We start from the raw sequence: 60,948 nt of genomic DNA on the forward strand, positions 1-60,948 counted from the left end.
GTAGGTTCAACATGTAAAATACTTAATTAAATAATCTAGAATATAGAATCAGGTTGATTCAAACTCAATACGTCTGTTCTGATATCATATAAAATTATTACTTATCCAAAAAACTTAAACTAATGGGATGAGGAATATTTAATTACGTATATGCTTTAACAATGATTAAATTGACCTCTTCCTAGCAGTGTAAGCTTTTAGGATAAGTGGTGATTTCGCAACTTTTTCTATAAACAAAATGAATCCTATATACAAGGTTTAACCTTCTTCTTCTTTTTTCTATAAGGATTGTACTTCACTTTTATTACCTGTGCTCATGACTTGTAGTAAACGACTATATATAATATAATGAGTTGAGATGAGATGAGATTGAAATCTCTAAATATCCATGTATTGTAACGCAAAGATCTACCAATTCACTCAATAAATTGGTTAGTCAACATTCATGCAATTAAATAATAAGAATACACCAACATAAAATAAATTAATTACATAATACCAATATTGGTAATGGAGGAAAATCCTTTAAAAAACTCTTTAAACGTAAAATCTAACGAAACAGTCAAATTTAGAAAAGTCAATTTTATTATTTGAAAATTTGTTACAAGCAAGTTTCAATTACAAAAATTTTGTCAATTGACTCTCTTACTTGACCAGACAAACAATCTGTTTGTCTATACCGCAATATCAACCAGAGCCTTTGACAATCTTCAAATATTGACATCTTTACTGGAACTCAAGTGGCTAAACATGATCACTTGATCTCGATCTTGGATCAAGATCACACTCTTTTAGAAAAACAATATGAAAATTCTCAATGTAATTTTCTCACCACAATAAGTACTGGAAAGTGCTCTAAAAAATGTACAAAACTGAATCTCTGTGGTTCCTAATCAGTAGGACAGTTTAAATACATTTCTGGAAGCAATTTCTAAGTCACAATGAAACTCTGCTAATGGATTCTGTTGACAATTTACTGATGCCTGGAACTTATTTTCTCAACATGTGTTGGTTTCAAATTTAAACTTGTCTCTGGATAAGATAAGGCCCCTGAAACTCGAATTACATTTGGAACTTATCTTCATAACAACATTTTGACTTATCTAAACACTTAATTACATACTCCAGATAAACTCAAAGTATTTTACATTTACCTAAAATTCAAGTTTTAAACTTAAGAAGATGTCTATCATCTTAATCACTCAGTTCTAGCCATAACTATTACACTTTGCACTTTCAATCTCCCATTTTGGCAGATTGGTGAGCAAGCTAGTCCTAACCAAATTTAGTTCTCTCCCTCAATATTAAACTATTTTAAATAGAACAACAACTAAAAAATAATCAGCTCCTCCTGAATCTTAAAATTCTTTAACAAAAAAAAAAGAATAAAGAAAAGAAAATCATTCAACTCCCCCTTAGCAAATTCATTTCCAACTTCCAATTTTTGTCACAAGTCTGCCAAGGCTCACTCCTCATTCAAACCCTTAATGCCAAGGCAAAACATCAAACACTTGGTGGGCACTCCTAAACTGAACGACAAAATCCAAGAATGTACCAAAAATCCTTCCTACATACATTAAAAATGCAAACCCAACCACAAGATGCGTGATTCATAACTCAAACAAGAAAAAAAATGAACCACTAGTATCACATCAGATACCAAACCATATCAGTGTTCATCGCCCAACCTAGAACTAGAAAGGAAAAGAGGGGGCACATACCGTGACTGCAGATTGTGTAGACAAGGATGTTTGCTTGATTTCGAAACCACAGAGTGCTCTAAAACATGAGAAGTGTGAGAAATCATGTTCGGGGCACGAAGAGGAGTGAGGGGCTAAAGTGAAATGACATGAGTGAGAGAGTTCTTAGGAGGTATCGGGCGTGAGTGTGCCAGGCAGTCGGGGAGTTGGCATGCATCGGATCATGGCTAGCGGGAAACAGCTAGATCAATCTTGGTACGTCTCACGCACACTGTTCCTAGAGTATACTCATTATATATATATATATATATATATGATCCCCATGGTTCATGAGGTGATAAAGGAAATGGAACCTTAGCTTATCAAGGAAATGTACTTTAATTGGACTCGTGCTAACTAGCTAGATATATAAGATGGATGATTAATTAAATGGCCAGTGCGACTGATTAAGAAGCTAGCTTGTTTGGGCCTAAATTTATAAAAGTCCAAAAAAATATAGTTAAATTACTAAACATTTGATCTACCGCATTATTGCCCAATTGAAAAGTACTTGGTCATTATTGGGACATCATGATGTAATATATCTCAAAATCTCATGAGATATATAATACAAATCTAGTCCTCATGATATGTATTGAACACCAGGGGATGCATTGGACAATTTGATCATCTTTTCACATGGCATCTTAAGATAATATAATATATTGATGCTGATTGAGCTAGGAATTCCTGTATAATATTCATGCTTATGATGATCTGTACAATAGTCAAGAACATGTACGTGCAATGCTAATTATGATATTTAGGACACAATATTACTATTATATAGAATATATGACATGTTATCATGATCAACAAACGAATTAGTCTAAATTGTTCCACATGGATATCCCGCTATGCGATTTGAAAGTTTTTTTACAATATACATAAAGGGGGAGGGAGATCTAGATTATATGAAAATTGAATAAAATATTATTAGAATATCATTTTTGTTTTTAAATTTGAAAATTTGAATTGTTTATTGTATTATTTATGAAAGTTATAATGATTAGATGAGATAAAATAATATTAGTTGAAATGAATTTTGAATCCAAATCTCCCCTAAAATTAATCTTTGATAACAATATATGATTGCTTTCATCAAACAAGTCAGCTAAATTATCTCGAAGAAAATGAGACATAAAAAAGAAAGCAATAAATGTTTTAAGGCTAGTTTTATATATTTATCTCTCTCTTTTGAGGCCTTCAAGCTCAGAAAAGAAGTTAAAAGGAGTATTTTTCGACTCAATCTTAAAGTAACGGAACTTATATGATGCATATAAATAGGAAAAATTTAATTGTAAATATAACTGCGTACTAATATATATACCAATCTAATATGATTGGTTAAAAAGTAGATTTTCTTGAAAATAGTGTTAATTTTAATTTTGAATATAAAATAATCAGTATTGATACGTAAATTAGTACGCGACTTTATTTATACTTAGCAAAACTCATATAAATATCTAGAAGATTTTGGTCATGTATGTGTTCCATATAATTGTTATAATAAAATTATCATCATCAGTCTCAAGTTTCTCCTCATTATTTGTTCCAATTCTGTCGAATGTCTCTAAAATAAATATATAAGTCCTTTTATGTTTTTATATTTCTCTATATCAATTACAGTAACTAATTAATAGCACTTTAGACATGCTCTTAGGTTTAATTTGGATACAAAAACGGTTTTATCTTATCTTATTATTATAATTTTTCTAAATTTTTATATAAAATATAATAAATAATTCAAAATTTTCAAATTCTAAAATAATAATAGTATCAAAACATAATATTATAATAATATTTTTTTCAATTTTAAATTTTTATCTAAAACTATCTCGATTTTCATCTCATATCACTATCGAAACTACACCTTAATATAATTAAGCGTTACCCATATGTACGTATTTAGAGAGAGAAAAAAAAAAAAAAAAGCATTGCCAGTGTAGATTTTTTTAGTAAAATTAAATACTTAATAAATATTTTAGGGCTAACTTCATGCATGCATGTATCTATTTCTCTCTCACTTAAGACCCTCAACTTCAGACAATGACTTCAAATGATTTTCTTCGGTTCAATCTTGAAGGGGGAAATCTAGATCAAGATCTAGCCAGCTGGAGGCATGCGTGCCATATTGTTATACCAAAATAACCAATTTCAAGTTTCTCCTTAATTAATATATATATTTGTTCCAATTTTGTCAAATGTGTCTAGAAGAAATAAGCCGACCACTACCCTACGTTTTTGACATTAAACTATCTCAATTACGGGTAATTAATAATTAATATTACTTTCGATCGGCACGCTCTTTACGTAATTGAGTGTTGTCTATTTGAGTTTTTTGGACAACATCAAATATTTAATAAATGCTATATGATCAACTCCATGTCTTTATCTCGGTCTTAATTGAAGCCTTCAACTTCAAATATATATGAGCGTGAAATGATTTTTTTGGTTCAATCTTCATTCGAAGTAGCCAAGACAAGATCAAAGATCGATCTAGACACGTTCCCTATTGTTATACCAATTATTATATGATTGATCTTGAGTTTTCCATAAGATTTGTTCCAATTCTGTCAAATGAATCGGCTAGAAGAAATAAGTCATTGATCTATGTTTTTTATAAGACACCATTCAAACCAAGTACGTACTCCTCTATTCAAGCTGGTGACATGGACCATTCCGATTATTCTGTATAAATTAAAGAAAAGATACAAGCTAGCATTAGTGAGTACTTAATTTTATATATATATATATATATATATAGTTGGTTTAGACACCAAGGGATTTTCTTTTTCTTGATCAGTGTAAAATAGAAGCCTTGCAAACATTTAGATAAATCAATCCAACACAAGGCATGAGCGTATGCTAAGGATCAAATAACACCAAGTTATAATATATTCAAGAATATCACAAACGTAAATAGAATTAGCACATGATCAACACAAAGAATAGACAATTTGCATGCGCTTAATATTTATGTACACGTGTCAGTTGTATTTTACATGTATATAAGCTGAATTTCATTGTATGTATAGTTCACTTTTTGACTCGAGATCAATATACAAACCTAATTACTTTTCCCTCTTCTCTTTTCTCTCCTTCCCTAATTCTATGATTTTGGATTTCTGTTATGGTATCAGACGAAAATTGAAAGAAGCTTTATCCATGGGTGCTTTGTCGACTTCCACTCTGTCTCTTCCTGCAGAGGATGCCTCCAGTCCATATTTATTACATCAGAGTGATACTCCATGTGCTCACTTGTTTCTCAACCTCTTTCTAATGAAAATTACCATACATGGAATCAGTCAATGACCATGCAGGCTTTAATTGCCAATAATAAAATTTGTTTTATCGATGGTACTCTATTGAAACATTCCGAAATTGATCCTTTATTTGATTCTTAATTGGATTCAGTGTAACACAATAGTTGTTTCTTGGATCTTGAATTCTTTAACAAAAGAAATTGCTTCTAGTGTTATTTTCTTTGATTATGCTACTGATGTATGGAAAGATATTCGAGAGCGATTCTCTCATAACAATGGCCCTCATATTTTTCAACTTCGCAAAGCCATTTCTAGTTTGAATCAATAACAATTATCGATCAGTGCTTATTTTACTCATTTGAAAACCTTATGGGATGAAATGCAAAATTATCGCCCCTTACTGACATGTTCTTGTGTTGCTATGAAAATTGTGGTGGAGTTTCACCAACAAGAATATGTTTTATAATTCTTGATGGGCCTTAACGAGTCTTATGCTAACATTCGAGGCTAGATCATATTATCTAATCCTCTCGCTCCCATCAACAAAGTTTTTTCACTTATGCTCCAAAAAGAAAGACAACGCCAGATAAGTCAGTCTATCCCAACCAATTTTGCTTCGGACCATTGGCTATGGTCACCCAATCCCAACTAGCAAAATTCCAAAATAAATATACTGGAAAATAGAGCACTTCACGCAGAGATAAATCTTATTGCAGCCACTGTGGGATTCAGGGTTACACAGTTGACAAATGCTATCGAATTCATGGGTTCCCGCCTAGTTTCAAATTCTCCAAGACCAAGCAAATATTTGATAAATTTCGACCTTACTCAGCCAATCAAGTTTGCACTGATGGTTCTACAACCAATTATGGTCCAATCATGCCTTTTTCTCAGGAGCAGTGTCAACAGCTCACTTCAATGCTTCAATCTCAATCTTTTTTACATAATTCATCCCCTATTCCACAAAACCAACCATCTGCTAATCATGTAGATATTGTTTCATCACTTGACAATACTTCAAGTTCCAATGTTCCTTCATTTTCAATTACATATTGTTCATTTCTTCCATATTCATATGTTTTTTCTATTAATCAAGATCTTCATACATAATCATTCTTCTTGGATTTTTGACACAGGTGCAACTGATCATATAGTCAGTTTCCTTCATTTGTTCAAATATGTTCCTTCCTCCATCAATATTTCAATTTTGTGAAGCCCAATCTTGCTTTTGTGTATGTAGGTCTATGTTTTTCTTTGGTAAAGATCAAGCCCAATTTGTGTGAAGCGGGTTCTCTTATTTTTTGAGTGATTTGGGTTGTTTTTAGTGTGGTATGGGTGTAGATTTTTGGCCCAACCCATGTGCCTTAAGCCCATAAATTGGAGTCTGAAAACCAGCCCCTTACCCCCACCAAAACGACGATGTTTTGGCCCTAGGAAGAAAACCTTGGGTTCACCTTCTTTTCCCTCCTAGCGCACGCCCCTGCTTCTTTTTGTCTTTTTCTTATTTCTTTCTTTTTCTTCTTTCCTTTTTCTTCTTCCTCCTCCTCCCTCATGCAACTGGTGAGCCATCGCCGCCCATGCCACCTCTGCACCATCACCACGCGTCCTTTGAGTTCTGGCCACCACCCTCGTCTGCCACCACTTTCCCTTCCACCAATCCACACCTCCCTTTCTGCCAACCCATGTACCTCTTGGTGTTGTCGCCTTCTCGCCGCCGTTACACACCAACCATCATGTGGATGGTTCTTAGGGGAGACTATAGTGCATACAATGATTAAATTGATGAACATGTATATTTTTGGCGTGCGTGCCATTTTTTGTAATTATTGAGAATGAAATTGGTATTGTCAAATTTTTGATAATGTAGAAAGATCTTGAATTTTTCTTTTGCTGCGAAATGTTTATATTTTCCTGTATTTGTATTTTTGTGTGTCATTCTTTTGGTTTTATTTGCTGAAATTGTGAAATCTCATTATGGTGTCTCCATCTACAGTTTCGCTTAATAGAATAGTAGATTTTGATGTAAAGGACGGTCATGAGCTTGAAGGATTGGCCCTAGTGCCTGAGGACTTTTCCCTTATGTGGCTTGATTTAGCATTTACTTCTTATCTAGTTGGATTACTGTACTAATTCATGGATTATTTTGCTGAAATTTGTAATTTAAATTTTTAGTACTATTAGCAGTTCAGACTACCCTTTTTATTTCTCCATTGCGTTTATAACTGTACACTTTTAAGTTGCATGCTTGCACATACTTGCTTTCACGTTGTGTTTGGGGCGTGTCGTGCAATCAATACTTTGGCGTCACAACTTCCTTCAAATCACACATGGGGTCGAAGGCGCCACAAGTTCAATTACCAAGTGATAATTTTGTTCCAGTCACTTATATTGGTAATGTTCAAATTTCTACATCTTTAATACTTAAAGATCTTCTCTATTTTCCCTTTTTTCATTGTAACCTCATCTCAGTTAGCAAATTAGTGTCTCAGCTGCCTTTTTGTCTCATATTTCTTCACAAGTTTTGTTTCTTACTAAACCTCTCCAGCTGGAAGATGATTGGAGTGGGTAAAAAAGCTCGAGGCCTCTATCATTTACAACAAGATTCACAAAAGACTATTGATGATTCTTCCTTTTCTTTTTCCAATTGTAATTCCAGTTCCACAGTTAATAATGCCTTTGAAATATTGCATTGTAGATTGGGACACGTGACTCCTTCTCAAATGCAGTTTTTGCTTCATGAATTTCCTAAGGAATTTCATACTTCAGTTCAAATAATTCCTCTTGTAAGATTTGTCCTCTTGCAAAATAAAAAAGATTGCCTTTTCCTACTAGTACTTCAACTTCTTCTTCTATATTTGATCTAATGCATTGTAATATTTGGGGACCTTACTCTGTGAATTCATATAATGGTTTTCATTATTTTCATAGTCTAGTAAATGATTTTAGTAGATGTACATGGGTTTATCTCAGGAAGTCTAAATCAGAAGCTAGAAATTATATTCAATCTTTTGTCAAATTTGTTCAAACTTAATATCAATGCACGATCAAGGTCATTAGATCTAGTAATGGACCTGAGTTTGATGTGAAAAAATTCTTTAATTCTCATGGTGTTTTGCATCAAAAGAGTTGTCCTTATTCTCTTTAACAAAATACTGTTGTAGAAAGAAAATATTAGCATATTCTTAACATTGCTCGAGCTCTTATGTTCCAATCATCTTTGCCCTTAAAATTTTGGAGTGATAGTATTCTAATTGCAATCCATCTTATTAATGTTCTTTCTATACCCCTTTTACCAAATCACAAATCTCTTTATGAAGTTCTATTTTCTGTTAAACCATCTTACAGCTACTTGAAAACTTTTGGCTGTTTTCGTTATTCTTCTGTTCTAACATATAAAATAAAATTTGATCCTTGAGTTCAGCCTGTATATTTCTTGGTTACCCCACTGGTGAGAAAGGTTACAAAGTTTATAGCCTTCTCCACCATATTGTTCATATTTCCAGAGATTTCATCTTTCATGAAAATACCATATTTTTCAATCTCATAATTTAGATTCCTCATTCATTTTTATCCCTTCCAAACCTTCAATACCTAATCTTGTTCTTCCTACTCCTATTTCAATTCCACCACCTTCTTCTACAGTTTCTCATACATATGCAAATGATTCTAATTTCCATCCAAATAATTCCTCAACTACTTCAGTTCCTTCACATAACATTCAAAGGTCATCAAGATCTCATAAGCAACCTCAATACTTGCAAGATTATCATTGTAACTTGACCTCATTTCAACATTCCCTCCACCAGTCTTCCATGGATGACAGTAATGTTTCTGCATTCAAAGGTATAAAATATTCTATCTCTTATTGTATCTCTTAATCTAAACTCTTCCCATCACATTTAGCATTCACCTTAGCTACTTCCTCTTAATTTGAACCTAAAACTTTTTTCCAAGCCATTAAATTTCCTTGATAGAATGAGCAATGCAAGCTGAGTTTTCTACTCTTGAAGCAAATAATACTTGGACCTTAATTGAACTTCCTCCAAGAAAACATCCAATTGGATGTAAATGGGTTTATAAGTGCAAACTTAGGTCAGATGGGTCTTTGGAGCGATACAAGGCTAGATTAGTAGCTAAGGGCTACACTCAACAAGAGGGGATTGATTATTTTGATGCTTTTTCACCTGTAGCCAAACTCACTACTATTAAATGTTAGCTTGCTCTAGATGCACCTCTCAGAATTGGTGTTTGCAATACCTTGATGTTAATAATGTATTTTTTCATAGAGATTTATGTGAAGAAGTGTATATGATGCTGCCTCTTGGATTTGAACAGTCCAATGATACATGAGTTTGTCAGCTCAATAAGTCCTTATATGGCTTAAAACAAGCCTCTAGGCAATAATTTTCCAAATTTTTCACTACCTTACTTGTCTATGGCTTTATACAATCAAAGTTTGATTATTCTCTCTGCACCAAATTCTCAGGTTCTTCTTTCATGGCTCTCTTGGTGTATTTGGATAATATTGTAATTGCTAGCAATGATCCTTCTTTAGTTTTTGCACTTAAGTCCTTTCTTGATTCTAAATTCAAGCTTAAAGATCTAGGGAATCTCAAATATTTCCTAGGGCTTGAAGTTGCTGGATCATCCACTGGTATATCTCTTTGTCAATGCAAATATGCTTTAGAACTTCTCTCAGATTCAGGTTTATTAGCTATTAAACCTGTTCAATCCCCCATGGACCAAAATTGCAAGCTGTCCAACGTTGATATTGCTAATTTATTGGTTGATCATAGTTCATATAGAAGGCTTATTGGTCGTCTCATTTACTTGACAATAACCAGACCAAACATCTTTTATGCTGTAAATACACTAGTCAGCTCCTAGACAAGCCATGTCAGTCTCATCTTGATGCAGCCAACTATGTACTCAGATATGTGAAATTAAATCCTGGCCAAGGGCTTTTCTTTTCGAAATCCTCCTCTCTACAACTAAAAAGTTTTTTGTAATGCATATTGGGCTAGTTGCCTTGACACTAGAAGATTAGTTACTTGCTTTTGTATTTGTATTGGTAATTCTCTTGTTGCTTGGAAATCAAAGAAGTAAATGACAGTGTCTCGCTCATTTGCTAAGGCTAAATATCGCTCAATGGTTGCTACATGTTGTGAAATTAAATGGTTTATAGCTTTATTTCAAGCATTTCCCATTTCCATTAAATCACATGTTATTTATTGTGATAATAAGGCTACTATACATATTGCTGAAAATCCTGTTTTTTATAAGAGAACAAAGCATATTGAGATAGACTGACATCTAGTTCGTGATATGCTTCAAGCTAGTTTCATAAAGACTTTACATGTATGTACACTATTTCAACTAGCTGATATTCTTACTAAGTCTCTTACTCATGACAAATTTTAGTTTCATGTTAGCAAGCTAGGTCTCAGTTTGTATAGTCCAGCTCGAGGGGGAGCCTTAATATTTATATACGCATGTCAGTTGTATTTTTCATGTATAGAAGCTAGAGTTCATTGTATGTACAGTTCACTTTTTACCTCGAGATCAATATACAACTTAATTTACTTTTCCCTCTTCTCTTTTCTCTCCTTCAGCCCTAATTCTATGATTCTTGATTTCTGTTACATGCTATATATGAATTGTGCTACAATCAACATCTAGTAGCACAAAACCATTGACAAATTGCAAACATGGAAATGGACATCATCACGTACAAATAATTGTAAGGACAACATTATCACCAAGGAAGTTAACTAATTGAAGGTTCTACCTTTGGAGATCAGCCTTAAGTCAAAGTAAAGGTGTTATTCAAAACATAGAAAATACTTTATTTACAAATTTTCTTCTATATCATATCAAGTCATGTGATTAGTTTATAAATTTATTTTTATAATATTTTAATAGATTTAGCACTATATAGAAGTATGATGAAAAGTACTAGAGTTCAAAATTTGAATGAGTAATGATGGAACACACAAATTGGTAACACAAATATATATGGTGCTTTCAAGTTTCAACCACCAAAAATTGTTTAGATAAATTTGGATATGTTTCCTGTTTTTTCTTTGTATATATTAATCTTGGCCACACAAAAATATAGTGCAGCCTAATCCTCGATGATCTAAATTCAAATTTCTAGCTTCGTCCCCACTAGTTTTTTTATTTTTATTTTTATTTTAAAAAAGATGGGATAAATCTAGATAACATCTCGGGACAAGCCAATACTAGTACTAGAAAGTTCACAGGAAGTTGTAGGAGGTCGGGTCAAGGCTTAGAGAGTTCATGTACTTCATAAATTCTGCATTATTCCCAAGTTGGTTCAAGTTCTGCTTCTGATTCTCGTTTAGGTTCATGTTCAAGTTCATCATCTGTGGCCTCCCATTTCGCAAAAAATCATCATCGGTCTCCTTAGGTACTTGGTTCAATCCCATATTCGAAAATTGATAATTCCCATAGCTTGATCTAAACAACTGATCTGGCACTTGCTGATGCTTTTGATAACTCTCAAACAACTGCTTCAGTATGTCTATTTCATTTGTCAATTCTTCGAATTCAGCTGCAATATTTTCTCCCATTCATATTATTTGAGACTTGAGAGTGAGAAAGGGGAGATGGATATGCATGGAAAGAGAGTGAGAATGAAAGAAGACCTTCTTTGAACATAAGTTCGGTGGAAATAAAAGAAGTAAATGACAGTATCTCACTCATCTGCTGAGGCTAAACATCGCTTAATGGTTGCTCCATGTTGTGAAATTAAATGGTTTATAGCTTTACTTCAAGCATTTCCCATTTCCATTAAATCACATGTTGTTCTTTACTGTGATAATAAGGCTGCTATACATATTGCTGAAAATCTTTTTTTTCATGTGAGAACAAAGCATATTGAGAGAGATTGACATCTAGTTCGTGATATGCTTCAAGCTAGTTTCATGAAGACTTTACATGTATCTACATAGTTTCAACTAGCTGATATCCTTACTAAGTCTCTTACTCATGACAGATTTTTGTTTCTTGTTAGCAAGTTAGAACTCCTTAGTTTGTATAGTCCAGCTCGAGGGGGAGCCTTAATATTTATATACACGTGTCAGTTGTATTTTACATGTATATAAGCTAGAGTTCATTGTATGTACAATTCACTTTTTAACTCGAGATCAATATACAACTTAATTTACTTTTCCCTCTTCTATTTTCTCTCATTCAGCCCCAATTTTATGATTCTTGATTTTTGTGATACCCCCAACTCCCACGCATAGACACGTGGAAATTGAGATGTCGGGATGATGACAACAAGGGTCATGCATCCTATCGCCGAGTGCAAAGTGTGTGTACATGCAACACATGTACACAAAAGTAACGCAGTGGATATTAAAAATCTTTCAACTAAGTACCAGAATTTTATTTAAATACAAATTCACTTAAAACACAAACGTACCAAAATATTACAAGTTTAAAATTGTTTCAAATCCAAATTATATAACATAAAAGAAATAATTTTCCAAAAATAAAACAACTCCAAATTAATAATATGCCAAAGCCGCCTCCTCAAACTCAGCCTCCTCCTCCTCAACCTCTGCATCAAAATCTACGGTTCCAAAGATGATGTCGCAGGTAAGTAATAATCTAAACACCACAAGATAAAATATATATTAACCTCAACAATATGCATAAAAAGATGCCATATGCATGAGATCCAAAAATAATCTTTTTCAAAAATATTTCTTTTCCAACTCATGCCAAAAATCATATTTGGCTAAAAAATAATTAATTTAAAACTTTTTCGCCCCCAAAATCTAAGTCTCAAATAAATTTTCATTTTTCCTTAACCGAATGCACCATGACCTCCCCTAGGGGTCATCCGCACACTCTGGCTCCCTTCGTCACACCATGGGTAACGGTCATACGTGTGACTTCGTAACAACTAATGTCCAGTTCCGCGCCTAGCTCTTACGTAGCCAATCATCCTCTGACCCCCACCAGTAGAGGGGCCACAGAATCGGTACGAGTGTTACCTCCCGCCCACTCCCGTTGTCGCCCAGCAACAAGTCAGGGGACGTCACTCAGTATATTGCGCTCCCGAGTGACCAGAGGAGCTTCATTAAGATAATGTCTCATCTCGGCTTGGGGTCGTGATACACACGTACCCAAAAATTCATTTACGCATGAAAATCCAGTTTTCATTATTCAACACATGTATGTGTATGCCATTATGCGAAAAATCCAATTTTTCCTTTTTAAACATGAACATGCATACTCCATGCAATGCACACCTCAAGACACAAATTATCCAAAAAATCTCAACATTAATAACAAACAAATATATAACTCCGTCCTCAAATCCATCCGACCCCCAACTCCTCGGATTCAGTCCAGAATAACCAACCAGTCACAATTTATTGTAAAAATAATAATATATTTAAATCTAAATGAAAGTTTCAAAAATACTTCCAGCGCTATATAATAATTTTTGAATGATCAAAGGGCTGCAAAAGATGAATGAAAAGCAACGTAACAGTGCAAAAGCACTGTGGCCATGGGTTGTAAAATATCAACTTTTGAATAGGGACAAACGAAGACTAAGAAAAGTTAGGGTAGGGTTTATGGGTATTGGTGAAATTAATGGTGGCGGTGGTTGGCCGTGGGTGGCGGTGCATGGTAGAGATCGGTCAAGAAAGGTGGAGAAAGGTCGTGGAAGAGTAGGGGAGAGTGTGGTGGCTAGAGGTCACGGTGGGGCATGACATTGGCTAGGGGAGGCTACTGATGGACGGGGAAGCTGATGGTGGTTGCAGTGAGGCGATGCGGTGGCGCACAGCGGCGCTGGATTGCTAAACCCATGCATGAGAAACCCATTTCGGGATTAAAGGGAGCTATGTGCTGGGTACTTAGGTGTGGCTGGGGTTTAAGGAGGTGGTCGAGGGTGGTTCAACGAGGCATGGGTGGCTCAACGAGGCATGGGTGGCTATTGGCCATGGCGTTGAGGCTGCATTTTGGAGGAACGAACGGAATGACCCATTCTGATGGGGCTTGCATGCGGGAGGAGGGGCGCGACATGGGGGCTGAGATCTGTGAGGCTGGGTCGCCAGCAAGATGGTGAACCGATGAGGTGGGTGGTGGCATGGTTGGGCGGCTCACGGTGGTGGGCTGGGGGAGAGACTGCACGGAGAGAAAACAGGTGAGGGGGGTCGCACGGCTGGAAGGTAGGGGAGGAAGAAAAAGAAAAAGGAAAAATGGAAAAAGGAAAAAAAATGAGATCCAGTCTTTTCAACTCGGATCTCAAACTGATCCAACGAAATAGATTTTAAAACAACAAATTTTTAAATAAAATAATTTAAGCTCAGTAACGTAGTAAAATAAAATAATAAAATCCAACAATAAACTAATTTAAAATAAAGAGCACAATAAAATAAATAAAAGTCAAATAAAACAATATAACTCAATATTAATAAAATAAAATAGTTAAAACTCAACAATAAAACAATTCAAGCTAAGTATTAATTTAAATGTGAAATAATTATTAATATCAAGAAAACACATTATTTAAATCTCACAACTTAAAAAAATCATAAAACAATATAATGATAAACACGTTTGTTTTAAAATAAAAGAACCACTAATTATAATAATTTTAAATAACCCTTTAATAAAAATACACATAAATACAGAATATCACAATTTCTATTACATGCTATATATGAAGTGTGCTGCAAGCAACATCTAGTAGCACAAAACTATTGACAAATTGCAAACATGGAAATGGACAACATCACGTACAAATAATTGTAAGGACAACATGATCACCAAGCAAGTTAACTAATTGAAGGTTCTACCTTTGGAGATCAACCTTAAGTTAAAATAGAGGTGTTATTCAAAACATAGAAAATAAATACTTGATTTACAAATTTTCTTTTGTATCATATCAAGACACGTGATAAGTTTATAATTTTTTTTTTTATAATTTTTTAATAGATTTAGCACTATATAGAAGTATGATCAGAAAAAGTAGTACTAGAGTCCGACATTTGAATGAGTAATGATGGAACACACAAATTGGTAACACAAATATATACGGTGCTTTCAACCACCAAAAATTGTTTAGATAAACTTGGATATGTTTCCTGTTTTTTCTTTGTATATATTAATCTTGTCCCCACAAAAATATAGTGCAGCCTAATCCTCGATGATCTAAATTCAAATTGCTAGCTTCGTCCCCGCTAGTTTTTTATTTTTATTTTTATTTTAAAAAAGATAGGATAAATCTAGATAACATCCCGGGACAAGCCAATACTAGTACTAGAAAGTTCACAGGAAGTTGTAGGAGGCCGGGTCAAGGCTCAGAGAGCTCATGTACTCCATAAATTCTGCATTATTCCCAATTAGTTGGTTCGAGTTCTGGTTCTGATTCTCGTTTAGGTTCAGGTTCTGGTTCATCATCTGTGGCATCCCATTTTGCAAAAAATCATCATGAGTCTCCTCAGGTACTTGGTTCAATCCCATATTCGGAAACTGATAATTTCCAGAGCTTGATCTGAACAACTGATCTGGCACTTGCTGATGCTTCTGATAACTCTCAAACAACTGCTTCAGCATGTCTCTTTCATTCGTCAGTTCTTCGAATTCAGCTGCAATATTATTTTTCTCCCATTCATATTATTTGAGAGTTGAGACTGAGAAAAAGGAGATGGATATGCATGGAAAGAGAGTGAGAATGAAAGAATACCTTCTTTGAACATAAGTTCGGTGGAAAAGTTGGAAAGCTTTTGCTTCATTGAATTGTTTTCTACTCTCAGCAGCGTGTTTTGACGATCAGTATACTTAATCCTCGGCCCGTTGATCGCCACTTCGGCCTACATACACACACAACACACACACGAAACAAGAAATAAAAAACGAAACGAACTAAGGTCTGGATGTTAGAACTTACGGAAGTAAAAATCATATTTATACACACGAACACACACACACACACACACACACACACACATATGTATGAGCGAGCATATATGCAGCTAGCTAGGTTGACAGAAATTACCTGCAGAGCTTTCACTTCCATTTCTAGTTCCATGATATATTGAAGCTGCTTCATTCGATATTTCTGAGAGTATTGTCTGCTTGCCAGAACCCTACGAACCAATATCGAGAAAGCGTGTAAAATTAAATAGCTGAGTTGAATAAAATTTATTCAGAAGATGTACATGATGAACTGTGCTCATGTATATATGCACGCACCCAAACAGGCCAGGGTGTTTCCATATGAGTTAAGGCCTTCAATATATAATATCATCATGTCATTTATTAAATTTATTTTAAATCTATACTATCAGAAATATTTATTAAAAAAATTAATATTCCCGATGCAAATGAAATTATTGGCAATTAAAAAAATTGATAAAATTTGGTTTATAATTAATTGGCAGTTTTCGAATGAAAATCGTGAGGAATAGAATTAATTAATGTTGGGTCAAGTTTCTGCAGCTTGTTATCCCATTTTTTTGTCAAATCAAAGGAAGTAGTATATATTTTTGGATACGACTATACGTGTTTTAGAGAGCAGGCATAAACTGATGATGATCATAAACCTTTTGAGTTTCTTGGGGTCAGTAATCTTGGCATCTCGGTCACGAAGACTTTGAGAGGCTGTGGCCGGGGGCGCTGGGGGGTGAATCGGGGGGAGGGGCGGGACGTACTGCTGCATCTTATTCTTCGGCTGATCATCATCAGCTCCAACAGGTGCAACGCTTTTGTCATAGCTACAGCTTCCATGGCTGAATGGCGCGGCCTTAGTACCACAGCTAAAGTTCAACATGTTGGAGCGGCCACGAGTACTGTTCCCATCTTCATCATTTACGCCCTGCATTTCTTCCAACAACTTAAATCACCTGCGAATAAGACAACAAAAAACACCCAAATCCGTATTCATTAGTACTATTAATTATAGATACACAGAAAGATCATCATCGTAGGCGTGAGAAAAAAAGAAACAACAAAGAAATAGCCTTTTCGAGTTCCTACGTAAGATCAAAAAGGAACAAATAGATAGATATATCGGACTGGATGATCAAAACATGTAAGATTTAGTCTATACCGGCTATGGAAACCCTGCATTGTCTTAAGAATTAGTCTCCGATAATTATGAATTTAAAGCACTTTGGCACTGAATATACTGTTGGCAACATTTATGGTATGGACTGCAACCTCATTAAACCCTGCATAATAAACATAGAAGATTGCGTTGGCAACATTTTCCATTTGGACATCTGTGTCACTGCGTCTAAAGCTACTTTTGAGATTCCACTCTGTCATGGTTTGGGTTTATGATTTTCCTATAATTATCTTTAGGAAGTAATTAATTAGATGCTTATCCAATCATAAGAGTAATTAGAAATTAATCAGCTAATTTAAAATGTGGTTTTAGTTTCCCGATTAATAAAAACATATATATACTTACGAGCCGGTGACCAATAATTTGGAGGCCGGTCACCGCTACAAGGCGAAATTTTCAAGATAATTTAATTTTTTATAACTCAAATTATATCATATTAGTAGTGTGGACAGTGTGTTTTCACACTGAAATTCAAGTTAAAGATCCAAAAATTTTAAAAATAAAATAAAATTTTGAGATTTATAGATATCTTGGTTATTAAAAGTTATCGGTTTTTACCAAATATTCCAAAATGATTATAACTATAAAGAGCTTTAAGTACCATGTTGAACTTCATAAATTAAAAGAACAAGCATTTTCTCGATTTTGTATGTAATGGAGGCGAATATTTTTTTAATATTTGGGCCGATTATTCCCTTTCATTTTGAGTCCAACAGAGAAGCCCTAAGTATGAACCACTAAGAAAACTGAGTGTACCGGTGGCCCATGCTTTCAAACTCAGTGACTCGCAACAAATTCCCAAGGCGGGCAAGGCAGTTCTACGGAGACAGAAGGCCTAACTACCAATCGGACGGACTGATTATTATTAAATTATTTTATTATTTTATTTAAATATTAAAAAAAATTAATATTTAAGAAGAAATAATAATAATTTAATACGTTTCTTGATATTTAAGAAAAAAATCAAAAATAAAAAAGTATCTTTTAGTGCTAATACTCGGTAGACCATTATCGGTCTATCTAGCATTTCTAAAATAGAAATCTCATTTCGCATTGAGTAATGCTTATTGAACTTTGGACGAGAGATTACAAGGCACGAATAGAGGGGGTGCACGAAAGTGTTGATCAAGTGTGGTGGTATGTGAAATACTGGATTCAGATGTTAGCTGGAGAGATAACTTCATCTAGACCTTTTATCTTCGAATGAATTACGTATTTTGACTGAGTTTCAAGTGGATTTTCCAAGCAAGGGTGTGAGACGGCATAAACTTGTAATCTGGAAGAAACCTCCAGCAGGATGGGTCAAGTTGAACTGTGATGGGTTCTGTATCCGAGAAGTTTGGGGATTCTTTTTTGTAGAAGACTTAATTGTTTTAATGTGATTATTGAAAATGAGTCTAGTTTGGTAGTGGATTGGCTTAATAAAAGGAGATGCACTTTGTGGTATTTATGGAATTTTTTGAAGGAGTTAAAGGTTGCATTTGAGGGGCTATCAATTATGGTTGTACATCAATATCAAGAATGAAATCAAGCGGTGGATTTTTTTAGCACGGCAATGTGAAATGGGAATGAATGTTCAATAGGAGGGATCTCATAGTTTACCACGGCTTTTAAAAGGCATAACCAAAACTTGATAAATTGGGGCTCCCGACGCTTAAGATTGTATAGTTATTTTTCTTGTTGTTCTTCAAATAAGTTGGTCTGTTGCATGGGGTTTTTATTGATAATTGTGTAACGTGACTTATTGTTTAATGGTATTCCTCCATCATAAGTGAGGGTTTATTAATAAAATTGGGACAGAGTTTCTAAATGGGTGACTACCGACTATTTGAAAAAAAAAAAACTTGATGGTTTTGACCTTTTTTTTATTTTAATGATTAAGAAAGTAAGTATTATTAAATTTATATATTTTTTGTAAAATAAAATATCAAAAAATAGTTTAAAAAAAGAAAATTACACTTTATCGATTGGTTGAAACATTGATCCCAATAGCCTCATCCTTTGACATATACATTCTACCTTCGATGTATCTCAAATTCGTCCCCATCGTCATCGGTAATTATTAATTGAAAAATGCTTTGCAGGCTGTCCTTTGCATTTGTTTTATTTTTAATTTTTTCGTACGTACACTACTACGGACCTCCCTAGTCCTCGTAATGTTACGGGAGTTGGGTTTTTTTTTTTTTTTTTTTAAAAGGGAGTTGGTTTTATAATTGACTTTTTTATTTGTTATAATGTTTGATCAAATTATTGAATGATTGGATTATTGTCTAATTAAACAAACTTTAATTTAATTTCTGAATTTATAATAACTTTTAGTGTTTTATATTTTACAAGATAATATTAACATGAAAAAAATATATATTTTTAGAAATATTTGTATAACGAGAAAAATAGAATTTACTCTGCATGGATGCAACAGTTATAAAGAGATTTCATAAAAAATAAATTTATAAAGTAATTTTATATGATATGTTAGATTTATTTTAAAATAAAAATAATTTAAAATTTTAAAAATAAAATTTATTATTAAAATTTTATTTTTTTATGTAAATTTTATATTATTTTATTTTTTAAAAAATAATTACACGACAGTGACGTACAACTATAAAAATCATTTCTCGATAAAGGCATTTCACTATAATCCCAACCACCCAAACTGAAAATAAAGGCAGCTAATCAGGTAAAAAAAAAAAAAAATTATTTGGCATCCTCACACTCCACATATTATATTTATTTTAATTTTTTTATTTTTTTTATAATAAATATATAGTGTATAAATAATAAATAGAATAATTTAATTAATTTAATAAAAATAAAATAAAATAAAAAATAATATTAAAATATGTGGTGTAAGATGATTTATAGAATTGAAAAAAAAAAAAGAGGCGCAATCCCCAGCGGAATCCCAGAATTTTCCTAGCTGTTATAGCCCGTACCCACGGCTACCTCATAGATAATACGAGCATCGATGGAAACCTACCCAAACAAAAAGCCCACCCACTAAACTCACCGAACTATTTAAAAAGAGGAAATGGCTGCAAACGTCTACATCTTCTCCCCGATCCGGTCCAGTTCGTTCCGATTAGACACTCTTTTCCCGATAACCCACTTACAACCAATTTTCAACTCTCCCTGCTGCTCGCTTTCTGTTGCCCGTAGTAGTACTACTTCTAGCTTTGGTTTGAGACTCGGCGCGACCAGACTACCGAACCGGAGCCCGAAACCGCCTGCCGCCCTTATGCTACCGGAAAACCCTGTCGCCTCCGATATCTTGGCTGCCGGCTTGTCTGGTTGCATCGCGCTCTCATTGCTCCGGTTATGGGGGGAAACCGCCAACCGGCGGATCTTCGACCAGGTCAAAACCAAACTCATGTTATTGTTGTTTCAGGAGTATATGTCATGTCAGGGAGTAGTTTTAGCTTGTGTATACCCACTCGATCGTTCTTTTACTGATTTGGGTAAATTATTGTTTTTTATAAGAGCTTATTTTGCGGAGAAAAACCCCTCATGGTTCCGGTTAGTGAATCTTAGCCGGTTGGTCAATTGTATTAAGTCCAGAATTGGTAAGTGGATGGGGTACTTTGTGGATATGGTGGTGAAACAGTAGTAGGGTCAGATTTTGCTGCTTGAGTGTATACTTTGTGAGATTCATCAATTACACAAATATTGGTTCGGTTTCTTTTCAGTCAAGACTTGGTAAAACGTTGTAAACAAGAAAGAGTGCTCGTCTTTCAATTAGTGCTTGAAGACTGATCTGTCATTACATTTACACGTTAAAATTCCCTTATTTGGAGCTTATAACAGTTCAATTTTAAGCCTCTGAGATTTTGTATTGATATATGTGATAGATGTGTTTCACCGCTACTCTCACACATGATCAGCTGCAACCAAAGAGTTGAGTGGCTTGGGGGTTATGGGGAATGCCTCTACGCCTAGGTTAGTAATCACAATGGAAAACTCCATTTTCCATACTAATCAATCATATAGCCTTGGCTTACCTAGGTTGTCTATATGTATAGAGTACGTGAGACTTTTGTTATTATGTGATAGCGGGCTTATCCATTATTAGAAGTCTTGGGGTGGAGAACTTATCTATAATCAAATGATCGGATAGCTATTCTTGCCCAGAGGACTCTCAGACAGTTATTCTATCGATGGTCAGGATGGACTAGGCTCTGAGAATGGACCAAGTTCTCAGGAGATCCTGGGTTAGTGGCCCAACTGGTAACCCAATCCCATTGGTCAGCTTAATCGGCCTCGTAGTGGTATTGAGCCCCTTCCAATATATATTACTACATACATACATAAATATATATATATATATGAATAATTCATATATATATATATTAACTAGCTTATTCTCTCTTTAATTTAGCCCTTGTGTTAGCCTAGACATCATTTAGATTTACTTGCAAAATTAAAGGGGTAATTCTTCTCATAGTTCAATGTAGTCAAGTTATATGGGACAAAAAAACACCTTGTTCGTTTGTAGAGCATTGGAGATCTAGAGAAATCTTTAAGGTTTTGATATAACAGATTGGAACATCATATTTAATGCAAAAGGTTAAAGTCTTGGGTTTTGGACCAAGCAAAGTTATATTAACCATATATATATTGTTCGACAATTCTATCACACTAGAACTCCAACATAAAGACTTCTCTTTTATCTTTTCTCTTCCTCAAATTTTCCCTTGATTTATTTACTTCTTTTTCAAGTTTAGAAATTGAATAGGAAGCTTGTGCATATAAGTGTGGGGCTAGTTTTCATGCTTTGCTGGCCAATGTTCAGGTAATTATTGTTATTATCAAGGAATTACTTTCGTGATTTTTTTTTTTATAAGTAACTTTCTTGATTATACTACATATCTTCCTGCTGAATAGCCATTACTGACTATTGCAGTCCTGGTCCTCGGGGAGCCATCTTAGCAGCTCTTATCCCAGGCATCAATATCATACAAATGCTTCTCTTGGGACTTGGGATCATGAAAGATGAGGCTATTGTGAAGTCAATGAGCAGAAATGGAGACTATAGGTTATAACTCAGATAATTATAGCTTCAGACTGCCTTTCTGAAAAATGAGTTATGTGTGTGTGCTTCTCTTCCATGGACTTGATCTATTAGCTATGAAATGACTCGGCTGGTTAACCCAGATCAGAAATGAGGTTAATTTGTCTGACTATTTTCCTCTGGTACCCAAATATAAGGCATTGATTAAGGTTCTATCCTACTAGGTTGCATTACATAGTTTGATATCTCCAAGATGGGGGGGGCCAACTTTCTACCACTGAGCGACGTCAGAGAGAGATACCAAGCAAAAATTTTCTTCTTTATAATGTACGCATTTTCTATTAATGATTGGTTGTTCAATCTTTACATGACTTTTCAGTTTTTCCCTTGCTTACTTCATGCATCAGGGAACTTCTTAAGGGACCACTCTACTATGCTGCAACAATTACTTTGACTTGCATAATTTATTGGAGAACTTCCCCTATTACAATTGCGGCAATTTGTAACCTCTGTGCTGGGGATGGTAATTCCTAAAGAGCCAATTGCTTTCTCTCTGATTTTTTTAGCTTGATTTGGTGGACTTTTGATGTTGTAGTGGTTAACTGCATCTCTTACATTTGCAAACCTACTCTGATCTTCTTTTTGGGTTTTTTTTTTTTCCGGTTAAATTCTGTTCAGGTTTAGCAGACATTATTGGAAGGCGGTTCGGTAGTCATAAAATTCCATACAACAAAAACAAGTCTGTAGCTGGTAGTGTAGCAATGGCATCTGCCGGGTTTTTAGCATCTATTGGGTACTTATTTTTTCCCCTCTTTACTCTTTGGCCAATGCATAATCTGTTGATTTTTCTTATGATAATAATTTTTTTCACAGGTATATGCACTATTTCTCCTCATTTGGATTTCTTCAAGAAAGTTCGGAAATGGTTATGGGTTTCTTGGTTGTCTCTCTTGCCTCGGCACTGGTGGAATCACTCCCTATAAGTACTGAGCTTGATGACAATCTCACAGTTCCCTTGACTTCCATCTTCGTGGGCACTCTTGTTTTCTGATTTCAGGAGATGGGGAGTGCAAAATTGAACAGAGGGAAGAGGCTAGAGTAATTGAATCTAGACGTGCATGGTGTTTTTGTTGTATACTAGATTTTTCAACAATCTGATTAGGTGCAACAGTCACCTGACTATGTTATTCAACTTTATTAAAATGATATTTAAACTTTACTTGCTTTCCAAACGATCATCATTGCTTTCCATTTCTCCATGAATTGCTGGTTATTTCTTCACGCAGTCTAGATCGTTCAGGACTCAATATTGCAATTTGTGCGTGCTTTTTTCCGCTAACAGTCTCTCTTAAATTTCAATTCCAAGGGATGTTGATCCAAACTCAAGAAGAATTTAATGATGGCGTCTGGCTACCAAGCATGATTAAGAATTATACTACTTGCAAACCTGGTGTGGTGTGTCAACGCACGTACGATTCCACTTAGTTATGAAAAAGTCAAACCTTTATTTATTAGTTGATGTGTCATGTCTCTATATCCTCCGTATCATTGGTGTGTCTTGATGTGATAAAATATGGGCTTTTCAAATGAAATTCTTCTAACATTAAATATAATATTAGGCAATAGGCCAAAATGAAGTTACCAGATGGCGGGAAGAAACCAAACAACGGTCGAAGATAATATCAAATCAATGATTTGATAATTATGAAAATTAAATCAATATAATATTAAGTCAAATTGATTTAACAACCAAAAAACTGATAGCGGGAGACTTGCATCAATTCTGCAAAGTTGGTCTTATGATTGGTACAATAATAGAAGAAAAATGATACGTGCAACCGGGCTGGCGTCCCCTGGCCGCGGCCACGTGGAAAAATAAAACGACGTCGTTCTGTACCCCTAACCCTAAATCCTTTCCGGTTTCGCACCTTTTCCCATTTCATTCGAAATTTCCCTACTTCGTCTCCCCCCTTCACCCCCCTTTTCCTAGGTTTCCCCCGTCCCCCCCTTGGATCTTCTTCTCCGAAATCGACCGGCTGATTGGAACTTTGGCCCTCGGAACACATGATTGGTTACTTTTGGATGTAGAGTACTCTTTAGACCTGTTTGGATAATGAATTAATCTCAATTAATATCATCTCAATTAATTATTATAATTTTTTTAAAATTCTTAAACAAAATTCAATAGACAATCCAACTTTTTCAAATTCTAAAACAAAAATAATATTCAAATAATATTTTATTCAACTTTTATCTCATCTTAACTCATTATCCCAACCACCATTAAATTTGGTTTGGATCCTTGAATAAGCTCAACTCATCTCAATGAGGTTCTATTTTAAACCTATCTCAACATCGAAATATATAACTCTCAAATCATTCAATATTACTCAACTCAAAATTTCTTTACGTGTAAGATCCACAATTTTTTTCAAATCAACACATCTTTACACGTAGGACCCATAACTTTTTTCAACTTCCTATAAATACATCTAAACTCATTTTAAAATCTAAACTCATCTTAGGTGGACCCCACAAAACTCACTTCACCATCTTAACTCACAACTATTTATAAAAAACTCAACCCATCTCAACTCAACTCAACATCCAAACGAAGCCAAATCATGTTGTATTCATGTTGTTGATGCCGTGTTTCGTACCCTGGGCAACGAGGCCTCTTCGCCACTTTATCCCTGCAAGGTTTGATAAAATGGGCTTGGGGGGTATAGGATACCTCTGATGCTTAAGCCAAAATTCTAGTTTACCGTTGAAGTGTTATAAGAAGTCAGAAGCCTACATGTGTTCTTGGCGCTTATTTACAACAGGTCGAGGTGGTCCCCATGGTTGCCAATGTATTGTGTTGTTGTATCGTGTGCATTTCTAGTTGCAAAATCCTTTCTGACGCACCTGCCATCACCCCTGTCATGCTATGCACAATCTTCATCTTCTTGCTCTCGCACATCCATGTTGGTAGGTGGGGGATTGTGTTCCTACTACCCCCGCGGCAATGGCAGTTGTATTCATTTAATGCAGTGTATTAGTCCTCTTGTGACGATCTCTTTGTGCATTTAATGCAGCGTGACCACTATCTAAGCATGCCAGCCATAGGCTATGCTGGAGGCGTGGCCTGATCTATTCATGCCAATTAGGCCCTCCCTTGGGCTAGGCCCAATCCCTCATTTTCCTTTCATTTTTGTTGGGCTATTCTCTCAAGTTGATTGGGCTTTGAGTGGGGCGAACATAACGGGCAAAGGAGTGGGAACTCGTTTCCTCCTCAGTCCTCACATGTTAACTAGGTTCTACGAATACTAGAAGTCAAATAATCTTTTGTTATCTTAAAACAAAATATGATATAATAACAGAAATAAAAGTCTCATAGGTTTGCTCGACCCATTCTTAAATATTCATTCTTATAAACACATGATGTTATTGAAGAAAACTCTAATTTGAGAAGGAAAACGCTTGGGCCACAAAGAGGTGGTCCCAAGACATTTTCTCGATGCTTTTTTTTTTTTTTTTTTACTTAGTGATTAAGTGTTTTTTAAAGATGTTATGAATTTTATTTTTAAAAATATTTAAGAATATAAAAAATATATATATGAAAAAAAAAGGGCTAAATGGCCTTGTCGGAGTCTCTCTCAGGCTACATACAGGTCCATCGGTGGGTGTAGCACTGGCCATTTGAAAAATCTTGAAAAATTACACTTAAATTGAAACTCAAAATAAAATTGAAGTTCGCTTGAGTCACCGTGACACGTCATATCACAATGACTACTTTTAATCGGGAATTTCATGCATGACTTGTGTAGTAGTTTTTAAAATGAGTAATGTTAGATATAGTTTTAAATTGTACGTATAAATAGTGATGCCTTACTTCTTTTAAAAAAAATAAAGTTTACCATTAAAAAATTAATTTTTTTATATATAAATTTTAAATTTATCTTTTTTTTTTTTTTCAAAATAAATGAGAGGCGTTTGGATTCTATGACAATAAATATTATTTCTCTTTTAAAATTTATCCTTTACGGGCTCCCGTAATTTCTCATGACCTTCAAACTTCTTCTCGAACCATTTGGATATCTGGTGATCTACATCAGGTTTTGGACCCAAAATAATAAGGAAAAGGTGTAGTGGCCAGCGAGGTGAGATTTATGATCGTAGACGAGCATTATCGCACCCAAACAGTACTGGTTGGAGATCGAACATGTCAACACCTCCACATGCACAAGTAACCTGACCTAAAGAAGGCTTTGCCACAGTCGAGAATCAGTACGCTTAAATGCGAACCCCAATCCAAAGAAAGGACGTGACCCAGCCCATGGAAAGTTAACCATATTCTCATTCAGAAAGCTAGTCAAGTCTTTTGTTTTTCTGCCGATTTAGCAGCTCGGTACACAAATCATTAAATCTGTATAAAACACAACTTTTATTGGAGGAAATCAATCGAGTACCCAAGTCTTAAAACAACTGTACGTGTCATCACTTCTCCACTCATGGATCCAGCCTATGGGTTAATTGAGAAGAAAAATTAACAAATGGATGTGAAAGAATAACGTAGGTTAGTTTGGTAGAACCATTAATGGACGTGAGTGCCATCAATATTGCACCCTATCACTGGAAGGGCCTGCCACCCTCATGATCTGTACGTAAAAGGAGACTATCCCAAACACAAGAGGCAATCGTTAATGCCATTACACCCCTACAAACCCAAAACAATGGAGAAACCTTTAGCAGCCCACAACAATCACTTTAGAAGAGGATAGTACCCTAAAAAACCACACCCCTAGTCAAAATCTCAATTTTAACGAATATCAAAGAGAGCAGGTAGTACAAGAAAAATAGATTTTTATGATCAAATTATTGTAATGAAAAGACATGCATTCGCAATTAATTTATGATCAAAATCTCAATTTTGATTACGAATAATCTTTTCGTTATAATAAATTAATTATAAAAGTTTATTTTTCTTGTAGTGACGAACGAGAAAAAAGATCGTGTCTCTTGTCAGCTACGTAGCTTCGTCTCCTTAGCCACCTTCCCGGTCGAGCTATGAGCAAATTAAGCCACTCTTCCTTACAAAGTATGACGATTCGAATTTTGTAGCCCCGAGGCTGCCCTAATAGCCTACAGTCAATGAGATAATTTCCAGGCTTGGCTCGCCTAATTAACGACCTGGGTTAAAAAAGTTGTCCAATTAATTGTCGCCACCTGTGCATCAACAAAAAAGGGCCAAGCTAGCACCCTGCATCCATGATCCAAGACGTACGTAGGTACTCCTGATGCCGGGAGCTGACTGCTGAGATTTCGGGAATATGAATGTTGCAGCCACAAGCAACAATCAAAATTGCCAACCGCTAGTCAGCTAGTACTGCTGCATTCATGGTGGCACTTTTGGGATCCTCAAAGCAGCTAAAACTCAAAAATACACTAAACTTTTCTTCTTAAACATATTTTTTGGTCTCACCAGTACTACTTTTATAGGAAAAAATAAAGAGTCCAAAAGAAATTTCATTCCCGACATTTTCAAGGAATCCTATTATATATTTATAGAAAGACCTGTCCTCTCTAGGATTGAAAATATTGCTGCTTAATTTGGCAAGCAAGAATGAAGAACGTACGTACATCGAGCACTACCTGGCCTACCTCTAACCAAACGTTCTAATTACATTAGCTAATTGCCTTGCACATGAGTTACCTGTTTTAATATGCGAAATGTAGAAGAAAGTCGGGCGCTTGTGTGTGTGTGTGTGTGTGTGTGAGAGAGAGAGAGAGAGAGAGAGAGAGAGAGAGAGAGAGAGAGAGAGAGAGAGAGAGAGATCAGTTAATTTCTAGCTAATTTACCAAGGAATAATCCAATTGCAAACATTAATTGATAGAAGTAGGTAACTTATGGCAATAGCCAGATTACAGGAAAGGGAGATCTAAAGTTCTAAACCATCGAGTATGTATTTATATATATATATATATATATATATTTATATCCAGCCCTTCGAAGATCTACAAAGTAAATATCATGAGAGAACACAAATAAGATTACACGCGATATCGATCGTAGAGATTGGAGTCTCACAACCATACGTTAGTGATATTGGTTACGAATATTATGGCTTTGCTCTCGGCGGAAACCAGATAAGACACGCATCGATCAGAGCCAAACTTCAGAATACTATATTCAGTACAAGAAAAAAATAGCAATCATGGATTATGAAACACTAGCTAGGCACTAACCGGCCTCAGGCATAGTTATGATACCTAGCTGTTCAATACAAGGAACTATTGCTTTTTTCTATGGAAATTAAGTTCTAATTTCAAAGTAACCAAAGCACTTACAGGGGGAATTTCCTGCTAAATTCATTCTCGCCCTGCAGTGATACTTCTGGTGTGACATCCTCCATCCTCCTCTTCCTCAGCCACGGGAAGGGACATGAGTTTTGAGGTGCCACGGAGCCTGAATACTCCGATTCATTATTGCTAAGGTGCTTGAGATAAGGCAGCATGACGAGGAATAGGATGAAAAGACAGAAGAAAGCGACAAGCGCAAACATCATGATCTCTCCATGTAGCTCAAAGTGCCTGTCACGCAAAAAGAGGAGCCCATCTTCTGGTTTCGAATTGCCTGCAGCAGGAGCCATGGCAGGCGAGACACAGAGCCGCCCGCTGCAGGAAGCCATCCATCTTCGTGTCATCGCTTCTACTTCCTCCTTATTCATATCTAACTCTAGCTCTGTTTGTTTGGTGCTTGCTTCGTATCTGGGGGTTCCATTGAACGTGAAGCTCGTTTTGACTAACGCGAAGCCACCAAAACCATTCTGTATTATTATCCCACTACGTTTGGCTAGATATGTCCATGCCATTTTGTCCTAGGGTGAATGTGGACCTCGTAAACGAAGCCTCTTTTGTTTTTTCCTCTACTTCGTCCTTCATGCTGTTACATGTAATTCCCTGTTTGGTCATGGCTGGTTGCAGGGCCCTACTTTCCAAGAGAAAACATGCAGGAATCCTGTCCCAACCTTAGGTGGAGTAAATCGATCGGGTTTTTCAAATCCTAGGGCTAGCATAGTTTCCGTGTGGGGTCATATAAGCCACATAAAATACTCAAGTCTAACGCGTAAATCGTATATTCCATGCATGATATGTTATGGAGCGATCCAATATAATATACTTAAAAGAGTATTGTCGTCTTCTCCTTTGTGAACAACAAACCAAAAAAAGGTAATGCTAGCTATACAGACAGATATTTTCATATTTCATTATGATGTAGAAAAAAACATCTATGGCCATGCATGCCTGTAACATCTATATATAAATTCATACTATATATATATATATATATATAAACACACACACACGCACAAACACGTCACATAAACATGCATCGTTTTACCCGTTTTGGGGGTCTATATATAATTATATATACGCTTTAGTCGAACCCGATAAATAGATTATGATTATTGACTTATTATAGTTCTAACATGCACGTACATTAGTATAGTTAGGGATATAGTTCTATTACAAACTTTGATGCATGGGTGCATGCTACTATAGGCGATCAAAGGGATCATGCCATATATAAATTAACGGCCATTTCCTCTAAGATACCCACAACGTAATTATCTTTGGAGCGCTCGTCAGGTAGGAAAAGAACAAAAACATACAGAATATCAAGGCATGCGTACATGCATGCCGAGCTAGATCTGTACGAACTCTAAGGTCAGGGACCAAGCTTTATATCTAGCCGGGCCTCGATGCGCGTCAGCTCGTGATTACCTTTTTGTTTTCTATAAATTCTGTTGGTCAAGGCTGGCTGAGCCCGTAATTTGTCTCTGAAAGAGTGAAATTCCTCCGTTTGTTTGGCTGATTTGAGCCAAGGAAACGTCTTATTCGCGCGCGGGCCCTTGTTCTATTGCTAGTCACTTTATACCACATGAGGCTAGCTAGCAAGCAAGCTGCTTTCTACGTCTCGATGGTAATTTGCCATACATCTGTCGGTAGACCATGCATCAGGCTCGCCCAGAGCTTGGTTCAGTTGCTTTCATCATGAGCTCGTGTATATATATGCTGCTGATCATCTGCAATATTCTCCATTCATATAGCTATATACTTCTTCTATGATAATGACAAAGATATATAACATTTATTCATGATCAAAATCCGATTTCCTTAATAACTCGTTGCTATCTTTCGAATTTATATTCAAAATCCCTTTTTTGCAAGATTGTCTAATGATTAATATTGCTATTTTAAATTTTTGCAGAGGTAAAAAAAACATGGACATCTATATATGTTTGTTTACATGCATGAGTTCTCCTTTTGTAGAGCCATATATATATATATACACGTACATGGCTTGCATTTTCTGGTTCGTACTACCCAGGGTTAAAAGTGTTCAATCATTAACTATCATCAAGCTGAGACTTTTCCCATTTTTTTGCATGGCAATAATAAGAGGGGGTCGATGGGGAGTCATTGTCAATCTGCACGTAGCTTTGGCGCGGAGGCCTTGGTGTCTTATGGGAAGATGTCGCGGTGAAGCATTGATGTGTATGGGCGGCGGGAAAATGACGAAATTGTAGCCACTGCTCACAGCTGTGAGGATGACGAAGTACTACCTCATGCGATATTATCTTTTCCTTGAATAAGTGCACATTCCGAGTTTTTTTTAAAATTATTTTATTACAAAATATCATTACTTTTTCAAACATTTCCCTGTAGGTACCGCATCCTTGCTAGAAGGGTGTAAAACATTCTGTCATTTTTCGTACCATCAATGCAATAAGAGAAACGATATTTGTCGTGATTATGTAAATGTTAAATGCATACAATCATTTAAAAATAAATAAATAAATATTGAATTTTAATAAAAAAATAAATTTTAATAATAAATTTTATTATGTTTTAAAATAATTATACGATATTTATATATTTACGACTATATGTAGCATTACTGATCATACAATAAATTTGGGATGAAATTTTTTTAAGATTAAACTTTTTTCATTATTAAAAGTGATTTTTAGATCAATAATTGTTGAATTTCATCCCAAAAACAATCTGAGTTATATATACTATTAAAAATAATATTATATAGTTTGAACGGTAATATTTAATTATAATTAGGGACAAAATCATGATTCATGATTCCTAGAAGTAATTGTCCCTTCGAATAGTTTACTATATATGTTTGAACTATATATGGTAGTTGTTTGGGACGTGTCTCACTTTCAATCTCCTATAGCTCAGTCGTTCTTCTTTGATGAAATTCGAGAAGAGCTCCTCCTGAAAATACTCGGATACTAAAGTCAGTTTAGAAAGATTATTCTTTTAAACTTTAAAGATTACCTATATATATAGATTCATTTGCTGTACATATCTTATTCAGGATTTATTGGAATAGATCAAAACTTAAGATTTTGAATAATCCTATCACTTCTTGATGTTTTTATCGATCCTTCCGTTAAAGGTTGTGCCATATATGTTTCTTTTTGAATTCCTCTTGACCATCCCTTCGTGACTTTTGGGCTCATGCTGGACTCAAATTCTAGGCTTCTTGGTGTTTAATATATTATAGGCTCTTTTTGCATGCTCCAAGGCCCTCCGGTAGAACGGTCCCTCCAGTAGTAATTATAAATACATGATTATTTGAATGAATGTTTTATATGTCGTTTGAATGGTGTCAAAATCGTTCGAACGGTAATAAGTCTTTTCAAATAGTGACAAATATGTTCAAGCGGAAAAAAATTTGTTTGAACGGTATCTATTTGAACTGAGAAAATTCATTCAAACGCAAGTTTAAACCAAATATCGTCCAGAAATTAAAACGTGCTAAATTTTTAAAGTTATATAATGTCATGTTCATAACATATGTACAAAAAAAAAAATACTTTTTGCATCACCTAAATTTTTCATAAAAAATATGAAACGCATAGCAATTATTTATTTGCAGCGGATTTTGTATTTTTTACAACAAATTTAAGTGCTGTAAAAAGTCATTTTTCTTGTAATATATAAATATATATATTATGTTATGTTTGAACACATTTCAATCCATTCGAACGATTGAATATTAAATCTTAGTGAGATTTCACTAGAAGTTGGCACGCGCCAATTTTTTAAAATTTTACCATTCAAAACATTAGGTTCTGCTTTGTAAGTGAAATGAAAATTTTAAGTTTAAGATGAAATATTAAAATATTATATTTTAATATTATTATTATTTTAGAATTTGAAAAAGTTAAGAAAAAGTAGAATTATTTAGTATATTTTGTATGTGGATTTGGAAAAATTGTAATGATGAGATGAGAATTTTGAATTTGAGATGAAAATTTTTTGTTACCAAACCGAACCTAAAGTTGATCATTCGAATACTAGTCAACAATGTCTTGAAAAGATATAAAGCCCGAGATTTTTATAAGGAGTTTGAGAAATTTTTCGACTGCTTGGTACCGAGAGATTAGAGAGAGCTAGAGAGAGGCTAACATAAAAAAGGATGGGGAAAATTTGGAGTGTTTTCATGTGTAGTAGAGAATGAGAATGAATTATTTTTTAGAGTAATACAACATGCAGTCGTGTAGTCTGCAAGCGTCATGTAGTCGTTTTGATGAAAATGTTCACAATTTAAAAATTAAATTTTTTATGTGAATTTTATATTTATTTATTTTTTTTTTAAATGATTGGGTGGCGCTTATACAGTACTCACGACTGTAAATATGGAGGGTTGTTCAGAGTGAAAGGGTTTCTAACTTTCGACCATTATTCGCACTAACGATCATGTCTTGACAAATTTGTTCATGCATGTGAGCCTGATCACTAATTTACTTGTGCACTTTATTATTCTACGAAATGTTCAAACTATATGAATAATTTTATTTGAAAATATTTACACTTTAATTAAAACCAAACAAAAATTAGGATTAATAATTAGGTACTCTTACGTGATATTTTTATACTATATATATATGTCATTAAGACTTAATATTTATGTAAATAATTTCAATTTTATTCACTCTTTGGAGTACCTAATCATTCTTTCGAATTCATATTTTTTAATAAATTACAATGCAATTAAATCAGCTTTTATATAAAACGTTAAAACCAAAAAACTTATAGTTAGTACATCAAGGTTCCGTTGTCGTCCAGCGGTTAGGATATCTGGCTTTCACCCAGGAGACCCGGGTTCGATTCCCGGCAACGGAATGCAATCTTTTCACGCCTTTTAACTTTCTATCAAGGCGACGGTCTCATTTTGTGAATTGCGAGAGCCACGCTCAGCGCCTTAACAAATTCATGTCGCCATTACAACCTGCTTCTAGAAAAATTTATCCTCTAGCGGTCTGATCATCTATATTTAAAAGTAAGTGTACTTTTTAATTATGGGATATAAAATTTATTTATAATGAATTAATTAATAACAAATTTTATAATTTTTAGCTACTATAATTGTAAATAAAATATCAAATTTGATATTTATTGTATATATATTAAATATTTATTTTATTATATTTTTATAACACTCTTTTTTATTTCGTCCATAAACTTTTATAAGTTTTTTTAAAAAATTTATAATAAATTTTTTTAAATTAAATAGTAAAATATGATAAAATAAATTAAATTAAAAATTAAAATTTTTTAATAAAATAAATTAAATTAAAAAATAAAATTTTTTAATATTTTTTAAATTATTAATTACTTATTACTATATAATAAATAAATAAATATCTAATATAAAAATTTGATATAAATAATTAAAGTCAAATTTATTTTATATTATTTTATTATTATATAATAAAAAATAATTATTTTAATACAAAAACTTATATAAATAAAATAATCAAAATTTAAATTCTTCTTACTTTCGTCAAAATTATCGTTTCCATATACCTAATCCATTACCAATACTATTAAACCTTTCCAGCAGCACGATCATGATCCAAATTCCCATCCCCGAGTCGTCCTCCCCTTCCCAGATTCCTTAACGCCAGAGCACAGCCCTCTCTCTCTCTCTCTCTCTCTCACACACACACACACACACACATTTACCTTAGAGGCAATCACTCTCCGCTCTTCAATAATTTCCTGGTGGGCTCTCTCTCTCTCTCTCGCAGCTTGCAGACACAAAACACCTATTTTTCCGGATCTGCAAATTCATACTGTAGTGTTTTCGTCAGTATCAGTGTTACATATCAACGCGTAAATATCATTGGAGTTCATTAAATATTATTTAGTATGCAACCGATTTTCCTTTTCTTAGTTGATCATCGTCTACCTTTACTGCTACGGCTTTCCTTTCAGTTAATTTTCACATTTTTTTTTCCTTTTATTTTATTTTTTTGGTGAAAGTCCATAGACTTCGCTTTCCTGCAATAATTCGGTGCATTATAGCACCACTGGGTCTTTGATTTTGCCTCTGACGAGTTATTTCTTCAGTAATCAATGGGTTTTCCCCCTGTTGGAAGCAAAAGGTCGTGTGCTCCTTGTAGAATTATTGCTTTTGATTACCACGTGCATCGGTTGGTGTCTGATACGAAACATTGCTAAATGTTATAGTTCCCGGTGAAGCCACTCATATAGTGATTGTTGTGTAATTGACTTGAAATATATGTGTGCAACTTCTGGATAGGATTTCAAAATAAGGAGATCTAATACCAAACCTATTTTTGAAGGAGCCGGAGTGCCCACAAATTCAATAAAAGTACTATGTATCAATTTTCTTTTTTATGTATAAGCAAGAGAGATTTGTTATTCATCATCTTCACGCATTACACACATTTCTTATTATCTTTTTTATTTTTTTATAAAAAGTTTTGGGTTTATTCTTCTTAAACTAATTGAATTCTTCTACTTATCATCCATATACCACACATATTTGGTAAGAGATAAAAATAAAAAAAATAAAGTATGGTATGTGGTGCGTAGGGATGATGAATAGAATTTTTTTAAGCAATATAGATCGTGAAAACTATTGAAAGGATGTATCCATCTTAATCATGATCTCTATGATCAAATGCCTACTTCATGAGATTCCGAATCGGTCAAATGATTCATTTTCCCGTATAAGACAGTGGCATACTTGATAGTTGAATTGGAAATCTGAGAGCAGTGTCACTCCTTTCAAAGACAGCATCACTAGCTGGCATATGTTTTTGGTGTTGCTTGAATTTTTTTTGGTTTTACCAGAATTGATAATATTCTTTTAGTATCTCACAATGGCAGCAAATCGGGTAGAGTTAGATTTGAGATTAGCTGTTCCCTTCTTTCTTTCTGCATCTCTCTTATATACTTCCCTTGTACTACGGCTACACTCATTTGCTTTTACCTTCATTTTGTTTGCTTTTATCATAATAATTGTGATCATTGGTTTTATCTTCATCATCTGCTAGTTGCGACAGAATATAGTGTTTCTGCCTTTATCTGAAGTTTTTGGTTAGCAGGCATCTCATCGGACCTAGCAACTCTGCTCTTACTACTCATATGGCTTCTCATGCTCAGGTATTCCTTTTCATTCATTGAAAAACATACTATTTTGTGGCTTAACTGTTGAACAATGGAAGATGATATGAGAACGTCCAGGATTTTAGTTTTGAATTGGTTGGATTCTTTTGCTTTGCAAGGAATTCCTTGTGAACTTACCATTAAGGGAATCCATTACAACAAGATTGAAGGCCTCAAGTTTCCTGAGCTAATAGCCTAGTACACTGTCTTAGGCTGAAATCAGGGCTAAAAAAGGGTGTGTTCTGGATTGTGTTTTCTTTCTTTTTTGGGGGGTTGTTAAGAGCCTCCCTATCTACTCTTGTGAAAGATGCCTGCAAAGAACTAAACATTTTCTTTTTTCATTCCTGTTTATCGTCCCTTTTTTGTGTGTTTTTGTCTGTGTTTATGAGTTGTTTCACTTTTTACTTTTCGTTTCCCTTCTTTTGTTGTGATATTTCGGTTCTCAACTGAATTAGATATATCAGATATGAATATAACCGATATTTCGGTTCGCAGCTATCATTATCTTTTGTTGGTTTAACTGCCCAACGATGGTTGGCCCTAAATACTGCAGATTGGTTTGATATATTGACCAGAAGTAAAGATAGTTCAGACTCTTTCCTGATGTCTCATTATAATAAAAATTTAGAAACTTGTTAGTATGTGTAGAAATTTGTGCGTGGAATTAGTCATATTTCTTTGGTTTTGCTTGCAGCTTTCATCTCATTTTTTTGGGGATCTCCTTGATTCCATTATTGTTGACGTGGCATCTGAGTGTCATCGAATAGCAAGGTTGGGCCTTGATCGTAATTTGGAAGAAGAGGAAGAAGAACTGAAGCTTTCAGCACAAGCTCGGGAAAGGGTAACTGATCCTAATAACAGTGGTGAAGCTAATAGCAAGTATGTGGTTGACATATTTGGACAAACTCATCCTCCTATAGCCAGTGATGTATTTGAGTGCATGAATTGTCATCGTCCTATCATGGCTGGGAGATTTGCTCCTCATTTGGAGAAGTGCATGGGAAAGGTGATCGTTTGTTCCCTTGAATTAGTACTCCATTGCTTAAAAATTGGAAATTATATACACACATATCAGATGGTTTTCAGAGATTACAATGCACAATGATAGACATTGTGATTCAGTTCACTCTTGAAATATTATCATGAAAAAAAACCATTTTGTTACGGGGCATTTGGAGTGAGCTTTATTTAACGTTGAGAAATATTTGACTTACAAAGAGAATATTTACAAATTATTTTACAAAATTACGTGGTTTAATGTACCTTCTTTTTTATAATTTTCTTTAACGTTTCACTTTTGCACTCCATCCACTATAGGGTAGAAAGGCTCGATTCAAGGGAACAAGAAGTAGCACAGCCGCACAGAACCGGCATTCACGAGGGAGCCCTGTTTCTACATACCCTCCTTACCCAAATTCCACCAGCACAAACCAGTTATCAAACGGAACATCCGGTGTTGCAGGTGAGGAGTACTCAAATGGCACATTTCCAGAACCATGAAACAGATGAGCTTATCAGGCTAACTTCAGGATACAGGCGAATGACCAAAATACCGTATACTGGGTAGGGAAATATGTTCTTGATTTTCATATGGTGGAAATTCATGGCTGAATACATTACACGATTTTCTCAGTTCAAGTTCTTTAGATGTTTGGACAAAACAATTGTGAATATGAAGCCACAAGATCTATGATGAACTTCAAAGATAATTCCTTTTATCATCTCATCTCTATATTGCTGGAGCCAAGTTTCTTCAGGACTCCAACACCAATCATTTCATTCCGCAGTCGCTCAACGTTATCCCATCTCTCAGATTCAGCATAAATGTTCGATAATAAAACATAATCTCCATCAGTAAGAGCTTCCAACTTGGCAAGCTCTTGGAATGATTCCTCGGCCAAATCTGCATTCCCGTGAACCCTACACGCACCCAACAATGTCCTCCACAACACAGCGGTCGAGGGCAAAGGCATTGTTTTGATCATCTGGCAGGCATCATATAGCAATCCCCATCTACTAAGAAGATCGACCATGCAACCATAATGCTTTATATCAGGCATGATCTTGTACTCATTCATCATGCGCTTAAAGTATTGACGCCCTTGTCCCACCAAACCCTGATGGCTACAGGCAATTAGAACACCAATGAAAGTTACCCGATTAGGCCTGATCTCGTCTAGCCGTAACTCCATGTCTGCAAACAATCCTAAAGCTTCCTCACAATGACCATGGACCGCCAAACCCATAATCATTGCATTCCAACAACTAATCGGTTTCATTTTCAGCTCATTGAATACTTTCCTTGCCAGACTCAAATTCCCAGATTTAGCATACATATCTACAAGGGCATTACCCAAGTACCCCTCAATGTTGTATCTCTTCTCTTTCAAGGACTCGTGGATCTTCCTACCTATCTCCAATGCACCTATCTTGGCACAAGCACCCAGAACGGATATAAGCGTTACTTCTGTTGCCTCCACCTCAGCAGTCTGCATTTCACAGAAGAATGTCAATGCTCCAGCATAATCCTTAACCTGAACATGACAAGCAATCATGGAATTCCAAGAGACCGCATCCCTTTCAGGCATCTCTTGAAACACCTTTCTAGCAGCTTCAGTGTTACTTGACCTAACATGTCTTGCGATTAAGGTGTTCCAGGAAGCCACATTTTTCTGAGGCATCAACTCAAGTAGAGCATCCGCCGCTTCGAAATCATTAATTTGATCGTAGGCCGTTAGCATGATATTCCACGATGCGACACTTTTTTCAGTCATTTCATCGAACGCTAGACGAGCGAGGCGTACAAACCCACACTGAGAATACATAAAAACAAGCGACGTCTGAATGCAACCATCACGGTCAAACCCCAACTTCAAAAACCGGCAATGAATCTCAGCTCCCTTACGAGCAATACCAAAGCGATCGCATGATCCACCTTCTTCCACGGACCTCGAAGCTCTACCACACGCCTTTAGTACAAAAGTATAAGTAAAATGATCAGATTCACCATTCATGCGGAGCATATGGTTGTAAATGCGAATAGCTTTAATGGGAAAAATGCTTTTAGCGTAAGCTCTAATCATGGTATTACAGATAAAAGAGTTGTCCTTCGTAGTTTCTTCGAACATGGCTTGCGCATGCGCTAGGCTTCCTAGTGGCGACAGGGCCGAGAAAGCGATGAGATTTGCGAGCGCATAGGGGTGGGTGTAGAGGCCGGCTTTGGTGACAAAAGCTTGAGCTTGTTCTAGTTCTTCCATGGAAGAAAGTTGCCGAAGCTTGGAGATTACTTGAGAAAGTGTGGCTCTCAGCATCATCCATTACGGCAGCAAATTATGGGACGATTCACGAAGCATTCGTAATGGCTTGTGTACCCAAATTACCGCCAACATCCTTTGATCATGTCCTAGTCGGTGCAAGAAGTCGTCTCGAACACAAAATTACTTTCAAACTAAACATAAAAAAATAATTTAATTTTTTTAAATTTTAAAACAAAAATAATATTAATAAATAATATTATAATAATATATTTATTCAACCTTTTTCCTTTTTTTTAAAAAAAATCTAATAAATCATTTAAACTCAAATCGTTATTATTTACAAATCATTTCACTATTATTTATATATTTTTCATTTTATTCTCAAAAAATTCTAGTTAAATAACTTAAAAGTTATGTTTAGATGTTAACTTGAGTTGAGTTAAGTTCTTTATAGATAGTAGTGAGTTGAATTGGTAGAGAGAGTTATGTGGGACTTATCTAAAATGAGTTTAAATATGTTTAGATATTAGGATGAATTTAATATTATTTATGAAAAATTAAAAAAAAAAACTTTAAAAATATGTTGAGTTAAAAAGAATTATAAGTCTTATGTATAAAAAAATTTTGAATTAAAATAAATTTAATAATTTAAAAACTAGATATTTAGATGTGTTAGGCTCACTTTAAAATAATAAAATTAGACTTAAGTGAGTAAAGTTCAGCAACCAAATCAAAAGGCATTGAAATTTAAAAAGGATTTCCGTTGCCGGGACTCGAACCCGGGTCTTTCGGGTGAGAGCCGAATATCCTGACCAACTAGACTACAACGGATAGATGTTTAGGGTTTATTACAATTTATAATAATACCAAAGTTAGATTTGGACTCGAAAGAATTATGGAATGGAAGGTGCCGTGCCGTCAATGCAAGAGGCTTTCCGGGAAGTCATTTTGGGCAAAGTCTCCAAGCGAAGCAGGAGTTTGAAAGGCTTTTCCAAATAAAACTGAATCAGTGGCATAGTTTTCAAAGGAAAAGCACATTATGATGTCTGGCAATTTCTAGCTATCTCACAGGCTGATCTTTAAGTCAAACGTATACACGATCCCACAAACTCCAACAGAGCTGAAGTGGTTCCGGTATGAATGCACAAGAGAAGGCAATCAGATAAGTATAGGAAAGCATCTCAACCTTTCAATATATACAAGCCATATCTACAGCTACCAAAGTTGTTCAACCATAGATGGGTCCGGTTTCTATGCAGAATAGCTTTCCAACATTCAAAAAAACAATGACCAAGCTATATGGGCTTCCCGTTCCCAACACATCTTATATACTGCGATACCAATTTGTACAGAATCATGTAATGGATGGAACTTCTGGCTAGTCAAACACTTCCCAGTCCTGAGTTATTTTGGTGGAAGATTGCACTGGAGTTGGGGCGTGCAGGCTTCCCAAGTTCCCATCCTCATATCTAGCAAATAAGGTGGCAATCAAACGTATAGTATGTTATATGTAATCTTCTCATTTTTTTTCATCCTAAGAAATCATTCACAGCAAAACTTAAAATGACTGTTACAAACCACTGAGGAATTACTATACTTATGAAGCAAACAGTATTTAAAGGGAACAATGTGGTGTATCGAATAAAAGGTCAAAAAGACTGGTCCATTGTGTGTCTTTCACCAGAAATATTATTGGGAGCAGCCCCTGTTTAGGAGCAGCCAGCGCACACCTTACGTGGCGCTAAGGTAAAAGACCAAAATGTCCCCCTTGTTCCCAGCTTTCCGTTCCCTCTCTCACATTTGATTTTCTCTCGTATTCGCTCCTCTCACCCTTCTCTCGAACAGCAGCTTCTCGTCACCCATCCCCCCACCAGGTAGCTCAGCCCACTCTCCCCCTCGTGTCGCTCGTCATCTCCCACAAACTCCCCCTCCCGAATCTCCTCATCTCTGTGTCTTCTCCGATCTCATCCCTCGAAGCTAGTAGCGGCCGGAACCCTCCCCACATTCTGGACCTCAGCCCTCCTGAAGAGATCAGTCCTGAAGCCCTCCCTCAGTCCATTCGACGCGAAGCCCTCAGTCCATATAACCAGAAGCCCTCAGTCCATTCTTCGCGAAGTCGCCGTCAGTCCATCGACCCGAAGCAGCCCTCAGTCCACCGAGGCGAGCCCGGCGACAGTCCACCGACGCGAGGGAGGGGGGAGCCCACCGACGCGAAGCCACCCTCATTCCACCAACATTGATCCTTCAAATCTGTGGGATGATTTCGAATCGGTGATTCTAGGGTTTGGGCAATTTTTTTTTTGCAATTTATTTTTTGAGTCTATTTACTTCTATTATTTTTTGCTCACTGTATTTGCTAGAAACTAATGGCATTGGGGTGTAGATGTTGCCGATGTTGCCTCTCATGGCATACATTTGTGTGTGTATAAATTTATCAAGCACTAACAAAGCATCTTCTGTCATTTTCTTTGCAGGAAGTGCAAATGCTCCAAACAGCCAAAAAAGGGGCTATTTATTAATCGCTATCCAGGTTATAAGTTCAAGCTCCTGGATCACTAGTTATTAAAAAAACTCCTTCATCACATAATGAAATTCTTAGGTTAGGCTTGATATTTGAACTTTATTAGATTTTAATGGTATTCATGATAAACTATTAGTTAATAAAATACAAGAACAATTCTACCAACTGTTGGGTCTGAGTAGTTGTGGTTTGCATATGTGAGATGAGTTAAGTAGCACATACCCATCTAAACAATGATGCATTTTTATATTTGATTCTGCACATACTATTAAGCTGTTAATAAAAATCTGTTGATAATAATGTTTAGTTTCTGAGTATGGGTAGGATTAAATAAGCTATTAGTTTATGTTTTTTGTTTTACTTTTGTCAAGGTCAATTACTTTGGGGGGTTCTGAGAAAGATTTTAAGTTAATGAGTCCCCCTATTTTTGTTTCTTCAAAAGAGAACTAAGCTTTCTACCCAATGGTGTTTTTGAGTCTTCCTATTTGAGAAGAAAGACTCATTATCTGATGTGTGCCAGCCTGGGCTCGTGCAGGGCTAGACACCTTCCTTTTTATTCACATGTCAACAATGTGCCCTTGGCACAACACAACACAACACCATTGAATTATTATGATCTTTGTAACTAAGCTTCAGACGCCATCTAATAAAGTTCCTTTTTTAACTATATGACACTCGGTGGACAGTTAACTACCTGTATGGTTGACTTTATGAAACCATACATTTTGACTTAAGTAATTACTTGATTCCTGCTCCTTTTATAGCTGGGAAAAAATTCTCAAGAAGGCCTGGGTTTACCTTCACATTTTATTCCCCTCTCTCGAGTTGCACACCTTCCTGCAGGTCCCCCCGCTGTAACGTAATGATGTCTTTATAATTTACCACACTTTTATTGGACAATTCCCAGTGTCTGCACATTCTGGAGAGAACCTCAATAAAACCAGTAGAGTATATTGGTAATTATAACTCTCCTTTAACTCTTTTTGGCCTTCTATGAATTATAGACACCTAAGTTCGAGTCCAACTTCTGACAAGCACAAAATTTACTTTGGTTTTTTAGAATCAGTTATGTCAGCATCTCAATCATCATCTTCACTTAATGATTTTGTCATGGAATCTCCAACCTGTTGGTGTGGTTTGAGGACACCACTAAAGACATCTCACACGTCGAAAAATCCTGGAAGGAGATTTTTCGCTTGCCCAAATTATAAAACGGTAAGGCAGCAACTTGATGCTTTGCTGCTAGTTTTGTGGGAATTCTAATGGATTGCTGTTTGGGAGCCATTTTATCATATTAATAACTGATATTAATATGTGTGTCCTAATATGGTGTGTAGGGAGAAGCAAGGTGTGAATTTTTTGTATGGGCCGATATACTTCATTTGCTAGAGGAAAATTTTCGTGCCCGTGAGAGTCATAAGGCGACAAATATTACGTGGAATGATGTATTGCAGCGCGAGTATGCCATTCGGAAAAGGGAAGATAAAGTACGAGCGATAGCAAAGAACCTGAAAAAGCAAAAGCGAAACCTATTGTGTTTGTATTGGGTTCTAACTTTTGTAATAGTGTTTATTTGGTTTGTCTAAATTCCCTGTAAAGTATCTAGCTGGAAGGAGATTTTGGGGTTGCATGGTTCTTTTGAAATGCACATGGTTTGAACCAAGACCATTGTCTGTAAATTGTACCCAACCGTGTAATACAGAACTTTTTACCTGGAAATTGATTCTGTAATTCAGGTTATTAATATGGTTATTTAGTGACATTGCTCAAAACAGTCGTATTTAATTTACAGTCATTCAACATACTGGAAATGCCACAATTTACAGGCATGCGAGTGGTTTGTCTAAATAAAAAGTGCTATAACCACAAGCCTGATTTATTGACAAATTGTCAAAGCTGGATATTGGACTGGAACAATTCTCTGCCATCAAACTTGTTCGTGTATTCCAAATAAACTGAACTTCCAGCATTTTGGCTACATACTTTGTAATGGATATTGGAAATTGTAGTGACCTGTACAATATCCATGCTACATTCACATCCATATTACTGTATGAAATATATACTATAATTTACAATTGCCATCGACCAATTAAAACGCGAGTATGCTGCAGTTCATAAGCTCCTTGTCAAACTTCCATGAACATAGCTTCAGTACTTTAAATCAGCCCGGCTCCAATATAATGCATTCCGATTGAATCCTCAACCCAACAATGAGATGAGACTCGGTTTTTTGTCAATGCGGACCTGTTAAACAATTACATTAAACCAAAATTTATCAACCTCATCTGCATTATTGACAAAATTTATTCAAAAAATTACCATCAGTTTTTTTTTCCTCATATAAGTACTGTCTTCTAAGTGTGTTTCTACAATCTCAGATCAACATAACCACATGGACTGCCCAATTGACCTTGCTAAAAAAATACACTCTTTAGACAGTGTACATCGAGTTAAGTGCCAGTTTGAATCTGTGTAAATGAGGAAGGCAACTGTGGTAAATCAATAAACTGAACTTCCTTTTCTCCCACTCTAATAAAAAGGTTTATAACAGCTCTCACGCATCTAGCATTATTTGTGGGAAATCATCTAAGCACGAGCCTTATAATTTATACATACTCATAAATTAACCTGGAGAAAAAAAACAACAATATTACCTTGTCTCTTCGAACAGCAGCATAGTGTTGTAAACCATTGCATCAACCATCCACAGAACATACAAAAGGGAAAAAAAGGCCACATTTAGGGTTATGAATTATAGAGAAAACACAAAATGTCAGATCAAATCAACCCAGCCCTAACATAGAGTTACAACCACATTAGCCTTTTTTTCTTTTTTGTGATGAGTAAGAAACTCACAGATTTAATCAAAATGATCAAATATCAGAAGAACCTTATAACTAATAGAGATATCAAAACCGGTTATAATTCCAGTATATCCATCTCTTTTTGAAAACCAGGAATACCAACAACCCATCTCAGTGTACTCTCCACCCAACTCAATTTATACCCACATACTAATTGTCAATATGGATGCATTTACCAACTTTCTTTCTGATTTCAACAAGACCGTCGGAACACTACCAAAACTATTTGCAAAATTATATCCAAGCCTCCATCTTTGGGAGTCATAATAAGCTCCGGTCCCCATATACACCAACACTGATTTGACAAAAAACTTCCAACAGCTCACAAAATCTTTTTATACAACCTGCAGGAGATTGATAGACTTCGGGTATTATATAAAAATTCAGTTAAATATAACAAAGATCTAAATGTAATACATAATAGAAAGAGTTGTTACTTGAGCCCTTCTCAAAAATTCATTCACTTTTAAGGTTGAGATCCTGGCCTCTCACCCACTGCACTTTCATCAACCAATAGTTTCCTGCAAGTCTGGCCAGTAAAATTAATTTTAGTGTTTGAACTACTAAATATCAAGTAACAAAATAAGCATCAACCAACAATACCTGTTTTTTCCGCTTTGTTGCCAGCTTCTCCACAGGTGGAGCCTTCCTCTTATTTGGAGGTCTCCCCTTCCCTCTAACGACGTTAGGGCTTAAAATCTTTTTACCCTTATCCAAAGCCACTGCTGGGTTGGCCATCGTTGATTGGATAGTCGACTGACATGTGGAACCTTCACATGTTTTATCAAACTCATCAACATAGTGCAGGAAAGCATGGACTTTGTCAGTGTTCGAGGATATTTTGGCTGCTACTTTCGAACATCTTTGGATCATAAGCTCGTAATTACGCGTGTCTGATCTACCCCGCACATCATCATAACTACTTCTGATCAAAGTGTAATGCCTCTTTAAGTCCTTTCTCCATCGATCTAGGAAATATTCCTTCGGCAGCATATTAATATTTTTCAATTGACAGACTCTAAGTGCATGCCTACAAATAATCCCTCTCATCTCAAACAAACCACAAGTGCATTTTACCTCACACTCATCTTCGTTATAGTAAACTGAGTAATGAACTCTTTTGGTTTGCTCATCAAATGATATTTCATCCAACACATCAAATGTTAAAATGCACCCCTGTGTGCTTACCAACCAACAATTACAACACATTAGGCCCATAAACTCTTTTTGGACCTCCTTAAACTTTGCATTCGTGTAGAGTGATTGAAACTGCTTCTCAATGTTGAAAGGGGATACGCAGGGGATAGTTTGGTTAAGTGAATTGAAATCGGCCGTTGTCTCGACCTCCACTTTCTTTCTAAGAGCATTATCGAATTGGTCGACAAATTCCTTCAATGTCGTCCCAGCATGGACATACCCATCAAAAAATGCATTCATACTTTCAGACCGTTGCGTTGTGCTCATACCTGCCCAAAATACACTCTTCAGGAAAACAGGAACCCAAAAGGACCTTTCCTCATATAATGACTGAAGCCAATTGTTGCCGTGTAGATCGTACTTTTCAAGTAGTTGACCCCAGCTCTCCTCAAATTCTGTGGTGGTCTGTGAATCATATAATGCCGACTGGATATCAGTCTTCAACCCAAGGTTGAATTTGGAATGCGAGCCTAACTTCTCTGGAAGTTTGCGCATGATATGCCATAAACAATATCTATGGCGAGTTTCAGGGAATACAACAGCAATCGCATTCTTCATTGCTCTATCTTGGTCGGTTATGATAGACCTCGGCGCCCTACCCTTCATGCAATCCAACCACATCCGGAACAACCAAACAAAACTATGTGTGTCCTCGCTTGATAGCAATCCCGCCCCAAATAGTATGGACTGCCCATGATGGTTAACACCAACGAATGGAGCAAAAGGCATACCGTACCTATTTGTTAGGTACGTTGTATCGAATGATACAACGTCTCCAAAATACTCATAGGCGGCTCGACTACGTGCATCAGCCCAAAACACATTCCGTAGCCTTCCCTCATCATCCACGTCCATATTAGAAACGAAGCCATCATTTTGATCTCTCATTCTCTTGAAATACTCATTAAGTGCATCACTACCTCCTTTGCCCAACCTTAGATATCTAGCTTTGTCAATGTAATTCCTACAATCTTTCTCTTGAAAAGCTAGATTCTCATAACCCCCTGCGTCAACAACAAGAGAATAAAAGTTCTTATTCATTCTTATACCGGCTCTATCATTCAACTCCAAGATCCTTTGACTATACTGATCTAGGTGCTTGTGAGATCGCAATAGTCTACTTTTCTTGGGGCTCACGGTAATATGGTTGTGAGAATTCTCAGTAGTGGTGAATACCCATTTCCCATTTTTGTTCAGCGCTGCATTTACCTTGGCCTTACAACCCGTTTTAGTGGTTGCCCGTGGCTTCGACATATTACTGTTTGGCTTTGGATGGTACTTTCCACCACGGGCACAACCAATGGTCAGATACACAGGCTTCCCATCATCATCTCTTTTAGTCCTCTGTGTCCTTACACCGAAACCCTCTTGCTTGGCATACTGCTTATAGTACGCCACAATCTCTTTCTCACTGTCAAACTCCAACCCGGATCTTGGTGGTTCAACTTGTACCTCATCATCCGGGACAACAGTCGTACCCTCCAAATCTTCATTTATGTCAAAGAACATTTCTATCAATGGAAATAAAAAGATGAATTAGCAAGAATTCAATATTAGAGTCATTAAATACATAGCATCGAATAAGTAGAAATACCATCAGCATCATGACAACTTCCAACATTTTCTTCAAATTCATCACCATTTGGTGTAATTGACGCGGTGGGCGTTTCTTGCCTCAAGTCATCCGGATTACTCGAGGACGGGTAGTGAGTATAAGTGGGCATCTGCTCAATAGCAGCACGGCATTAGTAAAAATCAGCTATCCTCAAACAAACAAATTATTAACATGTAACTTTTTGGCATTACAAAAAATCAGCTATCCTCAAACAAACAAATTAACATGTAAATTTTTTGAAATTGGGTAACAAACAAAAATATACCGGTAATGAATCTTCAACTCTAATAAAATCCTCCAGATTGCTCGCCAAAGGGTAGGGCATATGGTGAGTGTGCTGCAAGTTTTATGCAATTAGTTAGATGCATGAGCACGTCAACTACACTTTATTAAAAATTCTATCATCAACCTGCATACTCACATGGTCTAAGTTTGGACTTCCAAATTCATTTTGTTGCGTGTAAAATGGCTGTGAAGTCGACGTTGAAGGCCTGGGTGCCATTCTATCTTCCTCTTCCCCCATTACACTAAAATTAAGATGTCTTCAAAATAAATTACCGGCGATGTTCATATGATGTCAAAGCGCATTATATCAACATTAAACACACACACTTAATAAATAATCTGACAAGCACAAACTGTTTCCAATTATTGCATATTAACTATCTTTAGGTTTATAACACTTCTATTAATGCAATGTAATTCAATAACAGCAAAACTCCAACACAACTTTATCTCTTTTCCCTTTAAAAAAAAAAAAAATTATTTAATCTCACATTTTGTAATTCAGGTTATGTGCTCAAGGAAGAAGTCCAAGATGACAATTTCAAAGTAATGACATCCATGGGTTTCTCCTTCAGATGCATATAGCCACTGCCTACAAACAATTTATCTTCATATAATCTAAACAATTTTTGTCTTGGTAAACAAAAATTATCTACTCTAAACAATTAGTCACAGACCCTTCTGCACTACAATTTATAGAAAATCATATAAATGATGATTATAAATTCAATATCATTTGTCTTTATATTTTTTTTCCCTTTTCTTTTCTACTCTAAAGCTTAATCAATATGTATTAAAGTTTAAGCATAAGCAGGGAATAAAAATTTTTGCTTACTCAATATGTATTTGGTCATAACTAGTTTCTGTTCTTATGGCATTTATATGCCCTGTAAGCAGAGAACATTAGCCTTTCATGCAGCGTGAAGCTGAAATAAAAAGCCTTAATTGTTACCTGATGGGTTCCAGCTTAACCCACCACTTACTTCTCTAAATCTCAAAAAAAATTCTTGAAGGGAAAGTAAGAACAGAGTATGAGCTAAAATACTTAACGAAGCATGCATTTCCCTTACAAAGCTCATACTCTGCCACTATCATAACAACTAGCTACTAGTTCTGACTTTGGAGGGGCACAAATAATTAGTCCGAATGCGTAAAAGATGAAAAAATTGATTCTCAATACAGATAATAAAAAAAAATTCAAAAACACTGGACCGAGCTGCTTGAAACCAGAGGACGAAACCGGAACTCAAAAGCCATGCAACATTGTTTTTTAACCATGCCCTAAACCACAATATCTATCTCACAAAATCCAAAACTCACCTCTGTGTACACAAGATAAACGTAAGCATATGGCAGTCCATTGGTCTGAATATTTTTTACCTTCGGTTCAGCAGCAGTGGCGCCGGCGAGGGAGGGGGTCTTCGCAGCTGCAAAACACTGACCGGTTGCTCTGTTATTTGGTTTCCCAGGACCGGCAGCTCCGTTTGTGATGAAGTACTGTGCTCGCTGTTTCTGGCCGGAGATACGACGTCGCCGGTGGTGCTGGGCGGAGGAACCTGTCACGCGGGCGATGAACAGCAGCTTTCGCGGGATGATTTCGAAATGGAAAACCAAACCGAGGACCCCATTTCAAAAACGCACGTTTTCAATTTTTTGTAAAAAAAAAAAAAAAAAAAAAATTATATTCGGATGCCACGTATGGTGTGCAGGTGTGCTCCGCTACAGTTGTGGATCCGTAGTATATCTCCTTTCACCATGACCGCACGGAAGCTCAGGTTTTTTTTTTTTTTTTTTTTTTTTTTTTAAATCAGTAAAAGTGTATAAAACCACATTTGATTCGGAAGCTCAGACTTCAAATCTTTTTAAAAAATTAAAAAAACATCATTTGCTTTTCGCATACAAAATGTCAGGACAGATTTTCTGGCCAATCTCTTATGCATGTTCTATTTTTAAGCACAGAGCCGTAACAACTACAGTACCATCTAAGTTGGGGTTGGCTTGAGCAAGAAGCCATAAGAATTTTCTTCTAAAGAATCCGAATAAAAGTAAGAATCCAAAATTCATCTGATGCCCAACAATGCCTAATGATAGCAATCCGTTCAATCGAGCCAGAAGTTCAAACACCATTAGCTTTTCAGTTGTTCCAAATGGGTACTTTCCAGTTCCAAATGTTTCTATATCTGAATTGTAGTAAAAGTGGTGCGCATCAATTTAGATTTCCAGAACACAGCATTTCATAGAATATCCTGAATTGTGAATTGCTGACTTGGTGAACAACCACCAAACATAAAATATGGCAATGGATCAACCTCCAAAGGATTCAACAAATTTATATTGTTAATTTAAAAATGTCATGGTGGTAAATATGGAACAAAAATGTGCAAAGATATGGAGTTCATAAGATAACCGCGTGATCCACGCTTGAGCCACTTTTCCCAAAAGTTTGCGAGAAGTCACGCCCAAACACAAACTCGAGCACGAATGCTCACAACTTAATGAGACAACATGTCAGACCTTGGCTACAGTGAAAACTGTGATTTTTTATTCACGAGACATACCCCATGACATTGGCTGGAGCGACAGTTGCTAAATCATTTCCCTAGACTTTGGCTCCAGTGAATGTGGCTGATTTCATAGTTAAAAGAATTTTGAGTCTTGATTTTAGCCTACCTATAAGTCCTTTTAATTGTTGTTTGATTAAGATGTTGCCAGAGTTTTAGTTTGGCGGATGAGTTTGCTCATAAATGATGCCGTAGAAGAGGCCAGAGTTTCAAAACTACCAGAGTGTAAAGATTAAGTGGGTCGCTCATGAAGTTTTTAGCCAGAGTTCGTGTCTACTAAAGGTTTTATAAGTCTCCAAATGGGTTGTAATAAAATCTTCTATAGTGGAAATTTTGGGCAGTGTTCGACCCCTCAGTGTGGTTTTTGTTTGAAAGAGCTTTTCAAAAGATTTTTGCTTCTTTTTCAACAGTCTTGTGCTTTTTTTTAATTATTGCTTTTAGTATGTTGACTTTGGTTGGTTGAAAAATGTATTGAAGCTATTGAAACAGCTGACTCTATTAAAATAGCTGACTCTACTCTAAAAGCTATTGAAGCAGTTGACTCTACACATCTTAACCCTCTATTGTTGACTATTGAAGCAGCTGACTCTACACATCTTAGCCCTCTATTATTGACTATGTAGCATTCAGCTTCTACATGAAGAAGAAGAGTCTGAGTAGCAAATTATGCCGCATATTACGTGACTATGTGACTTTAATTGTAATTGTGTCAAATCCCACTAATTGTGATGTACTTATATGTAAATGTATACACAATCTTATAAATAAGACAAGAGACTAACTCTCACGTAGAGTGAAAGTGATTCACAAGAAACCTGTGCAAAGCTATTATTCTTCTATTTTGGTATCAGAGCCACTGTGAAGAGTGAGCTCTCTTTTGTTTACTCTCTTATGGCTTCTGCTTCCTTGAATGTTGGAAATTTTGTTACATTAAAACTTAAGCATGATAACTATCCATTGTGGAGAAAACAAGTTCTTGGCTTAGCAGAAAGTCAAGACCTTGTTGGATATTTAACAAGGGAACTTTCAGTTCTTTTTCTTTTATTACCAATTTTAGAAGGCTCCAATAATGGTAAACAGGACGTAAATCCTGAATATCAAAAATGGAAGAAAGCTGATCGACTTCTTTCTGGATGGATCATAAGGACTCTATCCGAAAAGGCACTTGGACTGGTGATTGGCTTAGAGACCTCAATTCAAGTTTGGACTACTCTCAAGGAGGTATATGCTCAAGCTTCTCAAGAGCGTAAGTTTCAACTTACACAACAATTAACTTACATGCATAAGGATGCTTCCACATCTCTCAATGACTATCTCAGACAATTTAAAAATGTTTGTGATAGCTTAGCTGCCATTGGAAGTCCAGTAAGTGACAAGACTAAAGTCTTTTCTCTGTTGAATAGTCTTGGTGAAAAATATGAACCATTCACCACTTCTATATTAAAACCTCAAATGCCCTCATATGGAGAAATCATACCTTTGTTGTAGAATTATGAGACTCGCATTACTCTACATGCCCATGACTCTAATAATTATGTTGCATTTTTTTATCATAATAATCCCAAAAATCCGTCCTCTCACAGTCCTAAAAATTGGCATAACAATAATGGCCAATTCACCTCTAAAGGCATAGGTTTCCCCCAGTCCAATAAAACACCTCATACATCTTTTTCCTCTGGTCAAACTTTCCACTCTAATGGTTCTAAAGAATGAAATAAAGATGTTTATTGTCAAATCTGCAGCAAACGTGGCCATGATGCCCTCCATTGTTGGAATCGCTTCAATCATTCTTATCAAGCCAATAATCTTCCTAAAGCTCTTGTTGCCTTGACTATAGAAAATGGTGTTTCTGATGCAAAATGAACAACAGATTCGGGGGCTAGTGCTCATATGACATCTGATGTAGGTATTTTTAGTAACTTGCATCCATATATTGGTGAAGATCATGTTCTTGTTAGTAATGGAAATATTTTGCCTATTACCCACTGGGTGATACTTCTATACAACTTGGTTCCTCCAAAATACATTTAGATAATGTTCTTCTTGTTCCTAAATTAGAATGCAATTTATTATCTGTTAGCCAACTGACATCTACTCATCCTGTAAATTGTGAATTTGATCATATTGGTTTCAATATTCTCAACAGGAAGACAAGGTAGGTACTGATGCAAAGGAGAAAACAGGGTAATTTGTACGTGTTACCAACAACCCCTACAAGACACTTCTCAGTTCGGCATAAGGCTGTTCTTTTTAGCATTTGCCACCAAAGATTTGGACACCCACAGGAGGCCACTGTTTCTCAGTTAAAAATCCAAGGATTGATGCAAGTCCTTAATAAAAGTAAAGATTATTCTAAGTTTGAGAGTTGTCAACTTGGAAAACAAAGTCGTCTTCCATTTTGTTCTTCTTCTAATAGATCATATGATCTGTTTTATAGGATACACTTTGATTTGTGGGGTCCAGCTCCCACCATTTCAGTTGATAAGTTTAAATATTATGCATGTCTCGTTGATGATTGTAGTCGTTTTATGTGGCTTATTCCACTAAGAAATAAATCAGATTTCTTCTCTCATTTTATTCGTTTTGAGAAATATATCGACATGCAATTTGGAAAGAAAATTAAAATATTCCAATCGGATGGAGGAAGTGAGTTTACTAGTGCTGAATTTAAACAACATCTTCAGCAAACTAGTATTATACACCAACTCAGCTGTCCTCACACTCCTCAGCAAAATAGAGTTGTAGAGCGTAGACATCAAACTATACGCGAGTTAGGACTTACCATGATATACCACAATGGAGTTCCTAAGCGATTTTGGGTTCATGCTTTTACTACAGCAACTTTTCTAATTAATAGATTGCCTTCGGTCTCCTTGGATAATGCATCTCCATACTTTAAGCTCTATGGTCGAAAACCTGATTATTCATCTTTTAGAGTGTTTGGCTCAAAATTTTTTCCTTACATTTGGGATGCCAAGCAAAACAAATTTGATCCAAAGTCTATCACATGTTTTTTAATAGAATACAGTGAGCATCATAAGGGCTATTATTGTCTCCATCCTCCCACTCACAAGTTTTACATCTCAAGGTATGTCGTCTTTGATGAGCAGATTTTTTCCTTCAAAAATCCTATCAATCTCTACTCACTGTCTTCTACTGCTGATGTATCTATTTTTCACGAGTGGCTCAATCTCCAGCCACTCCCCTTAACTGCTAATCAATTTATTGAAGCTGGTACATCTGCTACGTCTCAGCCACTATCTGTGCCTCCCACAAAAACTGCTCATGAACTCCCAGCTGCCTTGACTGAACCTTCAATAGTCAACAATGGAGGACTAAGATGTGTAGAGTTAGCTGCTTCAATAGCTTGTAAAGTAGAGTCAGCTGCTTCAATAGCTTCAATAAAATGTTCTTGAATTTTTAACTTAGTTATAATTGGCATGAAACACCTATTCACCCTCTTAAGATAGTGTCCGGTCGAATTGGGATATTCAAATAGTGGGAATAATTAGGAAAAATAAAAGTATGCAAAACAGCAATAATCACATACCTCAAACCGCCTCTGCACTTTTGCTTCTCCATCAGCCTCAATAGAACCCAATTTAAGCAACTGCACCATGAGCAACTCCGTCAATACAACAAATTCCTTATCCATGGTCTTGGTGCCTCTGCGAACGGTCGCCTTCAAAGCTATAATCTTAGCAAGCATTTAAAAATACGGAATGAGCTTTTAGGATGCTTAGGATATTTGAGTTTTTTTTTTTTTTTTTTATTTTTTTTTTTTTTTTTTTATATTAGATGCCAACCTTCGCAGAGAGCCCATCGACCTCTGTTCTCTCTTTGGCAACTGCCTCACAGGCCGTTAGTACAAATTGATTTCTCTGCATCTCCTCAAGCTTCCTCTCTTTTTTAGTCGGATCCTCCAACAGTACAACTTTGGACATATCTTTTACACCTGTCATGTCCAAGCATTCCTCATCCTCCTTTTCTTTCCCTCTAAACAACAATCTTTGCTCCTTAGGCTCCATACCAATTTCATGGGAAAGAACAATTTTCAAATCCCCTTTCAGTGAACCACAAAATAGCAATAGAGCATCAAGTTCAAAATTTACTTATAATCCAAGAAACCAAGTAATGAAGCAAAATTCTAACAGCCTCATGAATACCAAATAATGGGTTCTAGAGAGATAGGAAATATGAACAATAAATAACGCCAAGAGAAATGTGATTAATATAGACAAGAAGGGAAACTCTTAAGAGTCAATTGCCTATTGAATTAAAAAGGTCAATGCTAAACAATGGAGAAAGATCAACTTCAAAATTGCCTCTAAACTCTCTCAAAATTAATAAGCTATATTTTGTTCGTAACGTCTACAATATAAAAACTTACTAAAATGCAGGACAAAATTATGAAAGTGGCTTTTATGGCAATGACCCACTAACACTTTTCTATCGAACATAGACTCGAAAGGTGAAAATGACAAACACCAAACTATGAAATGGGCAAGAAACTTTTCACCAAATTGACACACTGTAAATTTACAAGAGCCCAAAAATAGTTTTATGATTACCAAAAGTGGACCGCGTAGGGACAGTGACATCATGGTAATAAGAATCATGGGAGACCTTGATCTTGATCGTAGCCCCAGAAGAGGCATCCCCAGAGTCTCTCTTTTGAACAAGCATGCCACCAGGCCTGATCTCCCAACCCATCTCTCGATTAGAGCCATCATTCACTATACCCTTTGAAGTCGAGCTTTTCATAGTCACCAAATTAGATGAAAGTCATGGAATGTAGAGGGAAAACTCGAAAGGGATGGAGCTGGCAGAGAGAGGCTAGAGCATGCAAAAGTAAAAGAAGGATGGGGACCTCCCAACATTTGAGGGGCTCTGATCCTTTTTTTCAAAATAAAATTTGTTACATCATTATATTAATTTAAAAGAAAATACTCGTGTAATTTTCACCACAGAATGTAATTTTTCGGGAGCCTCTGTTGATTATAAAATGTTGAAGACTTCCGGTAATGTATCATGTATATATTGCATATGATCGAGGTTGAGTGTAATTAATTGTTTATAAAAAAAAGAAAGATACTAAGGGCAGGTTTAGGGCATAGGATGGGATATAAAATTTTCATTTTATGTCATCCTTTCTTATTTTTAAACATAATTTAAATATAAAATTTTCAAATTAATTATTACAATTTTTTCAAACTTTTTAATAAAAAATAATTCCCATTTTTTCAAATACCTAAATAAAAATAATATTATAAAATTATATTATAATAATATTTTAACTTTATTATATTTTTTATTCAACATTTTTTCTCCTTTTCCAAAATCTAAAAACTACTCAATTTAAACTATCTCACTACTATTCACAAACTATTTTTTACTATTCATAAAATTCGTATCTTATCCCACTCCCCACCTATCCTAAAATTATAATTCTGTAATCCAGTAAATTTTCGTGATCTTCTTTTTCCTAAATTTTAGAAATTATGTCAATTTCATTGTGGTTTTCAATTCATTTTATTTTTATAAAGAAAAATATTATAGGTATAAAAGAATTTTATAAAACTAACTCATAAGGTGAGATAATTTTATATAATTCGTTAAATTCAATTTATAAAAAATAATTTACAATACGATGTATTACATCAAACTACGTTATTTTGTAAGTTTATTTTTATGAAATTATTTTATAATTAAAATATTTCTCTTTTGTAAATTATCAATTAATTTGTGAAAACTTTATCCCTCCGGAGGCATAATTTAGTTTTCTTTTTCAGAAAACTAAATGACAAGAATTAAAGTAAATAGGTTCTTGTTATTAAATAATAATTATAATGTTATTTATTCCAACAAATTTAATATTTTTTTATGAATTTTAATTACCACGCATTAATGGATGTAAATATTTATCATTAAAACCATTATTCTTTAGTAAATATAATAATGTTTTTTTAAAAATAAAAAAGTTCATGTCAATATGTCTTGAGGTGGAAGAAGACTCACTAAACAAGGTTGGGCTCTGGACTTCTCAAAAGAATGGGCTAAGTGAATGGTCCTTTCCTATTATCAATCCTCTGCAAACCAACCTTCCTTAACCTCATGGACCTCTAAGGTAGACAGTAGTGCATATACCCTTCACTATCTGGGTAGCCCCTCAATAAGTCTAAGGCCCTTATACACATATCTACTGCTAGGCCTAGGCCCGAGCATTTAATGCATCCAGACCTTCTTTGAGCATCTCTCTAACAACATTTTCAGTAACTTATATATTATATAAGAAATGTAAATTATTTGAAAAATTGTTTAAAATAAGAGTTTCATTCGAATCGTCCGATTATATAAAAGGAAATGTAAAATACAATTAGTTGCAGTAATTCATTATATGTAGAGGGTATTATTTATCATATAAATATTTTTTTATTATTTATATTTCATTTATTCCTTCATTTTCTTTTATTTTGATTTTTACCATATAAGTAAATTATTTTTATTGTTCATCATTTAAAACAAGTTTATTTCATTTTCTCTTAAAAAATATCTTGGAAATATCTTTTAATTGACCAATTTTTTCATATTTTAGTTTTATTCTTAATTTTTATTTCGCTTAGATATTTTTATTTTGTGTATATAAGACTGAATTATATTACATTGTATATAAAAATATATTGTAAATATAAAAAAATATATAAATATTGTAAATTTATTGGTAGAAATGAATTATTGAAATAGAATAAAAAACGATTATTTAAATAATATTAAAAACTAAATAAATAAGCTAATGTATAATATATTAAAAATGTCATTATGCAAAATAGAAAAAATAAAGTTTGGTCATGAATTTCAAAAGATAAAATAAAAAAATCATTGTGCTTTTAAAAATCAAACTTGAAAGTCGATACAGAGGACAAGTCTTCTACATGGTTAATATCATTTGAATTATAAAAAAGTTTAATTTTTAACTTCTTTAAAGAATAAAATATTATCATTTCATCAATACTATAGAGAGTGCATGTTTGGAATTGCAATAAAAAATATAATTTATAATTTTTTATAACTTATAACTTAAATGACAAGTTTTACTATTTAAAAATTTATGTATTATTTGGTAACTATATGTTTAAAACACTTTCAAATATGTTATATTTATTTGTAAATAAATTAAAAAGGTGATTTCTAAGGTAGAAATAACGATAATTTGAGTTTTTAAATATTATGATTATATCCTTAAAAATTTAAAAGTTGTAATTATTTAAAAATTATATGGGTATTTTTGCCCATTGATAATCTTTTTAAAATTTAAACTACATTTAGGATTATTCAAAAAATTGTGTTTGAGGAAAAGTACTAAAATGATATTTTTCCCCATACGTACTTTTTAGGTTATTTGAGATTAAAAAATATTTTAATATGTAATATCCAAAAAAACTAATTTTTTTGTTAAAGAGTTTTTAAGACTATTTAAATACTTTTTAAGACTCCAAACCAAAATTTTGAATTTCATATCGTACTGGCTGAAATATTTCGTTTCCATAACTTAGCTGGTATAGAGAAAGATATAGTTTCATGCTGGTCAGAACTTCAGTCTTTACGGCCCATATCGGCTGACATTTCTGTACCGACCTATATTTCGGCTTGTATCGGCTAATATTTTAGCCTTTTTTTTTTTTTCAAATTACAAACTCATTTTTTTAACCCATAATTCAGATCAAATTATTTATAATTTATATATATTTATATATAATTTATTTATTTATAAATTATTATTTTAAAATATAATTTATATATATATAAAATTTATTTATATATCGAATATTTTAAAACAGCATTAATATCAAAATATTCAGTTTCATTGTGTTGACCGGTATAACCTACTGCACAATATTCAAAACCTTGCTCGAAACGCAATCGCAAACGGACCAGAGTGCCTTATCTACGACAGTTATAAATAGGACTCTTTTCATTCAAATATAATCTGAATGGATACGTAAATTTCCTGTCCATTATTTGTTATTATGTTGTCTATATTTTAGTATATGTCTTTTCTTATTTGGCCCTTCTTGTCTCCGATGTTCGTTCATACGGAGGATAAGGATGCTAGCTTTCAAGAGGTGAAAAAGGTGAACACGATTACTATTTAAAGAAAAGAAATCTATCTACTAGACTGTAAATTGATCCATTTAAGGCACTATGTGGAAGTTTGTTATAAGAAAAACAAATATTTATGATAAAATCAGATTCATTTTTATAGAAAATAACTAGTCATAATTAAACAATTTTTTTGTAATATTAATTTAAAAAGATATTATTTATTTTAAACTGTAATAGTTTACGTCCCAACTTACAATATAACGCTTGATATAAATAAATGATGTGCATCCCATAAAGTGACGTTGTTCAGTAAATCGGGGAAGGAGATTATCCTTCCAGTCACCAGAAAATAGAAATAGATAGCAAGGTTGCGTGCTAATTTCGGTTTCCAAGTTCTATACGTCGGAGACTCGGAGGTGTCTAATGAATTGATGCTTTGCAACTCCACTTCCACTCAATCCCATGTAGATCCAAACATCCATTCAAAGGCATAGAATTTAGGAGGGAATGGTCCAACTACTATATATACATATATACAAAGGATATATACATACATATTTATATATATATATATATACACATAGATCAAGTATTTCCAAAGTTTTGAATACCGCACTGGAAGCCGTACCGGTCAAGACTTTGAAACGAAATATTTTTATACCAGTACTGTTTCGTATACAGTTTCGGAATAGTCGATATATGAATAAATTATATATAAACATATATATATTATATTTCAAAATAATAATATATATATGAATAAATTATATATAAATACATATATATATATAAATTATAAATAGTCTTGTTTGAATTAGAAGTTAAAAAATGAGTTTGCAGTTTGAAGAAATGAAAAAATAAATTAATTAATTAAAGGCCGAAATATCGACTAATACAGGCCGGTACATGCTGAAATATCGACCGATATCAACCAGTATGCTCGGTATTTAAGGTAGTACAAAATATTGGTAATATATGTACCGGACCAATAGCTGGTACAGTATATACCGACCGCTATGGTATGTTATTAAAAACACAGTGCTACCGTTATAATCAAAATCCATAAAAATTGCCTAGTTTGGTTACTAAATACCAAACTATTTCATCTCATCTACTTATTACAAAATTTCTAAATTTTCATACAAAATATAATAAATAATTTAATTTTTTTTAAATTTTAAAATAAAATTAATATTAGCAAAGTATATTATAATTATAATATTTTATTTAATTCTCAACAAAACATCTCTTCTCATCTCATCTGAATTGTATAACCAAACGAGGAATTACAAATTGATCACGTGGCTTATTGTAATATGTTACATCTAGTTTATAATAAAAATAATGTAAATTTAATTTTATAAAAAAAAAAATTATTGTTAGAGTATTTCTCTTGTGTATATATATATTGATTTGGGTATAGCTAGGTTTCAACATCATATTCTTGAAAGTTCTTATCCCAATTGTAAGTTAATTATACATGTGTGTACAGAATTAGGACACGTTACAAACTACAATAGTAGCCCATATATATATAAAATAACATATCCTATCATTGCTCCTGATCATGTTTCAAGCATTTAAAGCTTGTTTAAATCATTATTAATTAAGGGGAGATTGGGGCAGTGGGACCCTTAAACCCACCAAAAGAAATCTGTGAAATTAAGGAAATATTCTAGGGTTACTTTTTCATTTACTCAATAATTAATTAATTAATAGTGGCCCCTCCAAAAGAAAAATCTACAGAAGCCGACCCCCCCAGGAGATTCACTTCCTGGTTCCGTCCTGCTTATAATATAAAGACGAGTCTTAGCACTGTAAGCATCTCTAAAAGGGTTTGAGAGAAATGGACAAAGAAGATAAAGTACCGTGGCCAATGGACTCTATTCCAATATAGTAAACATCTCCTAAAAGGTTTGGAGAGACAGTACATAAGGGATCGATCGATGTAAAGACGAATTAAGACATGATAAAATTAAAAAAAAAAAAAAAGTCGTGGATCGAACATATCTATATATATAATATACTAAGAAGCAACGTACGTACAACATTAACATGATAAGCTGGGTATAGCAAAAACCTCTCATATGCTTTAACAGGGTACTGCTGCTCGCACATCGTGCTGTGAATATTTAGAATCATTTGGAAGAACCCTCGTCCAGTCAGAGAACTCCAAACAATCAAATTCCCGGAAAACCAGCACAAGTGCTATCTCCTTTTACATGAAAATGTGGATCCCCACTACTCATGGACATATATATTATGATGATGATCAGGAGATAGCTCCAAAGTATCCATCCAAGAAAGCATGTCGAGGACAACATAATGCATGCAAAGAATATTAACACAAAAGAAGACACGAGTTTGTACACTTCTCGGAGGAGCACTTGTGGAGGATTGAATAATAATGAGTGAGGTGGGGACTAAGTAGCAAGTGTGATTTACTTGGTGGGGAGGGAAAGGGGGGGAGGGCTTTTGTTTTTGGCCGCGTGTCTACTTTGCTATTGGTCAATGGAGCATATGTGATAGAAGGTGTACGTATCTTTTGGGGTAATAATGGAAGGCCCAATGATTAATTAGGAAAAGTGAAGTAGTTGGAACTTAAGTATAGGAGGGCCATAAAGCCTAAAGGAAAGGATCGGAAGAAATTGGCACGAAAAGATGATAATAGCGACGATTTTTGGGGGTTCGTGAGCCATTTTATGTGGGTTTTGGGAGTTGATTAAGAGTGATTAATCATGTGGATATATATTGTTTTAGTGCTGGTTATTGGGGATTCTGTTTGATGCATGTGTTTTAGTGCTTAATTTGGATTTTTGGGCCAATTATATTACGGGCGTGAGGGCTACTGTGCCGCCAGCATTTACTGCTGGCACTGCCTCGTTATAAATTTTCTTTTTTTCTTCTTTTTATATTTTTTTAA

General features: G+C 34.9%; 8 protein-coding genes, 1 long non-coding RNA gene and 2 other non-coding genes across 14 annotated transcripts; 5 read left to right on the forward strand and 6 right to left on the reverse strand.

Annotated features, from left to right (window-relative positions):
• The first annotated feature begins 8,817 nt into the window (after positions 1 to 8,817).
• On the forward strand, positions 8,818 to 9,892 carry LOC122290901 (uncharacterized mitochondrial protein AtMg00810-like). Its single transcript, XM_043098580.1, has 2 exons — positions 8,818 to 8,848; positions 9,492 to 9,892. Exons 1-2 carry the CDS (start codon positions 8,818 to 8,820, stop codon positions 9,890 to 9,892), a joined length of 432 nt encoding a protein of 143 aa, XP_042954514.1.
• Positions 9,893 to 15,103: 5,211 nt separating this feature from the next.
• Positions 15,104 to 16,136, reverse strand: LOC122291459 (probable transcription factor PosF21). The gene is made up of 3 exons (XM_043099182.1): positions 16,050 to 16,136; positions 15,738 to 15,864; positions 15,104 to 15,639 (listed from the first exon to the last, which is right to left on the reverse strand). The coding sequence occupies exons 1-3, from the start codon at positions 16,101 to 16,103 to the stop codon at positions 15,320 to 15,322; spliced, it is 501 nt and encodes a 166-aa protein (XP_042955116.1). The 5' UTR covers positions 16,104 to 16,136; the 3' UTR covers positions 15,104 to 15,319.
• A 3,904-nt stretch (positions 16,137 to 20,040) lies between these two features.
• Positions 20,041 to 23,369, forward strand: LOC122292837 (probable phytol kinase 3, chloroplastic). Its single transcript, XM_043101381.1, has 6 exons — positions 20,041 to 20,478; positions 21,845 to 21,912; positions 22,024 to 22,155; positions 22,539 to 22,654; positions 22,810 to 22,924; positions 23,005 to 23,369. Exons 1-6 carry the CDS (start codon positions 20,155 to 20,157, stop codon positions 23,180 to 23,182), a joined length of 933 nt encoding a protein of 310 aa, XP_042957315.1. The 5' UTR covers positions 20,041 to 20,154; the 3' UTR covers positions 23,183 to 23,369.
• Positions 23,370 to 27,956: 4,587 nt separating this feature from the next.
• On the reverse strand, positions 27,957 to 29,014 carry LOC122291813. Its single transcript, XM_043099802.1, has 2 exons — positions 28,462 to 29,014; positions 27,957 to 28,297 (listed from the first exon to the last, which is right to left on the reverse strand). The coding sequence occupies exons 1-2, from the start codon at positions 28,983 to 28,985 to the stop codon at positions 28,198 to 28,200; spliced, it is 624 nt and encodes a 207-aa protein (XP_042955736.1). The 5' UTR covers positions 28,986 to 29,014; the 3' UTR covers positions 27,957 to 28,197.
• Positions 29,015 to 33,252: 4,238 nt separating this feature from the next.
• On the forward strand, positions 33,253 to 33,324 carry TRNAE-UUC. The gene has a single exon. It is a non-coding gene; the product is annotated as a tRNA-Glu (tRNA).
• Positions 33,325 to 34,005: 681 nt separating this feature from the next.
• LOC122291816 (SAGA-associated factor 11) lies at positions 34,006 to 37,340 on the forward strand. Of its 3 annotated transcripts, none has more exons than XM_043099807.1 (4): positions 34,006 to 34,351; positions 35,559 to 35,616; positions 36,314 to 36,625; positions 36,937 to 37,340. In XM_043099807.1, exons 2-4 carry the CDS (start codon positions 35,599 to 35,601, stop codon positions 37,117 to 37,119), a joined length of 513 nt encoding a protein of 170 aa, XP_042955741.1. In that variant the 5' UTR covers positions 34,006 to 34,351; positions 35,559 to 35,598; the 3' UTR covers positions 37,120 to 37,340. The 3 variants fall into 3 exon arrangements, with proteins under 3 accessions (XP_042955741.1, XP_042955740.1, XP_042955739.1); XM_043099806.1 differs by having other exon boundaries at positions 34,007 to 34,206; positions 35,508 to 35,616; XM_043099805.1 differs by having other exon boundaries at positions 34,007 to 34,206.
• On the reverse strand, positions 37,161 to 39,049 carry LOC122291814 (pentatricopeptide repeat-containing protein At1g06143-like). 2 transcript variants are annotated; one of them, XM_043099804.1, is made up of 2 exons: positions 38,711 to 38,899; positions 37,161 to 38,588 (listed from the first exon to the last, which is right to left on the reverse strand). In XM_043099804.1, the coding sequence occupies exons 1-2, from the start codon at positions 38,756 to 38,758 to the stop codon at positions 37,338 to 37,340; spliced, it is 1,299 nt and encodes a 432-aa protein (XP_042955738.1). In that variant the 5' UTR covers positions 38,759 to 38,899; the 3' UTR covers positions 37,161 to 37,337. The 2 variants fall into 2 exon arrangements, with proteins under 2 accessions (XP_042955738.1, XP_042955737.1); XM_043099803.1 differs by having other exon boundaries at positions 37,161 to 39,049.
• A 585-nt stretch (positions 39,050 to 39,634) lies between these two features.
• TRNAE-CUC lies at positions 39,635 to 39,707 on the reverse strand. The gene has a single exon. It is a non-coding gene; the product is annotated as a tRNA-Glu (tRNA).
• An 857-nt stretch (positions 39,708 to 40,564) lies between these two features.
• Positions 40,565 to 43,109, forward strand: LOC122291817. Its single transcript, XR_006236766.1, has 3 exons — positions 40,565 to 42,353; positions 42,458 to 42,612; positions 42,735 to 43,109. It is a non-coding gene; the product is annotated as an uncharacterized LOC122291817 (long non-coding RNA).
• A 210-nt stretch (positions 43,110 to 43,319) lies between these two features.
• Positions 43,320 to 47,599, reverse strand: LOC122290902 (protein FAR1-RELATED SEQUENCE 5-like). Its single transcript, XM_043098581.1, has 8 exons — positions 47,498 to 47,599; positions 47,342 to 47,413; positions 47,056 to 47,185; positions 44,868 to 46,972; positions 44,702 to 44,793; positions 44,441 to 44,608; positions 44,055 to 44,061; positions 43,320 to 43,644 (listed from the first exon to the last, which is right to left on the reverse strand). Exons 1-5 carry the CDS (start codon positions 47,597 to 47,599, stop codon positions 44,731 to 44,733), a joined length of 2,472 nt encoding a protein of 823 aa, XP_042954515.1. The 3' UTR covers positions 43,320 to 43,644; positions 44,055 to 44,061; positions 44,441 to 44,608; positions 44,702 to 44,730.
• A 5,606-nt stretch (positions 47,600 to 53,205) lies between these two features.
• On the reverse strand, positions 53,206 to 54,635 carry LOC122290903 (BAG family molecular chaperone regulator 4-like). The gene is made up of 4 exons (XM_043098583.1): positions 54,494 to 54,635; positions 53,729 to 53,985; positions 53,473 to 53,619; positions 53,206 to 53,346 (listed from the first exon to the last, which is right to left on the reverse strand). Exons 1-4 carry the CDS (start codon positions 54,633 to 54,635, stop codon positions 53,206 to 53,208), a joined length of 687 nt encoding a protein of 228 aa, XP_042954517.1.
• Positions 54,636 to 60,948: the final 6,313 nt, after the last annotated feature.

The sequence above is a fragment of the Carya illinoinensis genome, chromosome 13 (assembly GCF_018687715.1).
Source record: "Carya illinoinensis cultivar Pawnee chromosome 13, C.illinoinensisPawnee_v1, whole genome shotgun sequence".
Lineage (NCBI taxonomy): Eukaryota > Viridiplantae > Streptophyta > Magnoliopsida > Fagales > Juglandaceae > Carya > Carya illinoinensis.

What these genes read in the sequence shown, in the direction of transcription:
- LOC122290901 (XM_043098580.1), top strand. Translation starts at nt 8,818, where the DNA reads ATGGATGACAGTAATGTTTCTGCATTCAAAG. An exon ending in TAATGTTTCTGCATTCAAAG is followed by an intron (nt 8,849 to 9,491) that starts GTATAAAATATT and finishes CCAAATTCTCAG; the next exon opens with GTTCTTCTTTCATGGCTCTC.
- LOC122291813 (XM_043099802.1), bottom strand. Translation starts at nt 28,985, where the DNA reads ATGGCATGGACATATCTAGCCAAACGTAGTGGGATAATAATACAGAAT. An exon ending in TTTAGCAGGAAATTCCCCCT is followed by an intron (nt 28,298 to 28,461) that starts GTAAGTGCTTTG and finishes TACTGAATATAG; the next exon opens with TATTCTGAAGTTTGGCTCTG.
- LOC122291814 (XM_043099803.1), bottom strand. Translation starts at nt 38,933, where the DNA reads ATGATGCTGAGAGCCACACTTTCTCAAGTAATCTCCAAGCTTCGGCAA.
- LOC122291459 (XM_043099182.1), bottom strand. Translation starts at nt 16,103, where the DNA reads ATGAAGCAGCTTCAATATATCATGGAACTAGAAATGGAAGTGAAAGCT. An exon ending in TGGAAGTGAAAGCTCTGCAG is followed by an intron (nt 15,865 to 16,049) that starts GTAATTTCTGTC and finishes GTGTGTATGTAG; the next exon opens with GCCGAAGTGGCGATCAACGG. An exon ending in CGAACTTATGTTCAAAGAAG is followed by an intron (nt 15,640 to 15,737) that starts GTATTCTTTCAT and finishes ATAATATTGCAG; the next exon opens with CTGAATTCGAAGAACTGACG.
- LOC122290903 (XM_043098583.1), bottom strand. Translation starts at nt 54,635, where the DNA reads ATGGGTTGGGAGATCAGGCCTGGTGGCATGCTTGTTCAAAAGAGAGAC. An exon ending in CCCTACGCGGTCCACTTTTG is followed by an intron (nt 53,986 to 54,493) that starts GTAATCATAAAA and finishes GTTCACTGAAAG; the next exon opens with GGGATTTGAAAATTGTTCTT. An exon ending in TCGATGGGCTCTCTGCGAAG is followed by an intron (nt 53,620 to 53,728) that starts GTTGGCATCTAA and finishes ATGCTTGCTAAG; the next exon opens with ATTATAGCTTTGAAGGCGAC.
- LOC122292837 (XM_043101381.1), top strand. Translation starts at nt 20,155, where the DNA reads ATGGCTGCAAACGTCTACATCTTCTCCCCGATCCGGTCCAGTTCGTTC. An exon ending in AGCAGAAATGGAGACTATAG is followed by an intron (nt 22,156 to 22,538) that starts GTTATAACTCAG and finishes TTCATGCATCAG; the next exon opens with GGAACTTCTTAAGGGACCAC. An exon ending in TAACCTCTGTGCTGGGGATG is followed by an intron (nt 22,655 to 22,809) that starts GTAATTCCTAAA and finishes AATTCTGTTCAG; the next exon opens with GTTTAGCAGACATTATTGGA.
- LOC122291816 (XM_043099807.1), top strand. An exon ending in TGGAGAAGTGCATGGGAAAG is followed by an intron (nt 36,626 to 36,936) that starts GTGATCGTTTGT and finishes CATCCACTATAG; the next exon opens with GGTAGAAAGGCTCGATTCAA.
- LOC122290902 (XM_043098581.1), bottom strand. Translation starts at nt 47,599, where the DNA reads ATGGGGGAAGAGGAAGATAGAATGGCACCCAGGCCTTCAACGTCGACT. An exon ending in GAAGTCCAAACTTAGACCAT is followed by an intron (nt 47,414 to 47,497) that starts GTGAGTATGCAG and finishes TAAAACTTGCAG; the next exon opens with CACACTCACCATATGCCCTA. An exon ending in CAACAAAGCGGAAAAAACAG is followed by an intron (nt 44,794 to 44,867) that starts GTATTGTTGGTT and finishes TTTACTGGCCAG; the next exon opens with ACTTGCAGGAAACTATTGGT.